At 36.0% G+C, this 72,089-nt stretch overlaps 2 protein-coding genes across 2 annotated transcripts; both read right to left on the bottom strand.

The window, feature by feature from the left end:
* Nucleotides 1–27,178: 27,178 nt before the first annotated feature.
* On the bottom strand, nt 27,179–29,200 carry LOC137398351 (uncharacterized). Its single transcript, XM_068084457.1, has one exon. It carries the CDS (start codon nt 29,198–29,200, stop codon nt 27,179–27,181), a length of 2,022 nt encoding a protein of 673 aa, XP_067940558.1.
* A 156-nt stretch (nt 29,201–29,356) lies between these two features.
* On the bottom strand, nt 29,357–30,361 carry LOC137398349 (uncharacterized). Its single transcript, XM_068084456.1, has one exon. It carries the CDS (start codon nt 30,359–30,361, stop codon nt 29,357–29,359), a length of 1,005 nt encoding a protein of 334 aa, XP_067940557.1.
* Nucleotides 30,362–72,089: the final 41,728 nt, after the last annotated feature.

The following is a 72,089-nucleotide window of genomic DNA, read 5'->3' as shown; positions in this document are numbered from 1 at the left end:
TTAAAAGGATTAAAAACCTCTGTTACTCAAAAAAATTGTAATTTTAACACAAGATCAACAAAATGAAATCAGACAGCATGTCTCGTCAAAAGAAACTATGTTACACCAAATAAAGCCTGGCTTTTTTTAGATGCTTTTCTTTGAGGAGACTGGGCCATGCAAGTGAAAATTAATTCGTAATGCGGAACTGGAAAGTACAATATGTTCTCCCTAGATAGCTGTTGAAATTTATCATAGGCTTGGATGTAAATAGGCAATTTTTGGAACAAATTAGGCCATCTTGGCACACATTTTTCTTGTGAGCTTTAAATAGCGATCAATTTTTGTAAATTTTAATCTTTGAATTTTTGGGTTTCAGATTACCTCAAACTTCCAAAACTATCTCAAATATTAAGAAAATACTGTTGGCCTCTACCGAAAGGGTTTCTACTGTATCCTTGATGCGATTGACCATATTAGTGTTTTATGTTCCATTGGAAAGACCAACCTTAGTAGTGTATATTGTACCATTGGAGAGACCAACCATAGGGGAGTTTGCTGTATCATTGATGGAAAAAACAATAAAGCCATCTATTGTATCATTGATCAGACCAACCCAAGGGTCGACTACTGTATATTTGATCAGACCAGCCATAGGAGTGTCTACTGTATAATTGATGAGACAAACCATAAGGGTGTCTGCTGGATCATTGATGAGACAGACCATTAGGGCATCTACTGTACTATTAACCAGAATAATCATAAAGGTGTCCACTGTATCATCGAGAATGCTGATTAGAACTTAAAAAATTCCTCAGCAATTATTATTCATTAGATTCATGCTGAATAGCTTTCTCCAACTTTTTATACAGTTTTTCTCTTTACATTGCTAAACCAATTTTGAGTATTTCACGAATTGCGGAGAATTCATATTTTGATGACTTTGCTGTTTATATTCTTACACAATGTTTAGGCACTGAAATCAAAAGTAAACAAGACAATATGTTAGTTTATTTAAATAAAGTAATTAGGTTACACAGGGAGCAAATGTCACACAGACAGCACATTTAAATAAGTACCAATACTGGTCAAATCATGAAAAAAATTTGATTTTAATGTGCAAAAAGTTCTACAAATTTTAAAAAACAGTTCCATAATCAACTATCAATATATTTTAATTTCAACACAAGCCTTGAGCAAAAAGCTAGACCCAATTAACAACAACTGCTTTAGTACGGATTAATTACTGCAAAGAAATACCAGTTAGTGCATAAATACACTTTGTAAGCAAAGCCTATTCACATTTCCTTGTCTGGTGCAGAGTGAGTGATTAGCAGAAGTTAGTAAAATATATAAAACATGACACCTCATTATGCGTTGTTCAGTTGCATTTTACAAACAAATTTGTTCATATCTGAAAGGGGTACCCTTTCCTCCGGCCCGCTGTTCTAAATACGCATCGAGAAGCTCACTGTCAGCAACCGTGAAGTTATTTCTCCAGTCACCAACTTTACCTGCAAAAAATTACTTTATTTGTATAAGCAAATTCATACACTATATCAATAAATACAAAATATTCTATGGCAACGATTGTTGGGATGAGAAAAAACTACTGCAAGAGAAGCTAACTTCTCTATCAAAGGGATTTGCCTAAGCTATTTACTAAACGACGGAATCCTTGTCAGTTGTATGATAGGCTATCTCAACCCATCTCAGTTTTTGTACAAAGTGAGGATACAAAACCGTCTCGAATACAGATTATTCGAAGTGTTTTTGTATCCGATTTTATTCCTAAAAAATCTCGCTCTGATTATATTTTGCACCAAACCATCTTTTGCAGATGCAGTAGCTTCAGCTCCAACCTCTAACCAAAGCTAATGGTTAGAGGTTGGAGCCCTGCCTGAAGTTAGGAAAACATATAATTGTGCTGGTTACAAATAAGCAACATTTATCATAGAAGATTGACACTAACAACTGAACCAATCATCGACTCACTAGCATTCCAGAATAACTGTACATTTAGTTATTACACCTGCTGATCACTCGAGGCACGCCAGACTCCACGGGTACTAGTAATTATAAAACTATGGTACGTGAATGATTGGGGCAGGTGGGAGTATGCCAGGTGTATATGCTAGATGTGACTGGTTTGATTTTTGAACCAAGCAATCTGCTGCGCAACCTCAAAACATGACTTCAAAGTATGGACACGGGTCTTATTATAGTAAAGACCAACTCCCTGTCAGTCCAGTGTGCCATGAAATATCATCAGGTGTGCTGATAAAACCAAAAGAATAAGTATGTTGTAAGTATTCTATTCTAAGTATTTATTAGTAAGATTCTGAAAGGTGAATGTTTAGTCTAGATGATTGTGTGTAAACTAAATGTTAGAAGTTAAAATCTTGTGTGGGGCAATCTTTTTCGCACTCTCTTTCTGTGGCTTCACACAGACAAACAACAGTAGATCTTGCTATAGTAAAAACCAGCTAAATTATGTCATTTGGTGATGCTGAACTTTATAACACCTGAACTGGTTAATTCAAGTAACAAGAGTGGTACTTAAATATGAACTCGTACAAAATTTTAGTAAGTTTTATCACAAACTATAATTGATATTTCAATGTTAGGAGTTGTCTTCACGCTTGCACAAAGTACAGTATAGCAAGCCAAGAGCAGACAACTGCCACTATTATCAAATGCACTCTATTTTACTGCTAAACAATTACCAACTCTGGTAAAATATTTTTGTTATAATAAGTTAATTTCAAGTCCTCTCTTCAAAACTTCTGCAAGAAATCAATTAAAATTCCTAACAAACCTTCTATAAGCTCCTCTCCGTATTCCTAATGCACCATCCTATTAGGTTTTCATCCAAAGCAGGTAATATAGAACAAGTTTCCACGACAATGACATCCACGACACATCTTGCTATTTACATTGGAAACACCCTAAAACAAAAGAGAGCTGCTATAGGCAGGCTAGACTGTGTACAATTTCTAAATGAAATAAATGCAGTTGTTTTTAATATACAAGCTATTATTATAATTACTCAAAAAAGTTACTAAAAATTAGAATATAAGAATTGCAAGCATCCTAATTACACGGTGATCAAGATACATGATCACGCAGTGGAAGGTTTTAGATGTGCTGGCATACCCCTGTGTACCTTAGAGAGATATGTAACAGCTCACCTTATACATAGTACCCTATACAAAAACATTGACCAAACATCACAGAGTTAACAGATACTATCAAATGTTTGCCACTATAAATTTATAATATCAGGCTATCATTTTGCATGAATTAACAAAAGCTAATTTCTCTTTTCACTCATAATTTGCAAAGCAATATCGCTGTTTTATTTTCCTTTTCAGATGAATAAAAGGAAAAATTTAAAACATTGACCTAAACTTGTTTTGCTAGTAAAATTTTTCAAAACTTCGCCCAAGATAAAGCTGATAAATATATTTTATATTTGAGAATGGCTTCCCGAATTTTGGTAACACTGCAAATACGATAGCATTTATTCCGTTTGAAGCCAGTTTCGCTAAACTCAAGGAACTAGCCACACTTGCGCATGTGCAGAGATCTTGTTATTCTGTAACTTCACATGCTGACATGCCTTGACATGAGCCATACAAGCATTGAAATAAAAGTGAACTTGCAACAAAATTAAATTTTGTTGCAAGTCAACCTTTAAAGGTTGACTCGCAACAAGTTTCACATTACAGTTATTTGGTATCAAAAGATTCACCATGTCTCACTCTGTTGTGTTGTAAGTGCAAAATATATGAGAATGTGATTACAAGCCATTAAAAGCTCAAAAATGATAAGCCGCCGTAGATTGGAATCTATGTATTTTTCTGACATAGCCACGAAATTTGGTTATCGTCTTGTCACGTATGTTCTCACGTGAATTGAAAAGCCAATACAGAGCTCAATATAAAACTTATCGTAGAACTAGTTTATGACAAACACTTCAGGTGTTGCGGAAGACCCCGTATCAAATATAGATCCTGGCTACTTTACAGTTTTTTTTCGGCCTGGTTTAATTGGCAAGTCGTAATTTGATCATGTGACTCAATACTTCGCAAATAATTTCTGCAGCACTTTTCGATTATCACAAGTGACCAACAGGCTCGTCATGATTATTAGACAATGATACGTATTCCTTCGAGCTAAGGCTAAAAAATTAAACAAATTTTTACGGTAAGTTATAAGATATCACTGCTAAGAGTGACAGCATTCTAATGATGATAAAACAGACGCGTAAAAACAATAGACATAGTTTTATTGAGTGCGTGAAGTATATTTGTGAAAATATTTTGATGAATAGGGTTGCCAAAAAGTGTAAACAGAAACCATCTCTCACAACTACATCACATTTGAGTCGTTTTGGAAAGGGAATCCAAACTATGGCGGTCTCGTGTGGCTGCGATTTTCTCTTCGCTTTTGAGCTTTTAAGAGCTTGTAATCACCTGTCCACATATTTTGCACCTACAGCACAACAGAGTAAGACATGGCGAATCTTTTGATACCAAATAACTGTAATGTGAATTTTGTTGCAAGTCAACCTTTAAGCTTTATGCCTAAGATGGGTTATGAATGACTTCCAGTAAAAATAACCACATATTCGTTTTGCATAGCGATATGGTAGCATTTTGAGCTGTTTTATTTTTGCTTATTTTGTTAGTTGTATTGTTGTATATTAAGGGTACTATGTTTAGGTGAATAGGACATTCATTTTTGTTGATTTTATGCAATTGTTATAATAGATGCTTTTGTTTAGGTGGTTGGCATAATAATCCTACTGTTACTCAGTTTAAGGCTACCTTTCGCAAACTTATCATCAAATTTGGTGCAGAATCAGATGCTAGTAAGACAGATAATGTCACTGCTCAAAACGAGGTTCTCATCATACAGGCTACTCCAGAAGTTGATCAGTTTGTGGAACTCAATGATTTCAGATGTCAAATTTTTGTTATAGGTAACAGTATAGTCTATATAGCTGGCTACAGTGTGCAAAAGCTAACTAAAGTGCTGTCGTGACATTGGCTGTCAGTTGCTGGTTACCACCAAATCAAGTAGCTAGTACTGACATATCTATACTCTACTCAAGCTACAAAACAATAGATGATTGGTGCGTCCATCAGGCGATGTCATCAGGATCCTGCTAGTTGCAGAACAATACTTTTGTATTAATACAAAGCCAGATCCACTCATTTGTGTGGTGTATTTTATCAGTAGTGTAAGATCTAGTGATGTGTTATGCTTTGGGAAACACCTTTCAGATACGCAGATGGCATATCCAACCACTGCGTCATTGATGAAAAACCTGATTCAGTCGTTTTATGATCTCCGTCAGCATCATTATGCTAAAATCCTACACACAAACTGCAAGTGCATCTTTGTGGTATACAATACTAAAGTAGTACTTTTTAAAGGCCAGTAACAATGTAATCAATGTAATATTCATCTGCAGCTGTTGTTGTGCTGTTATTCCTAATCTGGTTTAGTTCTAAAAAACTCGGATGCACCTTGGATCAATATCCAGTGCTTTACAAATCTCCTTTTACACCGTTTCTGTAACGTGTATGTATAAGTTTAATCATCTGATTACACTAATTCTTGCATTTCCTTGTTTGCATTATTTTGATTATCCTCTATTACAACTTTTTTAATTTCCGTTTAGTTGTTGCAGTAGTTCATTCCATCTTTTACAGATACTATATCATACGTATCATACATTCATGAGCTATTATCACTTAAATCTTGAAAACAGTTTTTGTTTTGGCAGCATACCTATGTGTTGTTTTTATCGAAATACTTCATGTGCTAAGATTTTCTATATGCATTTATGCATGGGTAATATAAATTTTAATATAATAGAACAGTGGTTATTTGCTTGAATATATCATTTGCTGGGTTTGTGCTTCTGTAATACAACAGTTTATATGAATAATATGGTCCACGAAAATCTATTTTGCATCTACTTATCACTTGATATATCCCACTGCATATGTTATAAATAGACTTTCTTCTATCAGGGCACTCTAAACGTTGTGTAGGAGTTTTCATTAACACCTAGCTAGAAAATAACTATTCAACATGTATATTTCTGTCATTTTTCTCTGTTTGTTTACAAATGGATCTAGTGTACGATTAGCTCTCCAATATGGCGCATACGTTACGTATCGCTATCAACGTAAAAGTCACATGATTGCCATTCCAAGGGTTTTAAGTTCAATGCAAAGCACAATCATTAAACCCATCCCATATGATAATCGTTGCCTATCCTGGTGGATTATATCATTGCAATAACTGAACGAGATTGACCTCAGCTAGAATTAGATTTGGCAGGATTAACCTTTTAAAGGGCGTAGTGACATTTATGTCGCCTATATTTGTGTTCTCCCATGGGCAGTACAGCAGTCATGTTGCTTGCGTTAGCATTTTTCATATCAGTTTTTATATTCATCAAACATCAGAATGAGTCGAGCAAAAAACTATTTTGCACAAAATATATTAAACCGATATAACTTTTACTCATTGTGATCAATATATTCAAAGTTTAAAAAATAACAAATAATTCAAGAAAAAGTGATATTAATTTCTCTTGTGTCAGCATATTTTTAAATTGGTTTAATCAGAATCAGTCAAACAAGCTCGACTTTTCGTCAAGCACATGTTAGACCGATAAAATGCTTACTTATCTCAATCGTAATCACCTCAAAGTTTTATAAAAAGTCAAAAGTATTTGTAGTTTAAGAAGGGATTGTGGCAAATAGTAAAAATGGCTTCTCCAAGTTGCAGCCCTAAAACCTAGTTACAACCAACTGCATCCCTAAATATTTCATGTATGTTTAATAGAAATATAATCATTATTCTTATTATTTGGTAGATAATTTACTACTGAACCCTTCTCATGAACGGTAATTTAAAATAAAATGGAAAGTCTTTGAGTTATGAGCAAATTAATAAAACATAACAGCCTTTTATTTAAAATTAATTGGACAACAGGAAGGGGAAACTCTAAAAATAAACTTGCATGGCAAAGTGCCATATGAATTGTGATGGTATTTGATAATGATAAACTCAATACTTCACAGACCGCAGCAACGGGTGACAATACCTTATTCAAGTACATTCTAGAGACTGATACTGGAGAGATGGGTTGCCTTATTGAGATACTGTGCAACTTGGAGAAACCTTAGAGGTAGCTTTAGAGTCTTGTCCCCTTGCTAGATAATACTAAAGTGGGAATATGTGTATATTTTGTAACAACTTAGCATCTATCCACTCTCTATGTTACTAAAACTACCTAATTTTAGTTATCTAAACAGCATTATGGGTAATATTTGTTGTTCAGTCCGTAACTCGATATCACATAATCTGTGAACTTACCTAACAAATTCCCCCAATCCTCCCACCTCCAGCTAATAGTCAATCGCCTATTTAGTTGACTGTTTCTTCTCAGGCAAGATGACCACCAGAGATACTTCCTACATGTGAGTGCAGGACTCCTCAGGTATGTCTATCAACAATATAATAGCAGTGAGAAAGATACATGTAACCATATGCATGTATAACAATAATCTTCAGTGTAACCACATGACAATCTCTCAGAGTATACCATGGCTGCCAGGGCACTAGTCTTTACTATAATAATAGTCATGTCTGTCTGTCTGTCCCGAGCCAAGCTAAGATATTGGGGAAAACTTTAGCATCGTACAATATTAGAGCTCGCTATGTACGACATAGCATGCCTGCCACTACCTGCCATGATAATTACGTGCATCCACTTATCTTAGAACAGTTGTGATCGTATATCTTTGTGCATTATTGACATCCTAACTATTTCTCATGGCTTACGGAACTGTCAGAGCACTAGTATCAACAATGGCTATAACCATAAAACATCTATTTGAATATCATAGCTCTAAATTTTTTAACCCTTTCCCTTATACTAGTGGTGAAATAGACGTGATGCTCAAATAGAGGCTGGCATTGTATTTTTCAGAAAGCTTGTAAAAAATTTTTAATGAGAAATTTAACCCTTTAATGGGTGAAGCGGATGTAGCCTACATTTTTCACACTCCTTCGGGTGAAGCAACATCCCGAGCTAGGAGTCTGTCCCGAGCTAGGAGATTGGGCAAAATTCTAGCAACATACGATATTAGAGCTCGCTACGTACAGTGTAGCATACCAGCCCTTGCCTGCTGCGCTATTTGCTTGTATCCAACTATTTTACAACAGTAGTGCACATATATCTCAGTGTTTTATTAAGAATCCTGATGAGTTCTCATGGGATGTAAAGCTGCCAGGGCTCTAGTCTGCCCAATCACTATTACTGTAAAACCTCCATTTGAATGCCATTTCGCGCTATTTTCCAACCTTGTCCCTATAGTGGCAATCGAAGAGGTGGCGTTCAAATAAAGACTGATAGTGTACTTTTCAAATATCTCATCACAATGAAGAAGGAGAGTTTAACCCAGGGGTGTCAAACTCATTTTCACCGAGGGCCACATCAGCGTAATGGCTGTCCTCAAAAGGCCAGGTGTAACTTATAATTGTAATGAAATGTAATCGATTAATATAAAATAATTTAAACTAGTCTTTGATATTAAATAACTCTGACGTTATTGCTTAAAGTTGCAAACAGAACAGTCGCACAGCAAAACACGCAGAACACTTGTTTTCGAAAAAAAATCAGAAAAGTTACACAATACCCATCAACATGGGCATACTTTCAGTAAAATCAAAAATTGTGAGCTGCTAAGAACATGAATTTGTTGGCATACACACAATAAATCTGCAAACACTAAATAATTGCAACAGCAACACCAAATCAATATGTGAGCAGCAAAAATCAAAAAATTATTTGCTATTTGCTGAAAAAAAGTTAGACTTGCACCAAAGAAATTACAAAATATACAGTGTTTGACTAAAATTAATAGTTTATTACATACAATACAAAGTTACAAATATTATTTATACATGTACAGTTAGTCAGGAACATGAAAATCACAAAACTATAATTTCGAATTTTTCCTTGCGAGTATTATCTTCAAAGCAAAGCAAATCTACATCACAATATAACTCAAATAAACTGTCATAGACAAGTTTCAAACAATAACACTATGTTCAGTAACTCTGTTCTTGACTTTTCAGACTTCAGGGGCCGCTGTAAGAATGAATATGATCCTATCGAGATTGAATGATAACTTTTGTCTGACTACGGTTGACAGCCTAAAAAGTGCATTTTTATTTGAGTGTAACGATTCAAAATGACAAAATTAAAAGTTAGTTAAAACTTTGAAACATTAAAAATAATGTTTCAATTTGATTTATGCAGTCTTTCACTGTCTTACTCCTTCGGAATCTCCATATTTACTTCTGGAGTTGAAAAAAATTGATCGCGAACGATAAATTTTAAGGTGACAGCGATTTTCGGTTCAGTTAGATGTCGCGATGGGCGTAGTAATTTAGTTATAACTTTTGCCAGAGAGATCATTGAGGTATATATGTACGTTTGTTTGACTGGAAAATTTCAGATTAATCAAAATTATTCTTATGTAATGTAAAAATAACAACACAAGGAATAGATAAATTTCAGAGGCAAGATAACTCGCGTTGTTGTGCCTAGCAACGTTATAAATACAGGAGAATGAGTCTCGTGCGAATGAGTAATTAAGCCTTCGCGGGCCGCATAAAATGAGATGGCGGGCCACATGTGGCCCGCGGGCCATGTGTTTGACACCTGTGATTTAACCCTTTCACAAGCAATGCGAATGTCGCCTATAATTTGCAATCTTTTTCAGGCAAAGAAACATTAACCTTATTGGATGCAATAAATCTGCCAACTTACCTCCAACTTTGTCAAAGATCTCTAAATACACTGGGAAACCAAAAAACATTTTTACTAGTAAATATTTGTTGCTTTCAATTAACCTGCAATGATATTATGGCTAATGCCCCGCAATTTGTTAAAGCATTAACTATTTTATTCCATTCTACATTTGAAGGCGTATTTTCATTTTATTCTTACAAAAGTTGCATAAAAACTTTTGAACAAGTTGTTATGCTTTCTACGGTTTGCAGGCAAAACTAGCTTTTTATGCGCAATGGAGGAGTTATGAGCGTCGGTCCATTGTAAGTTCAAATTACCCCAATGATGCTGTCAAGTTATATTCTATGAATCTACAAAGTTATAAGTTGTATAATGATAATCTATCAAATATAATACACTAAAGAACAAATTACATAAACAAACCATATTTATAATGCAATAAGAAATAAAAATTAACAATTCTGAAACAAAAAATATTAGCATATTACAGTTGCATTATCATTGTTGCTTCCAATGGAACAAACATCTTCTGGCTGTTCAAGACCTTCCACAATGTATTTTGGCCTCCACTCTTCATTTGCACTGCTGCACTAGTCGCTAATAGCATCCAAACATTTTTTTTATCACAGTAAAACTTTTATGTGTTGCATTTTGCACAAATAATGTTAAATATTTAGCCAGATGGGCACTCGGCACAACTTTTAGGCTAAAACTAGTTATTCATATACCACTGTAAATGTAAACCATTTTTCAGATCTATCTAAGTATCAAGACTGTGGTGAACAAAGAACTACTATTATCCTGACGCAGTTACTAATTATTTCTATAGTAGTGCTACCAAAGTTTTAACAGATCAGATGTGCTTAATAAGCCAATGCTAGTAGTACATTATGGTAGTGAAGGGATGCATTTAACTGAGGTTTTTTGTAAGGAAAAAAAGTTGTTTTACCTTTACAAATAGAATGTCACAACTCCTGCTCTACAAATGCTAGTAGCAAATGATAGCAGTAAAAGAGTTGACGTCCTTCAGTTGGGTTTATTATGAAGAAAACAAGTTGTGTTACCTATTGATGCGGGATGTCACAACTCCCACTACTCTAGCTTTATGAATATGCTTTAGGGGAGAATAATCAGCTCTATATCAGTCTGTTGCCTGAGAAAAGAGGAATATTATTCATGGTTACCATAGACGGGAGAGAAAAAGGTTGATATAGGAAGAAGGCAAGAAAGGGGTACAACAAGCAGGACTGTCAGTCACATCTCTCTCTAGAAAGGAAGGATAGAGGTACAGTGTACTATTGGGTTACGATAACCTTGTAAAACGATTTTTTGCCCTGCGATGTGGAACACAATGATTTTTCGCTCTCTCCATTTGAAATATTTTGAGAGAAAACATAAACAAAAAGTTCTCTGGAAATAGGTTGATATGCTAGTTGCCAAAATCCCTTTAACAGCAAATGATTATTCTCGATCAATTATTGTGAAATTGAAACTGGAAACAGATAAGTGATAAAATTAAAGCCGGTGAAAAAGTTGCCGCAAAACAGGTGAAAATACATAATAAAATTTAGCTTCAAATATGTGTGTAATAGGCTAAATTCATTTAAGGTAAATTCAATGTTTATGTTAAATGCTGAACTTGAAAGTAGGGACTCTCTACGATATAAACTGCACATATTACATTGTAATCTTACATTTTATTGCACAATCGCTAAACGCACTAAAGTTGCTGTATGTAACTAAAATTAAGGTTTACATTTAGTTTGTTACTAATGTTTTATAAGTACAGTAAGTATATAAAATTTTGACGATGTTTACTATACATCAACGAGCCATAGTCCATAGTTGAAGACCACAATGGAAAAACTAGTGATGTCACACTTTTGCAGTTTTGAGAAAGTCAATTATTAAGATTTGAGACTGGATCACGCAATAAAAATACAGCTTATGACAAATATATGTAGGTTTATAGACAAATACAAAGTTTGGTGCTTATAAAATAGCATTTTTAACTCAGAATAATGTTTTTTTTGTAATTCAGTGGTCAAAAATGAACAAGCGTGTTAGCAATGGAAATCACCTACTTTTCCATTTGAATGCACTAAAAAAGCTTTGATGAATTAAAAATTATATTTTTTCCACTTCAACTATACTTAATTAAAATATAATTACTATAGCACAACCAGTAATTAATAGCAGTTTAATGTTTCACTACAATGTCTAAATTTCATCACTATCTGCTGTCGCAACATCACTGGTTGCAAAATTGTCAAAATATGGTTGATTCTTTAGATCGCAAAGTTGTTTAAGGACCCGCCACTCTTAGTATTTTGCTTTGCTGACTGGCAATCGACAGATGGTAATGATAGTTGACTGAGTTCAAGGAGAAAGCTTAGACTGTTTTTTAATAGCGCTCTCGATGTAACTGCCATTTCACGATTCTCTATAAAACCCCATGAGCTTGCTTTCCACATTCGAAACTTTCACTTGACGTATAGGCCTAGTTTTCATTGGGCAAGTTGTCTGGTACATCTGTTTTAGATATTCTATGTTAATAAAGAACTTTGAGTTGTTAAGATAAATTGTATTAAAAGGTTTAGGATGTTTACGAGCATTTCAAAACAACTTTACCCAATTAGACAGTAGATCTACATCTGACTTGCAACTCACTGCAGTCATGTCTCAATCACCTTCCATCTAAGAATGTTCACACATTGAATAGCTTATTGTGATCTTGTTAAAAAGGGTTTTCTAATGCACAAGGCAATGCAAATTGTCATTTAGTGTGTAGTTTTTGTTCTGTCCAGCGTATCCATCACAGAACGATTCTAACTGCTCTATTTTGGGACCTATTTGACTTTCAATTGGGCTTTCTTTTCTCTACTTTGCGCACGGTTATTAGTAAAGATAAATAATCGTTTTGTATTCTTTGTAGTGTAAAATTGACTATAATCATTTAAATGATTAAAACACAATTACAAAGCATGTTTACCGTTTGCATAAGCAATTTTCTCCTGTTGTGTGGCTTGAATCCTTTTGCTCTTTAGCCTGATTTTGTGCACTACCATCTTTTCTTTGTTTTATAGACTTTTCAGTTTATTCAGAAGACTCGATCTATCTCCAGATGCCATCATTATTAATGATAGTTTTAAAATCTGATTGCGTCAAATGTGAATTGATCTTAAAAGAAAGCATTTTTTCCTCTATCAGTTGATATGTTGTTTGTTGTGTTAGGCAATTTCATTACCAACATACTTTAAGATTAAAATCGAAACAATCTGATCGCGTTAAAAACGCCCAGGCCAAAAACATGCTCAGAATTGCCAAAAAGGATGTCACATGGGATATATCTGTCAATATATCTCGTATTCACATCGGCTATTTGTGATAAAAGTCTAGTTCTACGTGGCTCTATAGGCATATATTTTATTTTGTATTTGCTCATGGTGGCTAGAATAAAATTTTAAGTCCCGCTACAGATACATTACTATGAATGTTTCAAAGGCCTCCAATAACGAAAATTGAAGATTTATCTTACTCAGTTTCTCCAAATGCTGTGTAAACATTTGAGTACCGACTACCAATTCTACTGGTCTACGGTAATTCTACCAAGCATACTATGTAGAATAAGGTCTTTGTATCGGCACAGATCTGCCGCTACCCACACTAACGATATACATGTACAGCCTCCCATAAGCCCCGCCTACATTATGCTCGTCGCCTAACTTTGGGGCGCGGCTGTATATCATTGCCCACATTATTCACTAGTTTCTTACTCTCATAAGTAAAATAAGCAAGCAGCATCTTTGAAAAAATATACATAGGGATAGAGTTTTGAGGAACTTTGCTGCAAACTGTATTTGAACTCATATTCTCAAGCTCTGCGGACATCCATATATCGTATCCAATTCGCTACAATATTCAACAAATCTTGTTTGCATTATCTTCAACAATATAATTTTATTATATAATTTTATAAGCAAAAAGATTTTCATCTCGTTATAAAGTTTTTATTAAAAATATCATGTCGTGGCCACTCACATAAATTTAGCTGCAAAAGATTTAGATTTAGCAAAAAGTTATAATTTTAGTAATTAGTACATGTATTGAGTACTAAAATATTACCTTTAGTATATTCATCAATCTAAGCCATTGTATAAATAGATCCTATGGATTAAAGAAAAGCCGTCAAGAACTCAGTGTATCTCACACGCGTAAAAAATTACATTTTTGCCTCACACAGGGAAATATAATCTGAATGTAACCTCAACAGGAAACTCTATAGGAGACTCAAAGTAAAAGATAAATTTACCTCCATTCTCCGATCTTCCTCCGTAAAACTTTAACCACCTGATGCTCAGAAAACTCGGAGTCACCTTCACAGTAACTTCACCGCAATTTTTACAATTATGTTTTTCGCCAATAAAGTGTGTCGATCGAGTAATTCATCAAAGTAATGATGTTAATTAATTTAGGAAATATTGATGCCTATGCGATTTAATAGAGTAAAATCCCTAAATGTGAGATCAAAGACAACGCGTTTTACAAGTGATAACATTCATTACGACCTATATAAAAATTTCACGCTGATGATTGGCTAATGAAGCAACCTTATATTTAACACTTGCGGTTTCTTTTCAGATGTATTACAAATGACATCACGAAAAAAGCACCCGCTGTAACGTGAGCTTTTTAAAAGTGGGCCTCATTCAAACGCATATATCTGTAGACAAGGTTGGTCTACAAAGACATAAATGGCATCAAATTGTAGCTGATGTTTCAGCCTTTTATGGGTTTTAATTTTATTAAATTGACCATTTTGACACAACCACATCTTTAACAAACAAGCACGCATTACGCATCAATCGTTTCGGCTAGCTAAGCAACATTAAATAATGCAAGACCGCGTTAACAAGCAAAACGCTCTTTGATTGGTTAGTTGATGGGCTTTACTGATTTATCCGTATTACGACTTAGACATTTCCTGTTTTTTTATTTGAGTATAAAATTTCAACACTTTTTTTCGTAGGAAACACTGTTTTTTCCAAATTTTTAATTCACCATACAATTCTAAAGTGCCAAAAGTACAGGCAGGTAGCAATAACTCCAAAGAAACCAAAATGTGACATCACTGATATTTCCATTGTGGTCTTTAGTTGTTTGCATTAGATGTTTACTTTGGTTTTTTATACCTTATATACACTCTATACAAATCTTTCATCGATGCCAATACTGGACCAATCCTATTGTGAGGGTCATCTGTACTAAGATGACCACGATAAGTCAAGTGAGGAGGTAGAAAAGGAAGTTGAAACCAAAACTTTGAAGCTGTAAGCGAGATAGGAAAGGAAATCAAAGAGGTCGGGGATAACTGTAGACTGTGCGCCAATAAATAATCATGGTATGAGGTGTCCATAGCTTAAGTGATTTAGTCAGGGTCTAGTCAGTCTGTTACTTATAAACTGCTTTTGTAAACAAAGCCATGCAAATGCCAGAGTTCCGCCGTTGGGACTTTGACACCCAATGCAATGCTGGCAAATCAGCCGTTAGGGTTCAAAGGGTTAATGCTACAGGCGGGCCAGACATTATTGAATTTATGACAGAGCCTGCGGGCCGGGTGAAAATTGACCCTGAGCCGCATTTGGCCCGCGGGCCGGACTTTGGACATGTCTGCTGTAGAGAGCCAAAGTTCGACTATCCATAAAAAGGATACATTGTAGAAGCATCAGTACTTTGTGTCAGATGTAAATATATTAGAAACATACAGTGTGCCAGTGCGAGGCTCATGCTACAATATGTTGTTTGAAAGTCAGAGGCAATATCATAAAGCTGGGTGAGAATTAATTAAAATTGGAGGATTACAACTGACTGATACCAAGAGCAATAGAATTGCAGTGGTTGCAGCAACCACAGCAGGTGCTCTGCATTTCAGCAAAACTCATGTTTACACACAATTCAATCTTTGGAGTTGTTGGTCCTTTCGTTGTTGGTTAAAGAAGACAGCTCAAAATATTCTTACTTTTCTTCTCAATTTTGAACCTCGTACTTAGTGAGCGTAGCTCGTGCAGCTCATAACTTACATTGAACTGACATAGCAAGAGATAACAACTCATAACTACATAATCAGGTGGATAGCTTTGTACTACATTAAGTAGTACAAAGCTAGTAGATAATGTTGTACTACATTAAGAGTATAATTATACCACATCGAAATTGCATAAACCAAAATATGGTTTCTTTAACCTCCAATAAATATGATAAAAGAAATCAACTAGTGTAAAGCGAACTAAACTCAGTATAAAATAAACTAACAGCGGTAATGTTAAATATAAATAGCTTTCATATCAACTGTTTAATAATGTTTTATGCACAGTCGGTAGTACAGAATAACATGAATGCAAGGGTCATGACCTTTCAACCCCTACATGAAACTGCTTCTATATTACTGAGCTAGCTTCCCAGTGAAGTTGACAAATATACACAGCTGACTAACACTCAATAATATATTTATACATATATTACCTATGTATTAGTTCTACCTTTAAAACATTGAATGTAAGTTAAAAGGTTAAAAACCTTTTAACCTACATGTACATTAAAAAATTTAATGTATATACATGTAAAACACATTTTTTGGTTTTAGTATACGAGTGATTCATAGCACTACACATGTATTAGCTCTACCTTTTATTAGTTACACTTTATATGTATTTTGTATTTCAATTGACTGAGATATAACACTATCAATATAAATAGGCTACTCGTACACTCTATGAATATTTAAGTTCCTTCCATGATTTCAATGCCTCTATTCATTTTTGCAACCAACTAATGTTTTTTACAGATTTTCTAGAAATCTTTCTTGTTCACTAGATTTCTTTCTGTCAACTGCCTGCTATTCTTAAAAGATCCCTGTAGATATTTGTCAGTATTTCTTGATCTCTAAAAGTAATTTGTTTATCTAACACGGTAAATTTTGTAACTAAACAGGTTTCTAGTCATGTGAGAGTCTGACAGGCATCTTCAATAATAAAATTAATACCAACCATTGCGAAAAATATTTATTTAACCACCAACTCAAACAAAACACCTCCTTGCAATTTGCTCTAATGCAGGAGTCGGCAACCTTTCTCACTCCAAGAGCCATTTGGACTCGTTTTCCACAGGAAAGAACGCAGTGGGAGCCAGAAAATCCCTTTGATATATTTTATTAAAAAATAAATAAGTAATACATGTAACTTTTTGTTTAGCTTTTATTGCTTTTGTACCATGTTTACACCATAAACGCTGAGTTAACTGCTGAGAAAACAAAATTACACTTTTGAAAACAACCAAAAATAGTTTTGGCCATTTTATTGGCACATAAATTGTTATAAAGTGTACTGCCTGTATTAGTGTTGTTGTTGGTCAGTAGTGTTGTTGATGACATTGCATGCCTAAGTGGCTGGCCAGCCTTAGTAGATTTATAATTGTTTAACCCCATTTGTTGACATAACATTAAAAGGTATCTCGTAGCCATCTGGCCTTCAGCGCTAATCTGGTAGTGCGTTTTTCTGTACTTTTATGTTAAAGTTAAAGCCATCTGGCATTCATGTAGTGAGGTACTAATAATAATAATAGAACGTAAATAATGACGCATAACGAGCGGCAATGTTTGATTTATCAACATAATTACACTTTTTTAAATTATCTTACAAAATCTAGTGATAAAACTTTTAGTTTCATGAATTACTTAGTAAAAAAGAAAAAATCCAAAGTCAGAGAAAGCGGCAGAAAATGAGGATGAGGGATGAAATGAAAATAAGGGAGAAAATGAGGGAGGCGATGAGACAGCCGCATGCGGCTCCGGAGCCGCAGGTTACAGACCCTTGCTCTAGTGTATACAATTCATATCATTGATTAGCTCATTAGAAATCTGCCTAACATAGCGTTTGTTGCCATGAGGCTATGGAAAGAACATATTTTTGTCTCCATAAGTTATGGATATACAGTTATATGGTGACAAATGAACATTTTGACCTACATAGTAAGGCCTTCCATATTTTTACTATTTATATTTTGAATATTTTAGAATATGATGACTGCTGCCATGAGGCAATAGGAAGAATATATTTTATCTTAATGATTTAGTTCAATACCTCTTCCTTGTCATGTCGTGGCAGGTGCTAACCTGAATCTGTTTATTTTACTAAACAAATACTATAGTTATATGAGAACCATTGAAACAGTAAAGTAAGGTCATGAGTCCTGCTAAGTTGACATTATATTTACCAACTTACACATCAAATGCTTATCAAAAGTCCTGATGGCTTAAGCAATAATATTTAACAGTAAATAATATTTATTAACATGACCCATAGCTTTTATAACAATTATATTCCTTCTCTTTAAGATTTATCTCCTTGCACTTATAACCTCTATCGTTGAAGAGTTAATCTTCATGGTATGTATAAACTTGTCAGCCCCACAGTTACAAATCACGTCCCTATACAAGATATCTTAACTACTATTCAATACCTTTTTAGGACATCATAAGGGGATCCTTTTAGCTTTCGACATGTCTTGTGATAACTGCAGAGACACCTGCACATTTTGTGAAAAAGGTACTGTGTTCAAATTTGATTATCAAATTGAATTTCGAACCAGTGCATCAAAAAATTCAATTTTAACATGTCTTATTGATTAATTCTAAACCAAAACAATTAAGAATATAGACACCCAAACTTGTGCCTTACATTTAAAATGTATCACAACCCCAGTAGCATCAACTGACTAATTCCGCATCGCAAGTCAGCCATATATAGAGTTATTAAACTGAATTCTCTAGCTGACAGAGTGAACTTTGTAACTAAACAGGTGCCTAGTCATGTGAGAGTCTGGCTGGCGTAACATCTATGATAACACTGCTATATTCAGCGTGTCAAATATTAATCAATTCCTAAACAACCTTCTGACCTTTATGCTCCTTATGTATACAATTTACATTAAAGTTTATATTATCAGAATTCTACAACACTCAAAGTGCTGACTGTTATCCTGAAACTCTGGAAACAATTAACTTGGTATTTGATCTCTCACATATACAAGCTAAATACTGTCAAACCTTTGTTTGAATGCCATGAAACTCTATCTTTCAACCTTTTTCTCGGAATGGCACCTTGTTAGAGGTGTCATTCAAATAAAAATGGCGCTGTATTTTTCAGACACTTAGCCAAGATATTGAAAAGATAAGCTTATTTGTTTCCCGAGCAAAATATAGGTCACCCATTTTTTGAACTTTCATTCAGGCAGCGCAACATTAACCCTTTGGATGCAATAAGTTTTCTAACTCACCTCCAACTTGTAGTAAATATCTAAATAAATAAGCATTAAGAAAGTTGATACACTTGTCTATCAGTTCATATCTATTGCTTGCAATTAACCTACAACGATCATATAGCCTGCTTTGCAATTTATTGGAGCTTTAGAGTTTTATGTTTTATTATAAACTTAAAGACATATTTTCCTTTCATAACTATATTTAACGATTTGCATAAAACTGGTTTGCATGCATCGATATGTTTGCAACAGTTAGCCGCCATAACTGGCTTTTTATGTGCAGTAGAAGGTATGAGTGTTAATCTGGAGTAAGCCGTGTTGGATAATACAAGAACACTATCAAATAATAGTTTTTTCAGATTTTTAAAAATATTTTTAATGTCTAATTCTTTTGTCAACTGCTCATTATTCTCAAAAGATTTTTGAAGATCTCTGTAGATATTTCTATATCCCCAAAAAGTAACTTGTTTATCTAACAGGATAAACCTTATAACTAAACAGGTGCCTATAGATATGGGAGAGTCTGGTAGATGTCATCTCTCTGATGAACATTAATACCAAGCATTGTGACAGATATTTAATCACCATCTCAAACAACACATCTCCTGGAATTTAGTTTTAGTGTATACAGTTTATGTCATTGATTAGCTTATCAGAGATCTGCCCAACATGCCGGCTGTTGTCATGAAGCAATTGGGAGAACATATTTTTTATCTCCAACCCTTATGGAAATACAACAATATGGCAACAAGTGCATTACTTTGCCCACACTGTAAGGTATTCCATAGTTTTTTGTTCATATTTACTATTCATTGTTACTATTTATACTAAATGATGACTGCTGCCATGAAGCAATGGGAAGAATATATTTTATCTCATAGATTTATTTTAACGAATCCCCTTTGTAATGTGGTAGCAGGTGCTACTCTGGATCTGTATAACAAAGAACTCAATTTTATGGTTCATATCATGGTGAGAATAATATAACTATTTGAGAATCATTGAAACAGTGAACTAATGTCAGGAGTTTTGGTAAGTTGCTAGCATAGTAACAAACTTACACTTGAAATAATTATCAAAAGTCCTGGTGAATTACATAAAGATATTTACCAGTAAGTCTCTGAGAATAGATATTAAACTGACCCATAGCTTTTATATGAATTAATAGAATCTCTCTCTTAGGATTTGTTTCCTCCCACTTAGTACATCTATAGTCAGAGAGTTAATTTTCATGGCATACATACATGTTTCAATTTCACAGTTACAAATCACCTTCCTAAACAAAATTTCTTAACTATCATTAAGTTACAAATGACTGCCCTATTCAAGATATCTTAACTACCATTTGTTATTTTTCTGTGATATCAATAGGAAATCGTTTTAGTTTTTTGAAATGTCATGTGATAAATTCAGAGACATCTGCAGGTCTTGTCAAAAAGGTACTATGTGTTTGTGCGCAAATATTAGGTTGCCTTTTTAATCAGTGAGACATGAAGTTTGAAATGAACATAGACTTAAAATGTCTTATGGCTCAATTTTAAATCAACACAATTAGGAATGTTGGTAGCCATATCCCAATTTATTCTGCAAAGGTGTCTAAAGTGCAAATATGAAAGTGGACTTCACACCGGTGATGAAAAATTTGACCATTCTAACCACTCTCTGCTTTGTATATTTTCTTGTAAATATGGTGCAGTATAGTCTCTAAGTGTCTTACTTAATTCAAAAACAATGAAATCAGTCTCTACAAATATGCTTGCTCTGAACTAACCAGCACCGAGTTGCATATTGCTATCTTAGCCAAGATGGAATGCAGGTTTCATGCTAATAAGCACGCTGTTTCTACTAAGAGGGTTATTGATCCACTTACACAAAAAACTAGAAGCGAAAATAAGCATCATGGTAAGCCAGTATGCAGGCTTATGTTTGCATAGATCCTCACAATATGTGTTAACAATCAGGACAAAATTGTAAATTATTACAAGTAATTTTTTGCAGCAGCCCAGTTTAGTGCTAAAGAGAAGCTATAGAGGTGTTGGCTTCAAACATGACTAAAATACGTCTACAGCCAATACTGTGCGGCAAGTTCTAATACCGAATTTTTGAAAGTTACCATTTCTAGTTTTGAACGGCTGTGGAAGTTGCTATTCTCTAGAGTACACTGCTGTAAACTCACGTCAGATTTATGCTAGACTTGTCAGTGGATCATAATGATTAGCTAATCAGAGATCAGCTCAACATGCCGGCAGTTGCATTGAAGGAATGGAAGGAACATATTTTTGTCTCCAACAGTTATGGAAATACATTATTTTGAGCACACAGTAAGGCATTCCATGTTTTTACTATTCATTTTAAGATAAGAATATGATGACTGCTGCCACGAAGCAATGGGAAGAATATATTTTAGATCAAGGATTTAGTTCAATACCTCTTTTTTTGTCATGTGCTAGCAGGTGCTACTCTGAATCTGTGTAACCAAGAACTAAATTTTTACCGTTCATTTCATGATGAGAATAATATAAATATTTGAGAAGCATTGAAACAGTCAAGTAAGGTTAAGAGTTCTGGTAAGTTGTCATCATATTAACGAACTAAAACTTCAAATACTTATCAAAACTCCTGATGAATTACACAATAAAATTTGCCAGTAAGAAAACATATGCTAACCTGACAAATAGCTTTTATATTGAGTAGTATAATCTCTATATTTAGGACTTGTCTCATCCTGCTTACTATCTCTAATGTCAAAGAGTTAATTTTCTTGCTATACATAAACTTGTCAGCTTCAAAGTGGCAAATCACTTTCCTATTCAAGATATGTTAACTATCGTTTGATATATTTTTATGATATCATTAGTAAATCTTTTTAGCTGTCGACATGTTCTGTGATACCTGTGGAGACATCTGAACGTGTTGTCAAAAAGGTAAGATGTGTTCACTTTTTAGTATCAAGTTGCCTTTTGAATAAGTCAATCAAAAATTTAAAATGAACGTGTTTTATCTATCAATTCTAAATCAATACAATGAAGAATGTTGGTACCCATATTTGCATTTTAGACTGCAAAGATATCACAACTCCAGCAGCATATACTGATTAACTCCGCACCACAAGCCAGCCATACACATGGAGCTATTAAACCAAATTTTTTAGCTCACAGAGTAAACTTTGTAACTAAACAGGTGCCTAGTCATGGGAGAGTCTGGGTGGCCTCACATCTATGATAACACCAATATAATCAGTGTGTCAAACATTTTATCACATATTAAACAACCACTTTCTCACTTTTAAGCTTTATGTATACAATTTATATAAAAGTTCATCTTATCAGGGTTCCACAACACCCAAAATTCTGACTGTCATTATGAAACCTTGGGAACTCCACACCTGGTATTTGATCTCCCACGTATACAAGCTAGCTAAATACTGTAAAACCTTTATTTGAATGCCATGACATTCTATTTTTCAATGTTTTCTTTAGAGTGGCGCATTATTATAGGTGACATTCAAATAAAGGGTGGCATTGCATTTTTCAAACACCTAGTCAGAATGTTTAAAAGATAAATTTAATCCTTTCATGAGTGAATCGAATGTCACCCATATGCATACAAAATACATATTTACTTTTATTATGCGAGTGATTCATAGCACTACACATGTATTAGCTCTACCTTTTATTAGTTACACTTTATACATTTTATATTTCAACTGACTGAGCAATAAAACTATCTAAAAACGCTTCTACATTCTATGTATATTTAAGTTCCTTCTATGCTTCCAATGTCTTTATTCATTTCTGTAACCAGCTCTTGATCTTTAAGATAAGAATATGATGACTGCTACCGTAGAGCAATGGGAAGAATATATTTCATCGCAATGATTTATTTTAATACCTCTTCCTTGTCATGTGGTAGCAGGTGATACTTTAAATCTGTATAATAAATAGCTCAATTTTTACAGTGCATTTTATGAAGGGAATATTTTTACTCTTTGAGAACTATTGAAGCAGTAAAGTAGCGTCAGGAGTCCTGATAAGTCGTCGTCATCATGTTAACAAACTTACATTTCAAATACTTATCAAAAGTCCTGATGACTTACACAATAACATTTACCCGTAAAGCTCTGAGAACATACTTTATCATGACTCATCGCTTTTACAACAATACATTCCTTCTCTTTATGATTTATCTCCTCCCACTTCTTACTTCTATTGTTAAAAAGTTAAACTTCACGGTCCGCATAAACTTGTCAGCTTCACAATTACAAATCACTTTCTTATACAAAATATCTTAACTACCATTTAATACATTTTTGCGATATCAGTAGTGGATCTTTTTAGCTTTTCACATGTCTTGTGATAACTGTGGAGACACCTGCACATTTTTTCAAAAAGGTACTATGTGTTCATATTAGAGTATTAATTTGACTTTTGAATTAGTGATTGAAATATGTTTCATTAATCAATTCTAAATCAATACAATGAAGAATGTTGGTACCCATATTTGCATTTTAGACTGCAAAGATATCACAACTCTAGCAGCATCTACTGATTAACTCTGCATCACAAGTCAGCCATACATATGGAGCTATTAAACTGAATTATTTAGCTGACAGAGTAAACTTTGTAACTAAACAGGTGCCTAGTCATGTGAGAGTCTGCGTGACCTCACACCTATGATAACACCAATATAATCAGCAAGTCAAACATTTTATCACATATTAACCAACCACCTTCTGACCTTTAAGCTCCTTATGTATACAACTTATATTAGAGTTTATCCTATCAGAGTTCCACAACACCCAAAATGCTATCTGTTATCATCAAACTCTGGAAACAACTTACTTGGTAATTGAGTTCCCACATATACAAGCTAAATACTGTAAAACCTTTATTTGACGCTCTATTTTTCAACCTTTTGCTTAGAGTGGTTCTTTTATTAGAGGTGACATTCAAAAACAGAGTAGCGCTGTATTTTCAAACACCTTGTCAAAATGTTGAAAAGATAAATTTAATCCTTTTACTGGTGAAATGAATGTCACCCATATTTTACACTTTTCTTCAGGCAGTGCAACGTTAACTCTTTTGGATGTAATAAAATTGCTAGCTTACCTCCAACTTGTTGATATCTAAGTAAATATGCACTAGGAAGCTGATACACGTGTCTACTAGGTAATATCCATTGCTTGCAATTAACTTACAACGGTTTAATAGCCTATGTTGCAGTTTATTGGAGCTTTAAAATTCTCTATTTATTTTTAAGTTTGAAGACTTATTTTCATTTCATAACTATATGTAACTAAATTGAACAAAACCCTTTGGCACTCATTGATATGTTTGCTACAGTTTGCAGCCAGAACTGGCAAATTATGTGCAGCAGAAGTTGTGAGTGTTGATCTGTGATAAGTCGAGTTAGATAACTCAAGGCTATGAAACAAATATTTTTCCAGATTTTATCTAAATCTTTCTACATGTCTAAATTTAATTTTGTCAACTGCCCACTGTTCTCAAAAGATCTGTGTAGACCTCTGTAAATATTTTTAGATCTCTAAAAGTAATCTGTTTATCTAACAGGGTAAACTTTGTAACTACACAGGCTGCTCTGTAAAATTAATACCAAGCATTGTGACAGATATTTAGTCACCAATTCAAACAACACACCTCTTGGCATTTAGCTCTAATGCATACAATGCATATCATTTTTTAGCTTATCAGAGATCTGCTTGTGATTACCATGATCTGTGATCATGTGATTACCTTATCTCAATTGCTTACAAAAATACAACTATATGGTGAAAAGTGCATTTTTCCTACTCAGTAAGGTATTCCATATTTCTACAATTCATTTTAAGATGAGAATATGATGACTGCTGCCATGAAACAATGGGAAGAATTTATTTTATCTCAAGTATTTAGCCTATTTCGACACTTCTTCTTTGTGATGTGGCAGCAGGTGCTCCTCTGGATCTGTGCAACAAAGAATGCATTTTATGCTTCATATCACAATGAGAATAATATAACTATTTGAGAACCATTAAAACAGTGAAGTAATATCAGGGGTACTAGTAAGTTGGCAGCGAAGTAACAAACTTACACTTGAAATACTTATCAAAAGTCCTGATGAATACACAATAATATTTACCCGTAAGTCTCTGAGAATATATATTAACCTGACCCATGGCTTTTATATGAAGTAATAGAATCTCCCACTTTAGGAATTGTCTCCTCCCACTTAGTTTCAATTTCACAGTTACAAACCACCTTCCTATACAAAATTTATTAACTACCATTTGATATTTTTGTGATATCAATAGGTCTTTTTAGTTTTTAAAATGTCCTGTGATGAATTCGAAGACACCCGCAGGACTCGTCAAAAAGGTACTATGTGTTTGTATTCAAGTATTTATTTACCTTTTTAAGCAATGAGACATGAAGTTAAAATGAACATAGATTGAAATATGTTTTGTGGATCAATTCTATATCAATACAATTAAGAATGTTGGCACCCGTATTCAGCTTTATACTGCAAAAGTGTTTAAAGTGCGAATATGAAAGTGGACTTCACATTGGTGACAAAAAGGTCTACCTTCCTAACCACGCTCTACTTTGTATACTTTTTTGTAAATTGGGTCCAGGTATATCTAAGTGCATTACTCAATTCGAAAACAATGAAATCAGTCTCTACAGATATGCTATCTACAGTCAGTATGCTCTCAAACATCCATGAAGAATATGCTACAGCAGCCCAGTTTAGTGCTACCTTATAGACTGAATGGTATATCCAGAAAAGATACAGATGTGTTGGCTTCACACATGACTAAAATGTGGGTACAACCAATATTGTGAGACAAGTTCAAATGCCGAATCTTTGAAAGTCAGCATCTCTCGTTTTAAACGACAGTCGAAGTTGCTGTTTCCTGGAGTACACTGCTGTAAACCCATGGCAGATTTATGCTGGACTTGTCAGCGGAATGACACCATTATCTACTAGTAAGTATTTGACTCTTTGTCTGTATACTCTAATGTATGATGTAGCTATATCTTGAATTAGCTTCAAAAACCTTTTTGTAAGGAAATTTGTAAGTTATTCTCTGCTGAGCGACTAATGAAATTATGATAGTTTCAAAATTAGGAACGCTTTCTGAGGTCATGACCCATATATTTTGTGTATTATATTGGAATGTATAGCATCAGCTGATTTCACTATAGATTTCACAATTTCACAATTTCACGATTTCACAAAGATTTCACTATAGCATTTATGCGGATGCTAGGCAAGTTTGGTACACTTTATGCGGAGTATACCGTATGTAGCGACAAGGCTAATCCAAACAAGGAGATTGCACTGCTGCTTGGTAAATGAATTGAACGAGTTTATTTATTCTTGGCGACGAACAAATCTATACATGTTGTCCAACTCTTAATTCACCAATACACCATGAAATCTAAAAGTTTAAATGAATATGTGACATGTGGTTTGCAATACTAGAAAAGATAAAAAGTGTACATAACAGCCATAAAAACATGCTAGAAAAAATGAATTTTACATTACATAAAAAGTAGCATACCTTTAATTGTCCAGGAATTGCCTTGTGTGCATATAGTAGGCATGAACTTCTGGAGTAAACAGCTATAATACAAGTCCTTTAGTCAAGGCATGAAAAAACCTACTGCCCAGGCTTGTCAGAGCACCCACTGGTCAGCAAGAGCAATTACTGGTGTCCCCAAACCCCATTGGTAGATGTAAGGTGACGACCTCCAACAAACCCAATCACAAGTCACCAGACTACCTGCTGCCTAGGCCTGGTTATTACATAACAAACCCCATCACAATTCACCAGACCACTGTTGCCTAGTCCTGTTTATTACATAACAAACCCCATCACAAGTCACCAGACCACTGTTGCCTAGTCCTGTTTATTACACTCCCACCTAATTTTATGCAAAATTATACACCTTGATTAAACATGATACTATCGAAGCTATGACAATGTGGGTATAATATATGGGTATAATAACTGTAAGCATATGCTATCTAACTATCTATTGCTGGCACAAGAAGTATCAACTTCTGGACGGGCCTCTCCAGCACAGAAGGTTTCATCATCTTCTTTCCTTGTCTGTCGAGGTGTCTGTTTGCTACTCGCAGCTGGACTCTTCGTACCAGGGCATCATTGTCCTTGAACACCTGCTGTACGACTGCTGTGAGCCATTGTCCTCGTGGTAGATTTTCATCCATTATCAACACGATGTCACCAATTGCTATGGATCTCTCCATCTTTGTCCATTTTTGCCGTTTGTTTATGTGAACAAAGTACTGATTGCGCCACTCTGTCCAGAAGTGTTCAGCGAATTGTTGTACCTTTCGCCACATTTTACGGCCATACACCTCTTGATTGTCAAATTCTCCTGGAACTACAGTTGGTTGACTGGGCTTCATAGTGATCAAATGGTTAGGTGTGAGCACTATTTCGTCAGGCTTGTTGAGATTATCCACACTAAGTGGCCTGCTATTCACGATAGCCATGACTTCGTAGAAAGCAGTTTTCAGAGCCATCGTGTCCATTCTTGTGGTATAGGTAGGAAGCATAGCGTTGAGCACAGACTTTACTGTGCGTATCTGCCTCTCCCACACGCCGCCGGCGTGGCTGGCACTTGGAGCATTGAACTTAAATTCTATCATAGAGTCTTTCAAGACGTCTTGAATGCCAGAGCCCAAGCTCGCAAAACTGGCGAGGAGCTCATTTTTTGCGCCTATAAAATTTGTTCCGTTGTCGCAGCATATTGTTTTAACGGGACCTCGAATGCAAATAAAGGAGCGCAGAGCATTTATTAGAGCGTCTGTTGACATTGAATTCAGGAGCTCTATGTGGATTGCCCTAGAATACATGCAAGTCAGAAGGAGACCCCATCTCTTTACTTCTATACGGCGATCCTTAACTGTGTATGGTCCAAAACAGTCCATACCTATATGCGTGAAAGGCGGAGTAGGCTCAATCCGGCTTTGGGGCAGTTCTCCCATCTGCTGCTGTACTGGTGGTGCCCTCATGGCTCTGCAAGGTGCACACTGATGAATATGGCGTTTAACTAGCTTGTTCGCAGCTGTTATCCAATAGCCTTGAGTTCTTAGAGCCCCTAAGGTCATGGCCTGCCCTTGGTGATACACTTTCTGATGGGCTCGTTCTATCAGCAATTTTGAGACATGAGCTTTCTCAGGCAATATCAGAGGGTGCTTTTCTTTGAAGCTTAACACTAAGGATCTCCTAGCTCTCCCACCAATCCTCATCATGCCTTGTTTATCCAAGAATGGGGTCAAACACAGTAGTGAGCTTTGCTTGTGTACCGACTGAGAGCTTCTGAGAGCCTTCAGCTCATCTCTATAGTATTCTCTTTGCGTTAGCTTGATAACTATTTTCTCTGCTTCTTGCAGTAGAAAAACATCTAAGTTTGGTTTTCGCCAACTTCTATTTTTGAGCATTGTTTTGGCCGTGGCGATTGCTCTAATCAGTTTTGTCCACGATCCATGTCGTTCAAAGTGTAGCTTTCTTTCTTCTGGCTGAGCCTTCCTTGCATACAACGCCTGTTTGGGTCGTTTGATCTCTGGATCCTCAGGGAGTGTTTCACCTGAATATTCATTGTTTAAGTTTTTCCTTATATCTGAAGCATGCAGAAACTGTGGTCCATCCCACCATGCGGATTTTTGGAGGCTAAATAAGTTTGCACCCCGAGAAACTAGATCGGCGGGGTTAGCCTTTCCTGGAACATGGTGCCATTGCTCACATTTAGAGTTGCTTCGTATTGTCTGCACCCTGTTCGCCGCAAACATGTGATAGCGGTGTTCACTGTTCTTAATGTAGCCTAAGGCTACAGCAGAATCGGACCAAAAATATTCTTTGTTGATTTTCATATTGAGCTCGGCCTTCAGAGTTGCGCTGAGTTTTGCTGCTTCTACAGCTGCCTGCAGCTCTAAACGTGGTATAGTCATCAGCTTCGTGGGAGCAACTCTTCCTTTAGCCATAAGCAGTGTAACCTGGACCTTGCTATGTTCATCCACCATTCTCAGATACGTGCAAGCATCATAGCCTTGTAGGCTTGCGTCACTAAAGTGATGCAGCTCTGTGTGCACTGCTCTGCCAAGGTCTTTTGCTTGAACACATCGGTCGATTTTGACGGTGTATAGATTGCCTAGCTCATTAACTCATTCTTGCCACTGTTATTGCAACTTAATGGATACTTCTGCGTCCCATTCGCCTTTCTCCTGACAAAATTTTTGGGAAATCATTTTTCCTTTCAGTGTAAATGGAGAGAGCAACCCCAAAGGGTCGTAAAGCTGCGAGACGGCAGACAGTATTGCTCTTCTGGTAGGGGCTGTGAACTTCATGTTATTCTTGAACTCTATGGTATCGGTCTGTATAGACCATTCTATACCAAGAGTTCTTTCAGTAGGTAGATGGTCATGAAACAGGTTAAGACCCTGTGCTTCCTGTACTACTTCAGACGGTGGTATAGCAGCCATTACTTCTCGGTTATTGCTTACAAACTTATGAAGTCGCAAGTTACCACTGTTGCATATGTCAGTTGCTTCGGCAATCAGGTTGACAGCCTCCTCTGTTGTATTGACACTAGTGATTCCATCGTCTACGTAGAAGTCTTTGATGATAAATCTGCTAGCTGAAGGTTTCTCATGTTCGTGTTGTCTTGCAATGTGTCGCAAGGCAAAGGTTGCGACGCCTGGAGACGAGGTGGCTCCAAAGAGATGCCTTGTCATTCTATAGGTACTCACTGATTTCAGATCTGGGTCAATCCAAAGAAACCGTAAATAATCTCTACGTGCTGCTGGAACATAAAAGTTGTGGAACATTTTCTCCACGTCGCAAGATATTGCTATTGGGTTCTTACGGAACCGCAAAAGAATGCCCACCAAACTATTCATGTGATCGGGCCCAGTAAGCAACTTTTCATTGAGTGACTCATTTGCATATCTGGCACTGGCGTCAAAAACTACGCGAAGTTTTCTCTCTTTTGGGTAATATATGCCAAAATGTGGGATATACCACTCCTTGCCTTTATTAGCTTCATCAGCGGCTACTTCTGCAAAGCCGTTGTCTACCATATCTTTGACGAAACTGAAATACTCGTTCTTGTACTCTTCATCTCTTTTGAATCTTTCAACTAGCTGCTTTAGTCTTTTTTTGGCTTGTCCCTTGTTATTAGGCATAAAAGACTTGTCTTTGAATGGAAGTGGTAGGCAGAAGGACCCATTTTCTAGCTTTGTTATTCCTCCTTCCAAGGTGTCCAAGAATTGCAAATCATGTTGTGACAGCTTTGGTTGTCCAAGAGAGTGATCATCCAGCACACATTCTTATTTGATTTGGGTGTTATGTACTGTGAACTCTTGTACCGGCTTGCTTATCTCGCCACACAGCGTCCATCCGAGCTTCGTTTTTACTGCAAAAGGCTGTCCTTCCTGCCCGAGTATGGTTTCTAATGGGGCTAATGCTTTTGAGCAGTCAACTCTTATGAGCAGTCCCACTGGAATATCCATCTTGGGTGGTAGCTTTCTGAGCAAGCTCTTTAGATGCGGGAGATCAGCTACATGCCTTCTATTTGGTATTTGAGTTGGTGTACAGGGGATACATTCCTGCTCACAAGCCTCAATCTCTAACTCTTCTGTTGCTGCTAAGCCAAAGCCCCTAACTGTGAGTTTGTAGCAATTTAAAAGCTTGGTCCTCTGTCCATTTAGTGTCGTAATAGTGATTCTTTCTGGCGTGAACATTGGCTTTAACTTAGAAGCTAGACTCTGAGAAATGAAGCTGACATCTGACTGGGTGTCAAGAAGAGCATAGACCAGCTGCTCTGATAGACTCGTTCCCACGTAAACTGGTACAATCATACTAAGGAGCCTGCTTTGACCCAGTTTCGCTGCGTTAGCATTTACTTTCTTACTTTCGGCTACGCTCTCGCCAGGCCTTTGTGGCTGAATTTGCTTCTCTTTAGTACTTTCTTGCTTGATTGCTTTCTCCTTAGTAGAGCTTCTTTCTTGATGTAGAGCTGTAGGATGGGCTTTGCCGCATTTACCGCAGGTAGCCCTTTCTGAACAGCTTTTGCTGCAATGTCCGGGCTCTATGCAGCCAAAGCATAGCCTTCGCTCCATGATAAACTTCTTCTTGTCTTCCTCGGTTTTAGCCGCTGATGAGCGACACTCTGTGACAACGTGAGAGTTTTTATGACAAAATATGCAATCTTCAGCCTTGCTAGCATTGGAGCGATAGCTTGCTTTTTGTGGTTTGTCTGAAATGTTTGCTTTTGACTTGGAATTTGGTTTAGAGTCACTTCCATCTCGCAAGTTGTTGTTTGACACTCTAGCTTCACGAGCGACAAATTCCACATACTTTGAAAAAGGTGGAAATCCTCCCTTCTCTTCTTGGTCTGTTGCATAATACATCCAGCGGTCGATTGCCCATCCAGGGAGAGCCTTTATAAACTTCTTATTCTCTCTTTTATCATCCAGAGCCTGGAGGTTTGGAATAGCTGCTTGAGCCACGAGACATTGTCTCAAGAAATATGAGTACTTTTTGAGTGCTACTTGGTCTTTATTGCCTATCTTTGGCCATCCTTCCAACTTGTCTCTGAAGCCATTTTCTACCAAGTCGTCTCTACCAAATTCTTCTTGGAGGGTTGCAAGCGCTTCTTCATAAGCATTAGTACTTTGCAGCCAGAAGTATCCACTGATAGCTTCTAGCGCTTCTCCACTTACATATTTCCTGAGTCAGTGCAACTTTTCTATCGGTGTTCCTTTTTTGGAATGAATGAGGCCATTAAACGAGGCTCTCCAATCGGCATACTGGAGAGGGTCTCCACTAAAGACAAATGGCTCTGGTGGAGCTAACAAAGAAATGTGCATCCGTTCTGTAACGGCGTCTGCTATGTCCTCCGCTTTATTTAACATGTTTTGTTGTGACGTTGCTGTTGTAGGACTCCATTGTTGTGCTACTTGATATCCTCCAAGTGCTCCATGCTGAGCCTGGAAGCTGTTTCTAGATGTTTGCGGTAGAATTGGCTGTTCATATGTAGACTCTCTGTTGAGCTCAGTGGCAGATGCTCTTACTGGTTGATGCTCTTGTCTTCTGATTGGCTGGTTAGAAACGTGTGAATTTTGTGGCGTAATGTCTGCCTCCAACACTGAGCGTCTACGTCCTGCGGAAAGTGGTGGTGCTGTTTGTATGGTAGCTTGATTCGGTTGCTGCGTACTTTCTGCATTGTCAGAACTTGTTTTTCTCAGCAGTCGTAGCTGCCTAGCAGCCATACGAGCTTGCAACTGCTTCATCTGCTCTTCCAATTGAGCTTTGGCCTCCTACAATGCTGCCTCTTCCTCTTGTAGCATTCGCTCATTTTTCTCATGCCTTTCTTCTCGTTGTTGAAGATAATCTCTTAACTGCTGGCTTTCAGCAATAAACTGCTCAAAGAGGTTTTGTGTGACAGTTTCAACTTTATTTTCAGACTAAATGTCTTAATCTCATCAAATGTACTACATATAGCATGCGATTTATGTTCCATCTGTGAAACAAAAACTTGTACATCATGCAGCTCTTTGCTTTCAGCAGCTACTGAAAATGTTTCACTTTGCTCTTGAAACTCATCAACAATGTTTACTAATCTCTGTGAAAGTAATAAAACCTTTTGCTCTCTAGCTTTTAAAGTAAGTTTAGTGTCCCGCCTGGACCTTCTAAGTGCTTCGCTCTCAGACACATGTGCACTGTCAGGCACAGCTACATGACTACTATTACTCTCTTTACTCTGCTCAGTCGTAGATAGGGTTTCATTTACATTTGACTGCGATGTCATTAACTCTTCATCAGAGGATGCCATTGTGCACAAAATCTTATTATTGAGTCAACCTTATGCTATTACTAATAATCTACACCACAATATTTGTGTGCAGTTAACCACAGCAAGTTTGGGAACGGTCAATACATTAATTGCGTGCTTATCAATAATTACATTTTTTACACTTTACTTCAATGTAAGGGAATTGGACAAGGCTCTACTGCAAGAAAGACAGCTTGAAAAACTGCGGCAAACCAAGGCCAAGCAACAGGTAGACAAACCACAAGTAACAGGATGAGGGTGGGGCCACCGTCAACTCCACGAGCTCGCGGACACACAAACAATAACCCGCCCAACCAAGGTGTGCTCTGACAGTCCTACCCAGTTACAAGAGTAACTAATAAACTATGACTAACTGTAACAGGTCCAAAACAAATTATGACTAACTCAAACCTACGTGAATGCTGGGTAAACAGATTTCAACTTTAATTAAAATGTAATAAATTGTATGTGTAGCAACTTAGCTGTAGCTGGTGCGTGGGTAAGAGCTCTTGTGTGTTCTCTGGTATGTCGATGCAACGATGTCTCTATGTTTAGTGTACGATATGTACGAGAGTGACAATAGCAGTGTGGTTACGACGATGAACTGTAGTTTCCACTGTGAATGTTTGTTTCAATATGCACAGTTCTATCTCTGTAGATGCGTGGTACTGTGTAGCCTTTGATGTATCTCTGTACGACTATTGTCTGTGATTGTTGTTTAATCAGCTGACTTTTGACTACGCGTGTATTCTTGTACGTCTAGTATGTCTGCGATTTAGTGTTAAATCCGTAATGTGAGACTAGATATTCTTGACTCTATGCCTATATGCGTCTAGGTTCACAGAAGTCACTCCTAGAGAGGTCGAATAATTTCACTCCTTATGAGAGAAAATTAAAGATTTCACTATAGCATTTATGCAGATGCTAGGCAAGTTTGGTACACTTTATGCGGAGTATACCGCATGTAGCGACAAGGCTAATCCAAACAAGGAGATTGCACTGCTGCTTGGTAAATGAATTGAACAAGTTTATTTATTCTTGGCGACGAACAAATCTATACATGTTGTCCAACTCTTAATTCACCAATACACCGTGAAATCTAAAAGTTTAAATGAATATGTGACATGTGGTTTGCAATACTAAAAAAGATAAAAAAGTGTACATAACAGCCATAAAAACATGCTAGAAAAAATGAATTTTACATTACATAAAAAGTAGCATATCTTTAATTGTCCAGGAATTGCCTTGTGTGCATATAGTAGGCATGAATTTCTGGAGTAAACAGCTATACAAGTCCTTTAGTCAAGGCATGAAAAAACCTACTGCCCAGGCTTGTCAGAGCACCCACTGGTCAGCAAGAGCAATTACTGGTGTCCCCAAACCCCATTGGCAGATGTAAGGTGACGACCTCCAACAAACCCCATCACAAGTCACCAGACTACCTGCTGCCTAGGCCTGGTTATTACATAACAAACCCCATCACAATTCATCAGACCACTGTTGCCTAGTCCTGTTTATTACATAACAAACTCCATCACAAGTCACCAGACCACTGTTGCCTAGTTCTGTTTATTACAGATGGCTCTTCACAACAACTGGAATTATTGTTGAAGAATTATATGTTCATACCAGACATGAATAGTAAGTCTATGTGTCATAGATCTGACATGAATAGAAACGCTACCTGTCATATATTTGACATAAATACGAAGGCTGGGTCATAGATCTGACATGATTACTAAGGCTATCTTTCATCAGCCTTAGTGTTGTCCCTAAAGTATCAAGTCTCCTGACAGCAGCAGAAAATCATGCTATTTGTTGGTGCGTGTTAGACATTTTCTTTTTGTTTTAACAAGGCAATTTTTGTAATGTATATTTACACAAGAGCCAAGCACTCGGCTTGAGAAGAGACCTTTTGGTGCAACTTGTTTCTTCAATTATGCCAATTATCTTTGGCTATTTGAGATGAATTTTACTGCAATTTAGATGGTCTACCTAAAAATTATACAAACTTTGATGTTCCTGTTAGCCACTTTCTTATCAATGCTAATAAACTGTTGATATTTAATATTAAAAATATTGCCAGCTGCAGTAGTGAGTCTAACTCTAAAGCATTGAAAGTTCCACATCATGTAGGAAACAGCGTATGTTAAGTTATGCCGGTCTAAAATATTTGGAATTTTGCCCAGCTATGCAGGTGACATTATACAGCATGAGTGCAGTTCAATGATGGACAGATGTGTTCAATAATGGACTGATGTGTTCAATGATGGACAGATGTGTTCACAAAAATCACTTCTAGATGATTTGAGAGGAGCAAATGTATCAAATATAAACATTAAATTGTATTTAATAATAAATCTTAAACAAGAACTGCAAGTGATTTCAATAAAACAAAGAGGAATATATCAGCCCAGAGGCTCATGGAACTGGTCTCCTGTCTCGTCTGTATCAGTGGGAGTACGCAGATAAATATCTAGTATGTTAAGTCTCTCCATCATGGCAGCCATATCTAAATAAACAGATATTTATCAGCGTATATTATAAGCAATAATATAATTACTCTCTATCTATGAGAATTAAACCATCGTACAACCATCTTGTGTAAACCATCTTTTGGACTAAGTTTAAGTTCACCAAAGGATGGTTTGAAGATGTACTAACTGTAGTCTAGCCTGATGAATATGGCAATACAAATTAGCCTGTGATTCTACTGTTCATAGCAACCAATTTTGAGTGATTTGATCTATTGAACTTTAACCAATAGAATTAATTTCTTACCAGCCAATAGCAATGATGAAACAAGACTCAATATATCCATTCCTTATAAGTTAATAACTAGCAAGACAAAGTACGCATGAAGTTAAATGAATACATGTTGTTACTGATGAACAGTAAATATGTAGATATTAAAATTCAAATACTAGTTGAACTGTGTGTAAAAACTTTACCTGTCATCATCTGATTGTCTGCTTCTTGCAGGGCTACGACCTGCTGCTGAGACTCCTCCCTCTGATTGGCCAATGCTACAACAAAAATAGAATCATGGCTCATATACTGCTGTACCCATGAAGGTAAATGAATACATGTTGTTACTGATGAACAGTAAATATGTAGATATTAAAATTTAAACACTAGTTGAAGTATGTGTAAAAATTTACCTGCCGTCATCTGATTGTTTACTGCTTGAAGGGCTACAATCTGCTGCTGAAACTCCTCCCTTTGATTGGCCAACTCTAAAACAACAATAGAATCAGGGCTCATAAACTGTTACCCTGTGAGGAGGTGTAGAGACATCAGTATTTAATCACAAGGGAGAGTTCAGTTCTACTGAAAGAGAGACACTCACCTTCCGCCTTTTGACTATCTGCTTCCTTTAGCGCTGCTAATTCCTCCTTCTGAATGGTCAATTCTAAAACAACAATATAATCAAGGCTCATGTACACTGGTACTGTTACATCTTTCAATAAGAAGCAATAAGCAAATGTAACATTACAATTAGATAGCTTTATTAGCAACTGAACTAAAGTTAACACTAGCCAACTCAACACTGAACAAGGTCAGCTGACCAGCTAGTAAGTAAAACAAAAGATGGGTAGATGACTCATCCTAATGCTAAAATAACAATATAATGACAATAATAATGTAACAATCATTGCTTGATAAGGTTTAAAAAAGGTTTAAGGTTTAGAAACATCAATATTTTATTATCAACTATAGAATCATGGCTCATATAATGTTACTACATGAGAAGGAGATATAGAGAAACACAAGAGTATAGACTCAGAACTAGTGCAAAGAGTTTATGATGAGGAGTAAATTAGTTTTGGTAGAAATTTATGAATTAACACATTTTCAACACATTTTTAAAAACTAGAAAGAAATAAAGTTTTGTAGAAATAATATTTTCATTGGCTCAGGTACTGTTTTCCCAGTAACAGCTTAAGAACTGTAAACCCTACCTATTGATTTTTGTTTGTCAGCGTCTTGGAGAGTAGCGAGTTGTTGGTACGTGGATGCATGGGCTACAACAAAGTGAAGATAAAGACTTCATTATAATAAAATGAGAAACAGACAAACATCTTATGAATAGGAACCTTTCCCCTCATTTATTATAACCTCATGTACATGTGGAAGGAAGCAATTGGTGCTGCAGGTGTAATGTTAATACTACCAGTTCAACTATTTGAGCAAATGTTAAAATATAGCCTGAGAAACTAGTGTTAAGAGTTTATGTTAGGAGTTATTGCAATGAGAATCAACTAGTATGGTTGATAGGAACAAATATTATATAAGTTCCTACTGCATTCCTACCCAATTCCTAATGCTTAAAACATTCCTATTGCTTGTTGTACTCATCTTCTCTAAGGCTACAACCATGTGTACAGCCTCAGTGAGTAATAATTGACTAAGAACCTGCACTTGAAAAGGTAAAAAAATATCCCCAATTTTCTGCTTATCTGCTTTCTCAAACATTGTGATTCTATATTTAGCAAGAGCAAGAGCTGCTCCATAGGAAAAATCTTTACTATAATAAGAGCAGTGTCTGTCAGAATTACTACTACTATAATTCTAGTAAATAGCTCATGTTTCTATTCAAAACTGTACTGAGTAATAAGAATATTCATGAATCAGGAGAATTCAGCTAAGTGCTGACTAATAGCTGCCACAAGGTGTTGAGCTGCTAACATCACTTTAATCCTATCAATTTTGAACAAGGACTTAAAATACTCAGACTATAATTATTTAAAAGAGAGCAGAGGTGATGAGTGATTAGCAAGGGCTGAGTGTTGGCTGAAAAGAAGAGGCTGAACTGACAGTATTAAAAGCAGAAACAGAGCTGAACTGCTTCAACAGCTCACTGCAGTCTCTATGCAAGGAAAATGTAGATGGAATTCCCAAGGGTATGTTTACAAAGATACCCTGAGGACAAGCAGAGAGTTATGCAATAGAGTAGTACAAGTGAGTAGCTGGTATCACACTGTATAATAATCCTACCTGCTAATACTGGCTGCTGCCAGCTCTTAAGCAGCTCTACTGACTCTTTCATTCCCTCAGACTCTGCAGCCTTTAGAGGAGTTCTATTGTCATTGTTCTTTATACTGAGGAGAGCAGAGACTGTATCAGGAGGGATGAAGGTCAGCATAGTCTGTAGAGCTGCTGTGTTTCCATTGTAGGCTGCCTTGTGAAGTGCTGTGTTTAGTCTGTTAGTCTGTATGTTGAGCAGGGAGACTCGTTGCTTTACTGACAGGCTGATCAATAGAGACTCTACTATCTCTGTATATCCTCTCCCTGCAGCCCATGTTAGAGCTGTGTAACCCCATCCATCCTTTTCAGCTATCAGCTCATACTTCTTACCAGAGGATACAGTAAGAAGCATAAGCTCTACTAACTCTCTATCTCCTTTCTATACAGCCCAGTACAGAGCTGTATATCCATCCTCATCCTTCTCAAACAGCAACTCATCTGCTATTTCTCTCAATGGAGTGAGTAACAGATGAGCTACTTCAGGGTGACCACGGAAGATAGCCAAATGCAGAGCTGTATATGACTCACGGTCTCTGATAGTTGTTATAAGCTGAAGTAGCTGATCAGGAGGGGTGGTTGTTAGAGCAGCCCTAAGAGGGTTAATGCCAGGAGATTCGATATCTCTAATATATTCCCTAACCCATTGCTCCATTGTCTCCTGTAAAATACTCCACACGGTAAAATATGATAGAGAAAAGTGAAGACAATTTCTGACTCAACTGCTGACTCTGGGTGAGCTGATGACTTATAAAGCTGCCAACCATAACAGAGTTGCTGCTGGTGAACCCTGGATATTTGCAGAATATAAAAAAGATAATAGGAATGGGATACTCAGAGCTGGGAAATCAAGCATCAACACTCCTGCTATTGGCTCTCTCATATGTTAAACTAATGGAAATAAACTCAATGAAATTTTAATAATGACAAAAGTGAATGACAAATCAGGCGACAGAGTATTAAAAGGAGACTAGGAATGTGATACTCAGAGCTGGGAAATCAAACATCAACACACTCCTGCTATTTGACAATGACAAAAGCAGGAGACAGCAAGGTAATGTATATAGTCTCCTACTTTAAACAGTAATTTCCTATAAAACTGGTGACTAAATACAATCAGTGACCTGCAGCTGATTCTGACCAGAATAAAGGCAAGAGAAGCAGCTAAAAACTCCAGTTTCAGAGCTCCTCATGCTATTCATAAGAGGCATATGACATATTTACAGTAGTAAATGCTTGCAGGTACAAAAATGACTGAGGAATGAAACCAGACACTCCTGACCTTAACCCCTTTACGGTTTGAACGACACATAATTCCCCGTGCATATCGTTAATGCGTTGTCAGGGCGACACATGTGTCAATTCCTGTAGAACGTCTACCGCGTTGGTTTATATTGATTCATAAAGCATATATAAGCCGTTTATGATAGAGATCGTTGATGTTATAGTGATCTACAGAAAGCTTTGAGTTATACTCGCTGTAATTTATTGTGAATCATCTTCAAAAGTTCGTGTTATTATTACCATTGTAAACAATAACGAGAGATTGTTTGCGTAGTTGACGTTTTTTATTGAGCTAGGACTTCCTTCACTTACCTCGATGTTTTTACGACTAGTTGCATTGGAACCACGTTTGTCTGTACGTTGAAATCATTTTTACTATTACCAAAATTAGTATGGCAACAAATAGAAGACGTTTTATTGCTGCTGAAGATTATACAGAGGATTCAAGCAGTTCAATTTTGCATCAATCGTTTTTTCTAAAATGCGGTATTCTGCTTCTATTGCAGCACTCAGATACTCTACCAAGGTATTCTTAACAGTTCCAACACAGCATGATATTTATCTTCTATGTTTATTGACAGTAAATCTAAAAAAAAATTATTGAAATACCTGCAGCCAAAGTAGTGCAAATAGGTATTGAAAATTGCATATTTTCGCAAATAAATTAGCATTTTGGGTACTGTTTTAGAAAAAAAATCAAACCCCGAAAGGGTTAACTTGACTTCACTAGAGGATAGACTCTATGAGTCTCCTCAGGGTAAAGAGTGATAGTTTCAGGAGGTCAGAGTTACATTATAATAACACTGACTCAGTGTCTCTCCTCATCTACTCTATTATTCCCAGTAAGTATAATATCAACAGATGCTAATATAAAAGAGAAGTTATACTTACCTGTAGGTGCTCTGTATGCGATATGCTCGCTGGCTGCTCCATGTCTTTTATACCTTGAAAATGTATCTGCCCCTCATTAAAAAATCTGCCTCTTGATTGGCTGAAGCAAATATAACTTATCCTATAACAGAATAGTATGCCGGCCAGTAATGACAGTGAACAGTTAACCATGTAATAATATTGAGTAATGTACACAGGAAACAATATTTGAATAATTCATCATGTGAGTCAATTATATGAAAAAGACATTTGATGAATGTTTAAAGCAAATCCAGGACTAATGCTAGTTATATGTGTGAGCCTAGTGACCCAAGTGTTTTGCTGCATGAGATTACTGCCGGGTCTCACAGCGGTAAAAGGAACCAAGGTTTACATGCTGCTGTCTAAGAACACAGTAATATTATATCCCTACTTCAGTAGTTCAAACATCCACCATGTTCAATATAGTTTGAACTATTGACTAGTTGAAATGTCTATATTACTATCAACTATATTATTATATCAGCTTCACAACTCATAAAACAGTATATTATTCTCCATACTCCAACATTACAGAAGTTTGAATATGCCTAAGCTACAAATAAACGTTTTACATGTGATCTCTATTTTGCATTCTAACTGCACTAGCAAAATCCTGGACTAAGAAGTTTTGAACAATCTCTCATCTTTGTCATAAGCTCAAAAAGGTTCTTATAGTAATATCGTTGTTGTTAAATATAATTGTTGAGCAATAACTTTGAAGGTATTGCGGTCATGTAGCTTCCTGTCATATTTTAAAAATCATAGAGTGTTCAGTGAGTTCAAAAAGAGCATCATAGAGCGCCAAGGTGTTCAGAGCAAACACTACTATGCTGAGCCTTGAACAGATGTCAGTTAAAATATGGACCAAATAATTTAGTACTAATAAATTGTTCATATGAAATGTTGTACATAAATTCTCACCATAACAAAAGTAGATCTCCAGCTCTCTGCATCCAACACAAGCTGTCTCCGCTCCTGTCTAGTCATGAATGTAAACTGACAGTTATAAAGCTGTTGCCACACAAGAAGCCCAGGCCACTCTGGGGTGCCAGACAAATACCAGAACAAAAAGGCCACCCAGATATAACAAGCCACTGTACTTGAAGGCTACAAGAAGTAACAATGAGTACATAACTCCCATGTGTTCTACTGGGAGTAGCTCATTTATCTACAAATATTGAATGGTTGCACTGCTTGTAAGACAAAGGTAAATCACTGAATGGATAACAATTCCTCTTTCAGTTTCGGCATATGCTAGACCAGGCTTGTGAAATATGGCCTGTGAGCAGGACCTGCCCTGTTGGATGATTCAATCTGGCCTGGCATCAATTTCTGAGGAAGTCAAAAAAGAAGTGAGTCACTTACTACTGCTCTGAACTGCTAATGCAACTACATAGATATCCGAGCAACAATTTACTGCAATTGTAATGCATTTCACATATAAACATCAGCAAGTAATTATCAATGTGCAGTGCAATTTTTATAATGAACACAGGCCTGTTGTTAAGACAAGTTAACAAAAATCTAAACATGGAAAAACTATATTAAATCTTGTCTACAAATCTAAAAAGCAAGAAAAAGATTTTCAGACCACAATTGAAAGTCATTTAGCATACTTTGAGCAGTAGCAAAAGTCAAGGACAACTGTAAATCATCGTTACTATGGTTACATAGTGTACAATCTACCCTAGGACACTGATGTATTCGCGTCATCTAATGTTTGCGTTGTCGCGGAGTCATCATTTCGCGAAAATTTCATGTGCGAAACTAAACTAACATAACGAACGAGCGAAAACGCAAAATTAAACAGCTTTGTTTATTGATAGTCCAAGAAACCAATGGCAGCAAGTGATCAAATTCCATTATCAACTTTGCCCACACCATTCTATTTGTGGTTCACAATTACAAACTAGTCCCAGATTAAAATTTGTTTCATAGTGGTGAACTAAACCTGAGGAATATAATTATGTTTGTTCCACAGCATTTATTTTCACATCACTATACTTTCGCATTCATCAGAGCTGCGAAATTAAGTTGCTTCAAATTTTTACTCTTTAGGCTACTCACGAAACTAAATACTAGCAAAATATAAGTGTCCTAGGGTAAATGGCAGAAGAAAAAAATACTCGATGTACTACCTGTATTGTTTCCTCAATGTGAAGGTTTAGGGCCGTCCAACTCAAGCCATTTCCACTCTCCGCTGGTTATGAGTGTAAACTGATTGCTGTAAATCTATTACCATACAAAAAAGACCACCGTGGTGTTAAAAGCTGCTTTATTTGAAGGCATTAAGCTGTACCATTGAGTGCACAACTCCGATGTGATCTGCTCAGATCAGCTCATTTATCTACAAATACAAAATGGTTTTACTGCTTGTAAGACAAAATTGACTCACTGAATGGATAGCAGTTTCTCTTTCAGTTTTAGCATATGCTAGACCAGACATGTGAAACATGGCCTGAGGGCAGGACTCTGAGTATGTTCAAAAATAAGTGTGTCCCCTGTTTCTATCAAAATTTGTGATTTTTAAAGATAAATACAATAAAAATGCTCCTTACAGCTGCTTAAGGACATTAAATCTGTAAAAGCGCTCATGCCCAGTCTGATGCACTGACACGAGTTAGCCACTATAAAAATTGCATATAAAACTATAGATACAATTATAGTATGCAAAATATGGTTTTATAGTTGCATACTATAACACTTCAGATATTCTGATCCACTATGAAAGTCGAATACCGTGCAACATTTTAGACCCTCATTACACTATTCGGTCAGAAAAAAAAAATTCCACACATTTTTAGAATTTGTGAAAAAGATTTAGGTGTTCATTTTACACTACCACCAGTAATCAACGTACTAGCTTCATGATCACGTGTCACCTTCCTTATATGTATTCTCCTAGTGCCGCACAAATAAATGCATGCATTGTTTCTAGCAGTTCATAGAAGCTGTGCAAAAAGCTTTATTTCTAATGACTCGCTGAATCAGTTTGAACCGGTTTGAACTGGTCTACTGATCTCACTGAGACCTACTGATATTTGTCAACAGGTGGTCTCCATAATCAACAATAATATAACAAAGTAGTGATCAAGGTTACCAAATAAACACATGAATGAAATTGTTAAATGTGCTGCAACTTAAGATATCCAACCTAATAGTGATGCTCTTGTGAAGGTATAATAAGAAGAAAAGTTTAAGGAGCAAGCTGTAAAAAGGTGTAAGTTCTCTTCAAGTCATAGTAAAATTACTGCAATCATGACCTATGAACTGAGTTACAGTGATAAGAAAAAGGAGAAAAGCTGTCGGTACCAACCAAGAATGCTACAGTTATTGTAGTCAATAGATTAAAAATAGATTCACTCATTTTCCTCTTACTTAATGGGTGTGTTTAAGAAGATATTGGAAGTGATTAGGCATTTTACATGGATTTTACTATTCCTACAAAGTAGAATTCCTATAGCCTACCTTCTCAGAACCAATTTTTATGTTGTAGGAGCAACTACTGTAGAGTAACAGAAAGAAAGGATATACCCTTTAATCTGATGTTTTTGTAGTACAGTTATAACTCAACATGCATGCTCAATCCATCCAGACTGAGCTCGTATGTCAATTTCCTCGTGTCTCAAGGCACTATTTCCTATATAAAATAACTAAATACTAACTAATATGTTACCACATTATGCAAAACTCACAATGCAGGGTATTATGGTAGAAAAATCTTGTATTTAATTGGTTTAATTCAGTAACTACGCCAACAAAGTAAAAAATATCATACTTTTCGGACTATTAGCCGCTACTTTTTTCTGATGATTTGAACCGGCTTATATAAGGGTGCGGCTAATCTGTGGCTTTTTCTTTCACCCCTAGGACGCATTAACCAGAATCTCCGGTTAGTGTGCATCTAGCAGTAAAAGAAAATACGAAAGAATACCTAATGGTACTGTTCCGTTAGACACTATAGGTTAAAAAGTGTCGGTTAAGACAAAACAGTGCCGTTAAACACTGTTCAGTTATAAACAGCAAAGTTGCTGCCGCATTAAAGAGTACTGTCCGGGGTTCTGCGGCTTATACAAAGGTGCGGACTATGTATTGTTTCATCTCGATTTTGTCCTATGTTGGAGCGCTCGTATGTTGAGGTATGAATTGATGCCTTTTAAAAGGCCAGAGCCATATTCTAAGTATTCTTGATCTGCAGCCAGACAGAACACTCATATGGAAAGTCTAGACAACTGTTAAGGGCTTCTGTTAAAGGCAAAATATCAAATGAGCCTGGATGACATTGTTAGAAAAAAAGGGTTGAAAACAGAGACTTTCTAATACAGGACAACACATGTGTATAATAGTAAGATAATAGGCGCAACTTATCATACCACAAGAAGACAACTCCAACTTTCATCATTGAAGCATTATTAGATGAACAAAATGTCCAACTATTAAAAACACTCAGTCAGTCAATTGTAGGAATAATAGCCTATGAGCATCTGTACAGGTTGAAGGATGGGCCTGTATTTTGAGATTGAAGGTGGGCTAGTGGTAGTGAGTCTGTATACTTATTTACCTGATGATAACTTATTACCATCTGAACAAATATGTAGCCAGAGACAGAATTGAATACACTGACTCGTAGCAGACATCAGCCATGTTAGTATATCCTGGTACTAAAATGACCTACTTTATTACCAAAGTAAATTACAAGTGTATGCTGAATTTACAAGGTAGACAGGTCCTGCAGTTATAAAAGAATTCTAGAAAAACTTATCTTGAAATTTTTAATAAACTATTCCTGACTACTATAAAAATCACAACACATTGATAAGTACTCACTGCTGCCCATATGTGAAATGCATTGCAGTTGCAGTAAATTATTGCTTTGATATATATGTAGTTGCATTAGCAGTGCAGAAGAGTAGTAAGCCTGCCACAACCATGCAGTATATTGCTTTGCGTACTGTTACTACTGGGCATTATGCATTATAAATGCACTACAACTGGTACAACATAATAATCTGTTCCAGTAATGTAAACGTTACTAAAACAGATTATTGATGTTGTAGGAGCAGGTACATTACTATCAGTAACAGCATACCTGATGGGCTGAGTGCTGAAGGAGGAAGCATATGCATTGCTTGGTAAGTATGTCTAGGAATCATCGCAGGCGAAGCAGGTACAGTAATACTTCAACTTACGAGTGCTTTAACGTACAAGAAACTTGAGATACGAGCCAGCTTTTAAGCAAGTTTTAGCACTAACATACGAGCCATGTTTAAGAAACGAGCACGTGAGTCAGTTGCCAAGTATGTCATAGTTGTTTTATGAGAACAGCATCACTCTGTATTTTCAACTGCTCAGGTTATACTTTTGTACCATGTTTTTGTGCGTGATTTTCAGTGCAGAATTATGTGAATTAAACGTACCGTGCGTAGACCGAAAATTTGCCAGTAAAATGAAAGATATGCAAATAAAAAGCAAATGATAACAATTGACATTAAACGGAAAATTATTGAAAAATATGTGACATGTGTATGTCTGATTGAGCTAGCTCAGCAATATGACAGAAATACATCCACAATTATCAAACAGAAGGATTATATTCAGGGCATTTAGTTCGCAAAAGGCCTAACCATAGTTTCTAAACGGCGCAGCGATCTTCACGACCGCTGATGGAGAGACTGCTCAGGCATGGGATAAAAGATAAACAATTGGCCGGTGACAGCGTAGCCAAAACGATGCTATGTGAAAAGGCTGGTTCTATCTATCAAAACTATAAAAAATAGATATTCGGACAAGTTTTCTAGTGGTCGTGCATTAACCCTTTGTGACGACACCTGTGTTCGCCTTAATCGCAACATGTTGAAATGGCGACAAAAGCAAATGTCCTTAGATAGGTTTATCTTAAAACGGTCGGCTAGTCGTAAGAGCGGAACAAAGGAAAAATTAGTTAACCAGCGAGAAACTTCAAACTATGAACGCCGAAGAAATTTTAATTATGTTAAGTTAAAAATGAAAGTTTGCTTTTAGGTTTGCTTCTAAGTTTGTCTTTTAAGACTTTGATAAAATCTAAATTTATCAAAGTCAACTGTTGTAATGAAGGATAACTTATATCTCCCTCTCTGGCAAATGCTAGCGTTAGCTGCTATTGTATGTATGTAGGCCTGTTTAATTTTACATTTTAATTAATCACATTTCCTTGCATTATCTTTTATTTTTTTGCTTTTTGAAAGCATGTGGTGAATTAGGGCAATAAACCAACGTGTTCTTTCAGTTACAATATCTTGTTTTGAGAGATTCATTTGCATTTTAGAGTATGGAAACCAATCAATATATATTTAACTGTTCTATATATAAATAAATTGCACCAACATGCGAGTAAATTGACATACGAGCTCAGTCTCGAAACGCATTAAGCTCTTAAGTCGAACTATGACTGTAGTTGCTTATAATAACCTGAATTTTCTCTCTCAGCTGTGGTGACATGACAAGCTCAGCGTGTGCCACATAACCAGCAGGTCTCACAGGTGGATAAAAATCTGGTGAAACATAGTGCAAAGAAAATATATAATAATATGAAATGCTATATTTAATTTTTAGGCGCGCTGCGTCAGTTCTTTCTGAAAGTTTTAATAAGCTTCAGATTTACTTCAGTATAGCTTTTGTATTTATCTTCCACAGTTGACTCCCAGAGTTATAGCTACAGATTTATAGAGTTATCGCATACACGAATAATTACAATAAAATCACGAAACATGAAACTCATAAAACATCTGAGCATTAGGTAAATGAGAAATGACCATCAACTGATGATAAAATTACAGAACATGTGCATGACATGACAGGGCAAGTACACATCATGACCAGACAAGGACGTGATAGTAAAGTGCATGACATGACGAGTGCATGACATGATGAGTGTACGACATGACGAATGCACGACATGACGAGTGCATGACATGACGACTGAATGACATGACTGCATGTCATGACGAGAACATGACAGGACGAAAACATGACAGAACGAGTACATGACATGACGAGTGCATTGCATGATGAGTACATGATATGACGAGTGCATTACATGTCAAGTGCATTACATGCTGAGTGCATTACATGACGAGTGCATTACATGACGAGTGCATTACATGACGAGTACATGACATAACGAGTGCATGACATGACGAGTGCATGACAAGACATGCACATGACAAGACAAGTGCATGACAAGATGAGTGCATGACAAGACGAGTGCATGACAAGATGAGTGCATGACAAGACGAGTGCATGACAAGACTAGTGCATGACAAAACGAGTGCATGACAAGACAAGTGCATGACAAGATGAGCGCATGACAAGACGACCGCAAGACATGACGAGTACATGACGTGACGATCACGTGACATGATGATCGCGTGACATGACGAGCGCATGACATGATGAGCGCATGACATGACGAGTGCATGACATGACGAGGGCAAGACATGATGAAGGCATGATGAGGGCATGACAGGACATGCCAGGACGAGTGCACGACTTGACAGAACAAGTTATGAGTATTCACTCAGCGATTAGATTTCATTTCAATACTCACTGATGGGCTGTTGGGGAAGTCTAAAAGAGTGTATTTGCCAGTGTACATCAGAGGGCGCTGTTTTTCTTGTAGTTGAGCTGACAACTACCTGAGGTATATAAGAGCCATGCAAATCAGGCTTTCCATCTGCAAAAGCAAACTCATTTGAAGCTAAACTTCACAGAAAATGAATTAATAGGATTTGGGCTTGTCTATAATTAGTTGTGTGACTTTTATATGGGTTTCCTAGCAATAAAATCATTTAAAATATTCTGAATTTATAACTTTAAACAGTTTTATTTAGTGTTTGAGGCCAATTTGAGACTTGTTAAGTTGGATTTAGGCCAAATGTCAAATCAAAAAGATACCATGTGTAATTAAAGGTTAGTCGCGTGATCCAGAGAATTCTGCTTAAATGGAGCCATTGTGTTTGGTGTATTGTTTCTGTGAATTGAAACACCCTATGGTAAGATCACTGCTTATTTACAATCAGCTAGATGTTCAAAAGGATAAGTTTACTTTTAGTACTTTTTAATAATTCAGTTAAAAATAGTTAGCCGTGTAACTTTTGAAAAATAGTCGTGGGACTTCTGTGATACTTCATGTAAAATATAAAAAAAGGCACAATACTTTAGTTATTTTTTATCATTCTTATAAGATAGCAGATAACACTAGTGTTTTACACAATCAAAGCAAATCAACAATGTCATCACATCATCAATCATTTGGCCTTATTGTCTGCTGGCAACTTTGAACAGATGGTGCTTTGCATCCATTCCAGCGACGGTGAAGTATCTCACAAATTCAATACTGCTAGCCATGACATGATATATTTCTTGCAAGGCTGGTAGCCCTTTGACGTTCTCCCAGCGCAGGTCAAGGATGTCTTTGTTGCTGTTGATCTAATCAGTATTTATTTCCAATATCTCTATGTTGGAGTGGGCTTTGGCAACTCTACAGAATGATGCCGAATCCTCTACTGTCTCTCTTCTAGCTTTCACCAGTCTCCACACCTGCCTCTTCAAACTACCACCAACACCATCGACTGCTCCTTTGCCATGAGAGGTAGCAAAAAAGTTCCACTCAAGTTGGTTGAGGTCATCGGACTGCTTGATGTAATTGAGGTTGGAGAGTATGAGTTTTTGCTTGAACTGTGATGCAGCGCCATCAGAGAACAAATAGAGTAAAGAAACGCGTGAACTTTGATGCTTTACTTTAGATATCAATGCCTGGAGGAAAGTGAACACAGCCTACTTGTCATGTTGAAGGTAGTCAGAAACCACAGCATAAGATTTCACACTTCCTTTGAACCAAACACAGCAAGTGAAGATGGTGGCTTGTTTGTAGGTGAAGTGAGCTGACTGTATTTCATCTTGGTAGCTAGTTTGGGAGTTCTCTGAGAAGTCCTCTTAAATGATGGAGTCATCATCAGACAAGCTGAATTTTTTCTGCTCAAAGTACTTGAACTGGTGATCTTTATAGAAGCAGTGGTTGAAATAGGGCCTCCATTGCTCTTGGAGTGCATTCATTGCTTCTTCTGCTGTGTCATTCTGTTTGGTCTTCAAGCATCTCTCTTCAACTATTGACTATCTGTACCATTGAAGTTGTGCTCTCTCTGAAAAGGTCGAGGTGTTGTAGACTTTTTCAGGTCTCTTGCAACCAACACATGAAGTGCCTTCAATCATCATACAGATGGGGTATTCTCTGCTGCATACACATGAGTCAATCAGTTTTCTTCCAGTGCTTGGCAAATCATTTTCTGTTCTTTTAAGAGCTTTGACCAGAAATCGTAAATTGTGATGGATGGCACAAACAGTGTGTGGAACCTCATTGAATGGCAGCACATGAGTAAGTCTAAGAGCTGCAAACTTACTCCAATTGATTACATCATTGGGGTTGTCAGCTCTGTAAAGCTCGTACGTCTCACTGATGTTGATGTAGAGATGGCGCTTCTGGACCAGCTCACCATTGACCTTGATAGAAAATTTTTTCCCGGCGCTATACTACTGATGTCATCATTCTCATAGAAGTCAGTGACCTTTTTGATGATATCATCTCCAAGTCCTTTCCTTCCTCGGGAGCAAGAGTCATATGGGCTTGGCTCATCTGGAACGTACTGACCAATGAGATGTCTGAGTACATGAGCTGATATTCTGGGAGTTCTTGGTAGAGCTGCTTCTGCTTTCTTCAATGCCTTTCCAGCAGACTGTACAGAGCCAAAGGGAGAAGGGCCTGAAATAAAAACAACTCAATGATCAAAACTATTTTCCAAGTCATACACCAACTACCATAGAACGGTCAGTTCCAGTTTGCAAATTTCCAAACATTATCCCTAAGATTTATTACTAACTTGTTACCACGCTCTCCTAGGTTTCTATTTTTGCTGTCACTATCAATACATACCTGCTGTAATTTTAACTGTCATAGTTTTACGTTTCAGGTCCTTCTGCTTTTGCTTTCGTTCTCTGCTGTTAGCTCTTTGTGGCACTAGTTCTTTCTTTCTCATATTGTTTTTTTCTTCTGTCTAGAAATCTTTGAATGTTCCACTTTCTTTCTTTTAAGGATCCTCCTTTATACGCTCTTTGTGTGCTCTGACTTTTTCAGCATTGGTCATGGGTTGGTTGCGTCTCATGATGAAAAAGGTTATACTATTTTTAACTCATGCACTGTGTCTTTATGTAGTGACGCAACGTTGTACACAATTCATAACACATTTGATCATTAAATGGCTAGACGGCCCAATTTTGAGCTGGGTAGTCAGTCTGCCAGTATTGTATTACATTTTAGGAGCAGATCTTGAAAACCTATAAACAGACTTATTTTATTCTTTTATATAACATAAATTGAATGGAAATCTCATAAGGAGTAGTGCTGTTTGCTAACAAGACACAAACAAGGTTTAATTATGTGATTTAATTGGATTATGACGGCAACCAAACACCAACCTGGGGGTGTCTCACGACTAATCTGTCACATAGCTAACCATCCCACAGCCACCCCTTTGAACTTTGAAGCCCAAAAATTACTCCATGGTGCCTTCACAGTGAATGCTAAAATAACTTAAAATAAAAATACTGAAACTTGAACAGTATGGATGCTAGAGTAATTTGTCAATGTTTTTGGTTAGCTGTGGGACAGTTAAAAAGCTACTATAGTTGTATAAAAGTGCACTATAGATAGACAAGTTACATTTTTGATAATTTCTGTTTCCCATAATCTGGAACAGTATACTGTAACAAGCAAAATCAAATAATTTATAGTCAATTGGCATTTTTAGTTTGTTTAATATTTGCAAATAAAATATTTCCATGAAAATAAAATCTCGAGAGCGCTTTGATAATCCCTAACTTCCATAGTATGCTACAACTAAGGTATACGCCACACAATAATGAGTTATGTATTTTTTAAACCCTCACATTAATCGGAACAAAACGGACAGGGTCTGTACTAGCAGATAACATTTTTAAAATTGATTCATTTTTCATTGAATTTATGGAGAAGCCCATTTCAATCATTTTGAACTGTAAGTACTGACATCATGTATAGATGTATGCAACTAAATGGTTTTATTTGATTAACCTTTGCTTCACCTCATCCGGATATTTACCACTTAAATAGTTCTAGTAAATATACTATTGAGGGTATTTTAACATTATTTATCACAGTTTAAGATTTTAAACACTACCAATCTTCATATTTCCCCATGGTTATGTACTCCAAGGAAAGGCATAGTTTGTGTAGGAAATACATTGGTGGTCTACTCTAGACAAACATGTTGGTCTACTCACCACAGAAATCATTGCGTTTATGATGGCCTGAAAAATTTGAATCATGAAGACCCTAACAGCTAATCCATTCAATTATATGTCGGATAAAATATATTTTATTTGAGAGCCACTTTGAATAACGAGGTTAAGGTTTTCCACAAAGAGCTGTTTAACTATAGACATAAATATTCTTACTTGTGACAGATATCTGAAAAGCGTATATCTTCGTGTCAATTAAACCTTTTCATAATGCATTCTAGTCGGTTTTAGCCGCAAATGAGAAATGAACCTTTGTAACTCTGAAACCAATGAGATGACATTCAAAATTTTGACAATAAGAGTAACCAAGACACAACCCATGTCATGTCTGTGTCAAAAATGAGGAAACAAGCAGAAGATATATATATATATATATATATATATATACTCAAAATATGTAGGATGGGAGGCCCCCTAATAAGAGGCCTTCGTATATATAAAAATTATCTAAAATGTGTATAGCAAATTGATAATAGGAGGCGGAACATTTTTGCCTCCTATCGAGGATATATTTTTAAATTCGTTAGAGGTAGTTTTGAACTTGGAGTTGTCTCCTCAAGGATATGTGTCCAAAATTAATGAATTCATAGGTAAAATCTGTACACACTTAAGAGTTAAGTCTCCTTACCCCAAATTTTTCAATAAAATGCACAACTGATGGCTGCCAGCTGAGCTTTTATAGGCAGGTTTTTATCAGGCTTGAAATCAAAGTGTTATGTGATGTGAATAATAAACAAACCAATTATGAATTGAATTAGCAAGAAGTTATTTTTTGAATATAAACCTTTAAAACTGATGGTTTGATTTCGATGATTGTGGTCTATCTTTTGAACTTATGTGTAAATTGGCTACTTTTCCTCAATATAAAAAACTCATAGCATTTTATTTATTGTACAACAAATATAGTTTGCAAATGTGGATGTTGGCTGACTGGTTATTGTCATGGCAAGAAGGGACTGAATGGTAGGTACCAAAACAGCTGGTTTACCTAACATTTTTATCCAAAAAGTTGTAAATGCATTAAAACCAATTAAAATAGTTTGTATTTTATTACTTCACAACAGTGCTAAAAATAAATAGCAAACAACAACAAATTTTTGCAAATATAGTATGATCATGCAGAACTACGCTAAAAAATCATCTTTTGATATTAATGTTAAGAAATCAACAACATATTGATACTTAATTACAAAAACGATATAATACCAAATAAATTTAAAAGATATATTCTACAAAAGTAGAGACATCATTATTCAAACACATACAAAGTATTCACAATGTGTTTTTATTATTTTCTATGATTCATCAGTGTCAGTTTATAAAACATAATATTATTATAATGTTTTTATTTTGTATTGTAAAATGAAGCTATTAAACTATACAGTTATATATCCATGTACATATACGTATGTACATGTATATAGTTTTAGTGTGCATGTAACAATCATAGGATATGGAATGTTCAACAATAGATAGAATGTTAATTTTGACTTCTCCCCTGGTATTCTAAATCACTGCAAGATAATTTAGATAAAAATAGCAAATTTGATGCTTCTATGGAAGAAATCGTATTTACAGGGGAGATAAATCCTAAAATGTCATTTTTGCCAGATATTTCATAGAAGTGGAAATGACAGCTACGGCACTTCTTCAGCTTTGAATTATCTATACAATAATTAGTCTAAATCACTGCAAAAATTTCCACTGAAAAACGGTGCCAATGGAAACGCAAAATAAACTGTCTTGGCCCACGGCCAATACGGCATCAAAGTGTTAATTGACTTCATAACAAGTGTTTGGAAAACCATGAACAGGCCATTAGGCATGCTACTAATTAAAAAGCTTACACTGTTCTGGCTACATTATTACAAACATACTGTAAGAATCGCTTGCAGCTAATTTTGTGATGAAGGCAGCAAAAATTCAGTTATTTTATCTTAGTTCATTGGCTATCATTACAACAATGCATCAATAGTTACAAAGAAAATTTTTTTGCTTCTACTAGCATTTTATATTTATATAATTGTATTGAATAAAACATTGCTGTTTGTCAATAAAATGCTACCTCACAAAGCGGAGAGTGGTTAAGCGAATTACTTCATCTAATGAAGAACAGGTTCAGGCTTTCCTTTTTTACCGGTTTTAATAGGCAAACATCAAACAGAGCAGACAGTAGTCAATAATTTCTATAGTACGCAACACTTTTATCTGTGCCTCTGAAGCTAGGGGCAGAGATTAAAAAAACTATTTTTATTGGTTTGGCTACTGGTGGCATACAGCTTAAGAGTCGACTACCCTAACGCATGCAATAATGAGCTGTCTTCTTTAAGGGTAGAATAATTGTGGATGTAATTATTCTCTGCACTTTATCAACACGCATGACCATCCCTCAAAGTACAGCGGACTGCCATGGGTACTAGTAATAGCAATACAATGATAATTGTAAAGTATGAAAGCCGCAGTCTGAAAAAATACATATTACATACATATACATATTTTAAATAAACTGATAACTAACAATGAATAAGACATGTAAGATAGAATTTCGAAAAAAAAACTAGAAGGTGCTATGCTAGATAATGAACACCAAGACTGATGAATGAACTATAACAGATGAAAACAAGCAATCAGACAGTAGGGGACACAAAAGAGAATGACAAAAAGAGGCCTTAAGAAAGAGGCAGAGTGTCTAATAACAGCAGCGCAAGACTAAGCATTGCAAACCAATTCCAGGAATGGTAACTAAGTGCAGGTTGTGTAAGACAAAGGGTGAAACAGCCATATTGTAAACAAGTGCTCAAAGATTGCACAAACTGAATACAACCTCTGACTTGATCAAGTGGCCTCAGCAGATTACTGGAGTATCTGTAAGAAGCATGGCATACCACACACAGCATAATAGTATAACCATAGGGTAGAGCCAGTGTCTGAGAATGACAAAGTGAAAGGTTTAGTACTGATCAAAAAAGAAACAACAGATTGTCAGATTAGTTGTATAACCATCCTATGTGATGCCAGAGTAAAAAGAAGAAGGAAATATATAAAGGAGATGTACAAAGTGCAAGATTGGAGCGTCGAAGGCTGTAGAATTTTCAACCGAAAGTAATATAATGTATGTAGTGATTGGAGTGATTGATACATTATTCAGCCAGCTTGTGTCATATCTCATTGAGGTCAGTGCTCAATAGTCTTTAAAACAACTCAGAAAACAGTGCTGCTAGGAGCTGGTCAGATTTTAAGGAAGAATATTCAGTAAAATGACTCGTTAAAGTCAAAATCATCAGGCTAAGGCCTTGGCTCACCTCCTACCAGCCACCCGGTTGTGAAGACAGTTTTTAGAATGACACTAATAATATAAATAATAGCAGTGTCTGTCCATATGTCTAAAGCTAGATATAGAGGTTAGGAAAAACATTGCATGGGAAATTGAACTCAAATCTTTGGCTGAGCAGCTGTGCACACTAACAACTAACACTAAAAACGGCTCAGCTTAACCACCTTGCAGCTATGTTGGGCAGTGGGCCAAGGCAGTTTATTCTTGCATCTCCGTTGGCACCCCCTTTCAGTGGCAATTTCTGCAGTGATTCAGACTAATTTTGGTATGGATAATTCAAAACTGAACAGTTGCCACAGCTGTCATTCCCAATTCTGAAAGAAATTTGATAAAATTTTATTTTAGAATTTATCACCCCTGTAAATAAGATTCTTTCCATAGAAGCATCAGATTTGCAACTTTTTATAATATTTATTTTGCTGCAATTTAGGCTGTCATTGGTGAAGTCAAAATTCATGTTCTATCTACTTTCTAACTTTCTATATCTTACGATTGTTACAACCACATGTAAACTATATACATGTATATACGTATACGTATATGTAAATGTGTGTATTATAGTTGTATGGTTAATAGCTTTATTTTACACAAAAAATTCAAAACCTCTTTAATTATGTTTTATAACCTGAAACTGATGAATCATAGAATATAATTATTGGTGATTATTATTAGCATTATTATTAGTGGTATTATTAACAGCTAATATCAGCAGTCTTACAAAACGAGCTGGGATATTTCAAAATATCGCATATCCTAACTATTTGTTCAATATAATTAGTTCTTAATCATTTTCCTCACTATCGGCATCTTCTGCTACTCCTGCTACAGTTTTGTTTCAGTGCATGCATGTGTAAAGCTCTGTGTAAGGCAGCTCTGCCATGATACTGGCACATCAGTTCCCTCGGAACCTGGATTTTGACACTCCCATAGAACAGCTTGTAGAATTTCAGGTGGGGCGACAATTCTGGTATGACACTTTACTGCATACTCATCAATTTCCTTACCCAGTATCCACCGATGTAAAGAAGGAAATTGTGCTTTGGCAAGTTGTGTTGTTGACCCTTTCCATATACATGTATGTATAGCTGCTACATAATTGACACAATGCACATGGTTTTTCAGCGATTGAAGGGAGGGACTGACTGGTTTAGACCTAGACACAAACAGCCAGTCTGTTAGTCAGTTGAAGTCTGTACCATTTTCTTGGGTGCTATCTCCTTGGCCATAGAGTCTGCGTGTGTAGGTCTCACAGAGAGAATAAAGTCGCTTTGAAACTTAAATGATTCCCAGAGTCCTTTCATTACTTGCTGAAGGTCGACTTCTGAAATACTCACTCATCTCACAGTGTTTTCTCATAACAAGCTCAATTTTGCTGTTATTCGTCTCTGATGGCATATGTTTTGTGAATCTAGTAGCGATTGCAAACAACTTGAAGCATACACTATTTGAAACAGACCATTCAGGCTCTTTAAAAGTGTTTTTCAGCTTTCTAGACAGTGACTAGTCAAGGTTTATTAAGTTAATTTTTTGAGAGTCATGTATGTGAGCTACACAAATCATGTCAAAGCTCAAACAATGAATGCACTTATCTTGTATCTCATTATTTTCTATTATTCATCTGTGTCAGGTAATAAAACATAACTAATCTGTGTCAGGTTATAAAACATAATTATAGTGTTTTGAATAATTTTTGTAAAATAAAGCTATTAAACCATACAATTATTTACATACATGTATGTACATATTCATATATACATGTATATAGTTTACATGTGGGTGTAACAATAGTACGATATGGAATGTTCGAAAATAGATAGAAGATAAATTTCGACTTCAGCAATGACATCCTAAATTACAGCAAAATAGTTATGATAAAAAGTTGCTAATCTGACGCTTCTATAGAAATAATTTAATTTACAGGGGATATAAATCCTAATATATTCTTTTTATCAAATTTATCATAGAAGTGGGAACGGCAGCTGCGGCAACTCTTAAGTTTTGAGCTCTCCATACCAAAATTAGTCTAAATCACTGCAGAAAATGCCACCGAAATGGGGTGCCAAAGGAACATCTTTTCTAGAACTGTTTTTCCTGCTCGGCCCATAGCCTATGTGTAATAATTTTACAAATTCAGCGTGCCAGACTGACAGGGTACCAGTTTTTCTGTAATAAGAATTCTGGGCCTCCTTCCGCTCTAAGCCATGGTTGGAGGTTTGGGAAAAACGTTGCGTAATAGGTAAGGTTTCATACTGGGTAAAGATTGAAAAGTTGCAACGAAAAAATTATTTTTTACAAATAAATTGCTGCTTTGATAATTTCCCGAGGTAAAGTTTTTAGAATTCAGCCTGTTCATGAAACATCACTGCCAGAGACAGCTAGAGGAAAAGCACAAGTATAGCGACAGCTGAGAAAATTAGGTTTTCACACTGATCAAGAACAGTCCCAGCAATCTTGTACTATTGGTAGAAAATCAGCAAGGAGATGCAAACAAACATTTGTAAAAAATATTTAAAAGAACTGATCAGTTTACACTCTCATACATTTACAAGTAGAACTGCTTGGAGTTTGTATTTGATGGAGAAAAGGCTAATGAAAAGGCTGTACTAATGAACTACCAATACAATCATCCAGGCACCTTGCTTGTAGCTGTGCATATATGCAGAATAAGACAACTTGTGCTTAGAGGCCACTGATGATGGATAGTCAAAGCTGCCATGATTTTTCACAAGCTTTTTAAAAACGTGTGGTTCTCCTTGCTGCCTGTTACACTTTAATATAACGCTTGCTGTGCTTCCGGAAATGTCAGCAATTATTATACGGTTTAAACAGTAATTAAGATGCTTGTGACATTTTAGTCTCAATTTTAATACATAGTTCATTTGCTTTGATGTCTTAACGGCCTCTTTTCCTGTCAAATTCAAAAATAGTTGGTCAAAAAGTATTGAAGTTTTTCCATCATTTGAAATTTTGTTGGTTGTTTTTGGTGTTCTGACAGACAGGATGTTTTAAGATTAAAATTAGCAAAACTCAATTCCAGTTACAATGCTCACACAAAAAAAGTGCTCAGACCTCTCCAAAAATTACATCCATAGTCATGCTAGTTGTTTATAAAAATAGACATACTGTCACGTTATCAATGGATACTCACGTGTTCATACAGTATTTAAAGGAAAACAGTGGGACTAATTCTAATCAAACTATCTTTATAATATTTGAAACTGGCTATAGCGGTGTATCTAAGGATAGGCTTACATTCTGATTTGCATCTAAACACTCATAAGCAAACACAAATAATATGTACGTCAATAGATATGCATAACACCGCAACTTAGCTGCAATAGCCGATGACATCACTGGAGGAAGAACAGGAAGTGCAATGATTGACATCTTTTTGGAGTAAACATTTTCTTCTGACCTTTATCAATGCAATCAAAATATCTCCATTTTAATTTTGAAACATCCCTGCAGCCAAATCACATAAAACAACATGCAGAAAGTCAAAAGAAGGAAAATATAACGATTATATAATGATTTTTAAAACTTGATGCAATGGACAATTTCAAAATATTGGTTTTAAAAGGTTTATAGGAAGTATTTGCCAAATAATGACATCAATATTAGTTGTACGTCCTACTCAATAAATAGTAAGTAAGAGTTGCAACATTTTCGATGATATTAACATTTTAATCTTTTTATGAAAACGCTTTGATAAATATAATTAGCTCGTGTAATACATTGAACTTTAAAACAGAGAGCTACATTGTAAATCTCACAAAAAGTGATGGTTTTAGATGTCTGTGAATTTTTTGGTTAACTATATCATAACTATTGTGTCACACATGCAAGAGTACACCACATTTCATCCAACATATATAACAAGAATTTTAATCTAATTTTTAATTTAAGAGCTTTTAATCAAAAGCTGTAAAGGTTGACTTGCACAAAAGAAATTCGCATTACAGGTGTATAGTATCAAAAGATTGACCATGTCTTACTCTGCTGTGTTGTTGGTGCAAAATATGTGTAAATGTAATTGCAAGCTTTTAAAAGCTATAAATCGAACAGTTAATCGCTGCCGGTTGGAATCAATTTATTTTACTGACGTAGGCTAGTCAAGCATGTTTGGTTATTGTTTTGACAACTGATGTTCTCACGTGAAATTGAAGGCCAATACAAGGCTCAATATAAAAGTTCTTGTAGCATTAGTTTATGACAAACACTTCGGGTTTTATCGAGAAACCCATATCAAATATAGATGCTCGCTACTTTACAGTTTTGTTTCAGCTTGGTCTAATCATCTAGTCGTTATCTGATCATGAAACTTGGGGAACTTGAACCATTTTTCGCCCGAGTTTGAGGGCATAGCATATTTAGCTGACTTTAGACTCTTATAAATTCAAGAATATACCAGTGAGAGGTATAGATTCTTTTGTGTTTACACACAATTTGTATATTTACACAAGCAAACGAATGAAAATTTTCAGAAGAATAATGTGGGAGATAACTCCGACCGAAAATGACCAAAAATGCTTTTTTAGCGACTATTCAAAAACAATTATTGCTCCTAACATATAATTTGCCTTTGTTTCTGTTATTATTTCTGAATTTCCCCAAGCCTCAGCTATCCAACACTAGTCTCGTCTTCTCTGTAGATGCATCGGGTCAACGTATAGAAGCCATAAGCCTGCAAGATTAACGTCTTAGTCGAAATACTGCAAAAGTAGAGGTCCAGGTCAACTTGTGGTTTCAACAAAGTCACACATTTTTCTCATGTTTACACCAATTCACATATGCAGATTTTATTAAAACCATCTAAAGTTTGTGTTTCATACTGTAAACCGCGTAAAATTGAGTTTCAAATGCCCTCCAAACACCTTTTTAAATCGCCTTAATTAAATGAGATGATCCCGCTTGTCAAGCTTTAACTTGGCTGATTATTATCCTTTCATTATCAAATTTTCTGTTTTCTTTTGGTTTGCAATTGTGATAGTAATGAAGCTTGAATTATTCTATTAACATATATTCCTAAATGTTATCAATTGTTGTAGCTTCAAATGCATATGTTTTGCCTGAGTTGGTCGTAGGTGGTGGCACCACTGCTAATAAAAAAACGCTCTTGTGGTACCCAGCAGATGTCTTCCCGCTTTGATCATGTGAAATTGTTTGTTGAGCCTTTGCACATGAATCTCACATTAACATCATTGTTCTCTTGATCATAGCCAATTGCCATCCCCATATACTACCGACCATCATATATACAGGCCAGATATTGTCCAGGTTGAGGTGTTAAGGTATTGTTGGTAACATGTGAGTCATCAGTCTTCTCAACTTTGTATCTTTGTAGCATACATTTTTTTCAACAAGTGGTGAAAGTTTTCAAAATTCAATGGCTTTCCTACTGAGTGGCTTGAACCAGTGCTGTTCCCGACAACCAATGACTCGTTGTATTGATTAGAACCTTGGTTCCAAAATCGCTGCTTAATCTGCGGCTTCATCAGTGGGTACATAAAACACCTCCACCCCAGCAATGTTTTCCTTAGCATACTTGTACAGTTGCTCAGTACTGAGCAGTCTTTCTTTTCCTGACTTAAAGGTTGACCTGCAACAAAATTTACATTACAGTTATTTGGTATCAAAAGATTCACCATGTCTTACTCTGTTGCGGTGTAGGTGCCAAATGTGTGGAAATGTGATTACAAGCTCTTAAAAGCTCAAAAACGAAAAGCCGCCGTAGATTGGAATCTCTTTATTTCTTGGACGAAGACATGATATTTGGTTATTGTCTTGTCACGTGATGTTCTCATGTGAATTGAAAGGCCAATAAAAAGCTCAATATAAAACTTATCGTAGAACTGGTTTATGACAAACACTTCGGGTTTTACCAAAGACACCGTATCAAATATAGATGCTTGCTATTTTACCGTTTTCTTTTGGTTTGGTCTAATCGGCAAGTCGTAATCTGATTATGTGACCCAATACATCGCAAACAATTTCTGCAGCACTTTTCGGTTACAATCCAAAGCGTACAATCCGGATAACGCATTTTAGATTGTATACATACATTCCAGAGAACGCTCATCAGATTCATAAAAAAACCTACCTCAAGTGACTCATGTGAATTATTTCAGTGATGGATCTGGCGCCCAATACAAGAATTACAAGAACTTTGCCAACTTATGTTACCATGAGCTTGATTTCAATCTTACAGCATCTTGGAGCTTCTTTGCCATCTCACATGAAAAAGGTCCGTGAGATGGGATTCGTGGGGTGGTCAAGAGACTGGCCACCCGTCACTCCAAGCAGTTAGTTAAGTCAGGAAAAGAAAGACTGCTAAGTGCTAAACCACTGTGCAAGTATGCTAGAGAAAACATTGCTGGGGTGGAGGTGTTTTATGTACTCACTGAAGAAGCCGCAGAACAAGCAGCAAATTAAAAACCAAGGTTCAAGGTAGCACAACGAGTCATTGGTTTTCAGAACCAGCACTGTTTCAAGCTACTGTTCTACTGTTCTACTGTTTCTCAGTAGAACAGCCATTGAAGTTTGCAAACTTTCACCACTGGTTGATGAAAAATGTATGCTACAAGAATACAAAGTTGGGAAGACTGATGACTCACATGTTACCAGCAATACCTTAACACCTCAACCTGGACAATATCTGGCCTGTATATATGATGGTCGATGGTATATGGGGATGGCAATTGGCTATGATCGAGAGAATGTTTGTGTTAATGTGAGATTCATGTGCAAAGGCTCAACAAACAATTTCACATGGCCACAGCAAGATGACATCTGCTGGGTACCACAAGAGCATGTTCTATTAGCTGTGGCGCCACCATCTACCACCAACTCAGGCAAGCATATGCATTTGAAGCTACAACAATTGATAACATTGTGGAATGTAAGTTAAGAAAATATTTTAGGCTCATTACTATCACAATCACAAACCGCAATTACACGGCATATTTGAACTTGATAGGATAATATTCTAATAATCAGCCAAGTTAAACTTGACAAGGGGGGATAACCTCATTTGATTGAGGCAAGTTTTAAAGGAGTTTGGAGGGCATTTGAAACTCAATTTTCAGCATTTTACAGGCTGAAACACAAACTTTTGATAGTTTTAATGAAATCTGCATATGCTAATTGGTGTAAAACATGAGAAAAATGTGTGACTGTTGAAACCGCAGGTTGACCTTGACCTCTCCTTTTGCAATAATTCGACAAAGACCTTATTCTTGTATGGCTTCCAGACGCTGACCTGATACATCTACAGAGAAGATGAGACTAGTTTTGGATAGCTGAGGCATGGGGAAGTTCAGAAATAATAACAGAAACAAAGGCAAATTATATGATAGGAGGGATAATTGTTTTTGAATAGTCGCTAAAATAGCATTTTCGTTCATTTTTGGTTGAAGTTATCTCCCCCATTATTTATCCAAAAAATTTCAAACCTATTTGTTTGTGTAAATATAGAAACTTTGTGTAGACACAAAAATCTAGATATTCAACTTGTATATTCTTCAGATCATATGAGTCTAAATTCAGCTACATGTAGATGTGCTATGCCCTCAAACTCGGGCTACAAATGGTCAATGTTCAAATCTTCTTAGCACCTGAACCAATGACCCTAGAATATCAAAATTTGGGATATAAGCGCTTTTCAACATAGGCAACAACATATTAAAAAAAATCATCAAAATCTGAGACTATAAGGTTTTTTTAGTTAAACTTGGTAAATTATATGCCAAATATATTTTTGCAAAACTCCAATTTTTAAAATAAAGCCAAAACATGTGTGCTTAATTGAAATGGTTGATTTTTACAGTCTCATTTTTATTTAATGAGTTTCCAACATACTTTTAATTTGTCCATGAATGACATTTGAACGAAGATAGCAACAGGGATTCACACAAACATCTATTAACAAGGGGACAAAAAGATTCTCACTTTTACCATATATCTGAAAAATATTAGGAAAACTTGGAAATGTTTATAATACAATAAATTCTTTATACTTCAAAGTTTAGTATGTCATAACTCAAATTATTTTAGAGTGTTTTTTATCATGACCATGTCTAATAGTTGTTGAGATGAATTGTTGAAACAACGCAACTAGATGCGAAAATTCAATTATTATCACATTTTTCTTATTACACACGCTGTCTGTTGGCATGTAGCAGCCACAAGTAAAAAGGCTTGACCTCAATATTAATTAACATCTATGGAGCCAGGTGCCCTTTTTGAGAACCCGCAAGGTTGGCCGTGGTGTCATGAAAGCAACCAGCATGAAGTTTTGGCCTTCAGTTACCACAGTTCTTAGATGGGTTATTTAAGAGACAGGCGTGGTTTTTAAGTATTTGACGGTGCGATTTATAAGATTTTGAAGCGATGTTGAGGCCTTCACCGTTGGTTTGCACCTTCTTTAAAAACTCCATGTATCAGGAGGGGAGGAGTCTACAAATGCTCTAATATAGTTATTTTGATTATACTTCAACATTAGTCATATTGGATGATGTAGCAATGAAAATGTGAGTGAAGCCAAGATTAATTAGTATCATCAGCTTGCATTCAGCTCTGTATTTGGCCAGATCATCAAGCCAGCCCATAAAACAATGTTACCTAATCAACCTCAGAGCTAACCTTTAAAGCTAATTGTGGTGTACCAATTCATTGCCTATAGTTGCTGGGACAGGCACAAATTTCTGTCTGTTACTTCCTTTATTCTTAGCCCTGCCTAATTTAGGTGCAGGTGACCAATGGACTGAGAAATATAGGTCGGAGTGGTCAAGTTTCAGCTGATTGCCTGGTTTATCCTGTGGGCCTATAAATACACCTATTTATGAAGCAAGACTAACATTAATCGGCACAGTATTGCTAGATGTGACAGATATGTTATTTACGGCTGCTGCAGTCAAAGCAAGGCCAATGTTATTACAGCTGCTTATCTAGTATTTTGCGATATTATCACATACTCGTTATATACGCATTATGTGGCTCTCAGCCTGAAGGGCCAGGTTTGTAAGGCAGAGCTAGTTAAAGATGTAGTTGCGTCAAAATTTAAGTTGATCTTAAAAGAAAGCATTTTTTTTTCTCTATCAGTTGATATGTTGTTTGTTGTGTTACGCGATCGCATTGCCAAGATATTTGAAGATTAAAACCGAAAAAATCTGATCGCCGTAAAAACGCTCAGGCCACAAAAACGTGCCCAGCCTCGCCAAAAATGATGTCACGCGTTTGGCAACCTGTCTCTATCCCTCGTATTCACATCGGCTATTTGCGATAAAAGTCTAGTCTTACGCGGCTCTATTGGCATATATCTTATTTTGTATTTGCTCATGTTAGCTAGAATAAAATTTTAAATCCTGCTACAGATGCATTATTATGAATGTTTCAAAGGCCTCAAATAACGAAAATTGAAAATTTGTTCTACTCACTTTCTCCAAATGTTGTTTAAACATTTGGGTACCGACTACCAATTCTACCGGTCTACGGTAATTCTGTCAAGTCACTTTATGTAGGACGCGGTCTTTGTATCAGCAGTTTTGCAGCTACCCTATACAGCCTCCCATAAGCCCCGCCCACATTATGTCGCCTATTACATATTGCCTGCGTACTAGTTTCTCGCTAGTAGCAATGATATACATTGCTGTATATCATTGCTAGTAGTGTTCTTACCGAATACTAAATTAATGAAATAAGCAAGCCACCTCTTTGAAAAGAATATAGACAGGGATAGAGTTTTAAGGATGAGAAGTCTGCTGCAAACTGGATTTGAACTCACATTCTTCAGTTCTGCGGACACCCATATACCATATCCGATTCACTACAATATTCTGCAAATCATGTTTTGCATTATCTTTAACAATATTATTTTATTATATAATTTTTACAAGCAAAAATATTTTCATCTCGGCATAAAGCTTTTATTAAAGATATTCATCAAGTCGTGGCCACTCACATAGTATTAGCTGATACAATAAGACAAATTCATCTACTGCAAGAAACTCAAACAAAACATCATCCAGCACGCATTCAATTCTCGCTTTCTCCTTTATGGCAGTTTCCACACTGACAAAGCTTCTTCGGCTGGTGGGACGACATAAACATTCTGTAATCAGTAAAACAAGTAAATGTAAACAAAGTAGATGCAATAAATATGTCATTCATAGATATGTCATTCTAAAGCGTATCTATTGACAGCTTCCAAATTGGGAGTTGAATAGATTGCGAGTGTAATTTTAAAAACGAATAAACATTTAATAAAGGCGCAAGTACGCCAAGCCAACGATTCGAAGCTTTGGTTCTGGAAATTAAAGATTTGCAATGATCAATCGATTTTACCCACTTCCTACGAGTGAAAATAATTTGTAATCATGACTCTAATTTACCAAAGAAAATTCGAAAAAAATATTATAGCTAGGTAAAACGGCAGATAAGCTATGAAACGATGATTGGAGATAGCAAAGAATTATCATTTTATTAATTAGTACATGTATTTATGACTATAAAAAATATTACATTTACTAAAGTATAGAAGACTCTAAGTTAATTTACCTCCATTCTGTCTTCTTCTGCAGCAAAACGCTGCTGACGCCTGTCAGCTTTGGCCATAGGCTGTCTACTCTAATATTTTACTTAAAGTTGCTCAGAAAACTCTGAGTAGCGGTCGCTCGAACTTGAAGCCATTTTAAAACTATGTATAACTTAGTAATTGTTGAAACGCGTTGAATCAGAAACAACGATGAGAATCTTCGAGACCACAGACAACGCGTTTTACGAGTGATAACCTTTATTACGGCCTATATAAAAATTTCGCACGCATGATTGGCTAACGAATCGACCTCATTTTTATCGCTCGTAGTTTCGTTTCAGATAACAAGCTTGTTACGTCACGAAATTGGCACCCGCTGGAACGTGAGCTTTTTAACAGAGGGCCTCATTCAAACGCATATATCTCTGGACAGGGTTGGTCTACAAAGACAAAAATGGCATCAAATTGTAGCTGATGTTTTAGCCTTTTATGGGTCCTAATTTCATTTTTGACGCAACTACATCTTTAAAGAGTGGTAGAACACACATGTGAATAATAAAGCCTGCTCTGAAACACTTACTAGAACCAACATGTACATTCAAACATAAAACATTAAAAATACCTATTTTTGTTACGGTATATGCTTGCATGCTATATGCTGACCTTAGAGCAAATCAGATGATGCAGTTTACAGAAAGCTGTTTGGAAAATAGAACTGTCTGGGCCCTAGCTTGTATATTATTTATGTTAGCCGTTTGGCCTTGCTGCTAGAATTTTTAAGATAACACAATAGCAGTTTGAACAAGCTAGAATAAATAAATGCAGGGTTAAATCCAGATATATATATATATACACGAATCTCAATGTTTGTCTGTCTGTCATTCATTCACCAAATTTTAGCGATAAAGCTTTAGCAATGAGAAAATCGCCTTGCAGTATATTGGACTCATGACATTCAGACCGCAAGTCTACTAACAAGAGTGACTAACCACAAGGCTAAGCCATTCTTATCACTCCCATCACTCTTACCATATAGGCTACAGTAAACGCTCCTATAATGTAGGCCTATACCTCTTAGAACTAAAGTCTAGACGACATACGTTTCTGTAAAGTTTTTGCTTCCGACTACCAAAAAATTTTTATATTACATGCTAAGTCGAGTAAGTTCTCAACTTTGATTTAAACGTTAGTTTATATTGATTGCTTCATATGCAAGAGAGAAGACTATGTGCATATAGCATTATACATATTATGTATATAATTTTTGTAGCAATCTAGTTGGTTGTGACAGATTGCCAGATGTACCGACAAAACAGAGAATAGGGTAATTGTGCAATTTTCATAAATATAAAGGCGATTGATTGGCGCAGGTGTTACAGCGTAAGTCTACCAATGTGAATGTAACGAGTGGGAGTATCATCACTAGTTCTATTTTTTCCTAACCTTGACCTCTGAATACGGATAGGTGATGAGCAGGCAGAACAGCTTTTGTAAAATATTTTGTTGTTTTGTTTCCATGTAGACATAAAATATTTGTTATTAGTTTTCCTTTGCAGATTATACATTGCTGTTTAGAAAAATTAGTAAATCGTTGTAAATGAACGTCAAAGATGTACGCTCCCCAAGTTATTGTGGAAGTACTGAAAAATGGTAAAAAAAAATGAGGTTGATCAAAAACAGAGAAAAGTTGTCAATGCACCCTAATATTACTGCAGTTACAGTACACCCCACATATTTAAAAAAATTACGTCAAGTTTTTCCTCTTTGTATGCCCGAAAGGTCAGTTTGGAAAGGTCTTTGAATGGGTTGTGCAATTCACATGTATTTTACTGTTCTTATATTGTACAATCAATATATTATTGTAAACTTCACTGGAAAAGATTATTTATGCTGCAGGAGCTCGTAATGTAGGCCTACTGTATATTCTTTCAACGATTGGAAAAGCCAAAGTTGCACTTCCTATAAGTAGCTTTACCTATAAGTAAGATATTACCTTTGGTGTTTTGTTTTTTTTAAATCTAATTTTTACCATTATACATTTTTAGTTGGTAGTTTTCAATGGATTTCAATTTTCAATTTTCAATTTCAATTTCAAAGGTCCTGGTACACTCATGTTTCTGGTTTTCCTAAGATTCGATCACTAAATATACATATGACTAACAATATACAGTGTCGTATACTCTTTCACTGCCGTATGCTCATTTATGTGAAATATATGGTCGACTGCGCATTTTCGCGAACTTCCCAGTAATTGCATAGTAGCCTAATTTTATTATCCGTTGACAACATAACCAATGATATTTAGGACTTTTATGGTATTGACAATGTTGTCCAAAATTTGTTGTATAAAATTAGCATTGAATCACAAGGTAATTTTAAATTTTTGTTTGGAAATTTCCAACCGAAAAAAACCAACATTATTGTGTAAGTTTTATGTGAGAACCTTCCGAGATACATGTGAATTGGATGACCTATCATAAGCAGAGTAGGATTAAGTCTGTCATTAAATATGTCATTAATATTAGTTTTAGCACTGGCTCACATTCAATCATCTGTTAAAGTATTCATGATGTTTTTCGTCATTAGTTAGTCTTGCCTAAGGTATGTTATGGTATGCTATTATAAAGCAATTATGCTGTGGTTTTTGTATCTGTTTTTGTCGTTGATGAGTTATGCTAGTAGCATTGTTTTGCTGGAGTCAGTGAGCTACGTATGCTTTAACAGTAAAGGAGAGTATCACAACAGAGCTGAAGATGAGAGGCATTTAGTGAATTTTAGTAGACCAAGATACATAACTTACATTAGACAACAGATAATTACTTATGTTGATGATATTATATCTAATTCAGATTTACTTTTTTTTTCATTAGACCGACAAAAAATAGCAGCACTGACTCTGATGGTAGTGAAAGTAATATTTTTGTAAGAGTAAGAAATATTGAGGAGGATTGTTTTAGCTTTGTAGTGATTGTACTTTACATCGCTTTATCAATGCACAAAAAAGTTATAAAAACAAACTGAAATATTGTTTCCAAGTCTATTTATAAAAGCCTTTAATGAAATCTTTTTATATCAAATATTCCAGATTTATAGGTTCATAAAATTATTGTTATGAAAATGAAATACAGATCAACAACAAACTATAGGGCTCAGCAAACGTTCAGAGTATGACATAGCAGAACGGTAGAACCTCAGCACATTTGCTATTACGCAATCTAGACAGAAACCGGTAGCCACTCCCAAATTGATTCATTATACCAACTACCTAATTGTATATGTAGAAGTGAAAGCATTAGCTCTTGCTACTATGCTTTTGAAATGCACAAAATGCCATTTATTTGCGTTGCAATTAAGTAGCTTGGCTATCTATCACAAACAACTCAAGAAAACATGTTTTTCAACTCTTAATGAAATTGTTGCCATAAAATTTGGCCAATATCTTATAATTGAGTTATATAACATCTATTATAGATGTTATATAACCCAATAATAAGATATTAGCCAAATTTTCCGGTACAATAATAATAATACATTAGTTACTTATTTGGCTTCAGCTGTTAGCCAAACCTAAAAAAAACAGCAACCTATATGGGCTAGGGGCGCTTATCGGATCCAATCATTAGTATTTACAAGTTTGGATTAAACCAAACAATGTTCTTCTGTTTTTTAGGTGTGAGCTGTCATCACAAACGTGGAGAATGATTAAGCTAGGCTCCTTTTTAACTTCCCAACCTTTCATAAGTTTCATTATCTTTTTAGACAGCCGTTGCCTGTTCAATTAGAACTCTTGGCATTCAAACTGTGGTTCATTGTTCAATTCTCAAATAGGCTCCTATGGATGGCCAGATCTACATCAACCCCTGAAATGTTCTCTTAGCCAATGTTCTCCGCTAATAACTATTACTTGTTATTGCTATAATAGTTCAAACAGATTGTGTTGGCAGAAGATTGTTCCATCATACGGTAGTTTTCAATTATTATCATGTATGTTTTATTAGGAGTTGCATAATTTCCAATTAGGGATTTTAAATGTTTTTCAATTTGATGAATCCAAACATCTATGTTTAGAATGATTGTGATTAGAAATAATCACTGTCAGAGCAACGAGCTATGGGGATCCGTGAATGTCCAATTTGGCGCAGCAGACCCTCAATGCGAGAGTAATTACGTAATACCTATGGAGTGTCTCCAGCTCGACAAAGGATGAGAGAAATTAACAGCAAATGACACAGCAAAAGTGTAGCAGTGCCCGGCTTTGATAGAGACACACTACCCTAGGACACTTATGTATTCGCGGCATCTAACTTTCGCGTTTTCGCGGCAACAGCCTTTCGCGAAAATTTCATGAGCGAAACTAAACTATCACAACGAACGAGCGAAAACGCGAAAATAAATGGCTTTCTTCATTGATATTCACAATAAAATCGTCATATTAGAAATGCAGGCAATTTTCGTATGTGATTGGCTCATTGGGCAAGTTTTGCTAAACTCATTATAGCTAATACACCGACTGAGCAGCTTGGCAAAACAAATTAAGATAATAAGTTTTTTTGGAAAAGCCTAGACAAATGAAGAAGATGATGATATTATTTTTGCCATTGAATTTGTAACTGATGAGGATGACAGTCTGGTAGGGAAAGTCATAAAATTGAATAATAATTATTGTGGTGATGAATTTTATTACCAACCAAAAGCAATAACAACCCGGGGCCATGGCCACCGCATGCTATAAATACTTGAATTCTAATATTGGTACAACATCAGTCACTGCAGCAGTGACCTTGACGTCATTGATAGTCCAGGAGACAAACTGCAGCAAGCGATCAAATTGCATTATTGATCTCGCCTACACATTTCTACTTGCGGTTCACAAATACAAACTACCGTACTTTTCGGACGATTAGCCGCTACTTTTTTCTGATGATTTGAGCTATGCGGCTTATAGGTAGGCCTACAAGGGTGCGGCTAATCACTGTGGCTTATTCTGTGGCTTTTTCTTTCACCGCTAGGGCGCACTAACGGGAATCTCCAATTAGTACACTTCTAGCTGTGAAAGAAAATACGAAACAATGCCTCACGGTACTGTCCCGTTAGGCACTAAGTTAAAAAGCGTCGGATAATACGAAACTGTGCCGTTCTGCACTGTTCCGTTTTAAATGGCTTAGTTGCTGCCACGTTAAAAAGCAGTCCTTAGTTCTGCGGCCTATAGTAAGGTGCAGCTTATGTATTGTTTTATTATCGTTTTTGAAAAATAAAGCACATGCAGCTTATATAGAGGTGCGGTTCCAAACAGTACGGTAGTCTCAAATTGAAAAATATTTCGTACCAGTGAACTGGACCTGAGGAATCTAATGTTCGTTCCACTGCATTTATTTTCACATCACTATATTTTCGCACTCATCAGAGCTGCGAAATTAAGTTCCAGCGAAATTTTACTCTGTATGCTACTCACGAAACTAAATACTAGCGAAATATAAGTGTCCTAGGGTAATTAAGGCAATGCCATTTCACTGGCACTCTGAACTTTGACGTTCTTACTTACTCCAATGCTTTTAGTAAAAGGCTTTCAATAAATTTTAAAGGTGTTGTATTTACTCAGATATCATATATATTAAACTGCAAAAGAAAAGATTTAACAAAAGTTTTTACTGCCGCTTAATGTAGCAGTGTTTTTAAACTACTGTCATTGACAATCAGTTAGCCATGATGGATTAAGCATGCCGATAGCTTGTGAACTGTATACTGTTTTAAAGCATTGCAGAAAGCCCTGCAGTCTTAAAATAAATTTCATAGACATACCAGATAGGTGAGCCTTCCAGAAAGCATTTAAAAAGCATTAAAAGGCACCTATATGCTTCAAATATATTTTTTTCTAAAGCATTTCATGCACTATGCAAATATTGTTTTTTAAATTTGTGCTCAAATTCATCCCCGCTTTCATCATTGCCTTTTGAACTCATGATTTGGCAAGTCTCTTGCAGTTATTGTTTTAAAAATATAATGATATATTGTATATATATATATATATTATTGTGCACGTGGTAGCGTATAAATTAAAACCATCAAAAATTTACAAATCCTGTAGTGAAGTTTATCTTATCTTGAAATTATCAGTGTGGCACTCCTTTGTCTGCGCATGCTAAGGTGAGGCCGGTTTCAGACCTGGGGACAGCTGCGTAATCTCGACTCATTATGTATCCAACAGCTGGAAAGCAAACAAATTGTGTAGCTGCGTATGGGCATCAAATTAATTTAATTGCGCAAATGACGACATTTCTTTCTGTAGGACATAATAGTCGCGCACTCTGAGCTTGTAGTCCATGAGCGATCGCTTGCATAACCGGTACTCTGTCTCACGTGTCTTAGATGCCATATTGGTTCGAACCAGGCCTAAGTAAATCTAACTCATTCCATCTCGTTTCAGTCAGGCTTTTAGCTTTTAGTTTCTGATTTAGACGAACAAGGATAGGCTAAAACTCTATTTAAGAAATAGGACAGATAGTGAAGGTAGCAGGTATGTGTGCTTATGCTTTAGCTCTGGCTTACCATGTACTTTGGAGACTACATTGAACTAAAGAATTTATGGTTGTCACTCATCCAAAGTAACAAAAAATTAGGACT

Source organism: Watersipora subatra, chromosome 6, assembly GCF_963576615.1.
Source record: "Watersipora subatra chromosome 6, tzWatSuba1.1, whole genome shotgun sequence".
Taxonomy (NCBI): Eukaryota; Metazoa; Bryozoa; class Gymnolaemata; order Cheilostomatida; family Watersiporidae; genus Watersipora; species Watersipora subatra.
Note: the sequence above shows the minus strand (reverse complement) of the source record. Positions and strands in the feature narration are given on the sequence as shown.

What these genes read in the sequence shown, in the direction of transcription:
- LOC137398351 (XM_068084457.1), bottom strand. Translation starts at nt 29,200, where the DNA reads ATGGTGGATGAACATAGCAAGGTCCAGGTTACACTGCTTATGGCTAAA.
- LOC137398349 (XM_068084456.1), bottom strand. Translation starts at nt 30,361, where the DNA reads ATGCCTAATAACAAGGGACAAGCCAAAAAAAGACTAAAGCAGCTAGTT.